The sequence below is a fragment of the Lupinus angustifolius genome, chromosome LG01, assembly GCF_001865875.1.
Source record: "Lupinus angustifolius cultivar Tanjil chromosome LG01, LupAngTanjil_v1.0, whole genome shotgun sequence".
Lineage (NCBI taxonomy): Eukaryota > Viridiplantae > Streptophyta > Magnoliopsida > Fabales > Fabaceae > Lupinus > Lupinus angustifolius.
In genome coordinates this window covers 2,838,796-2,910,884 of record NC_032009.1, presented here as the reverse complement: position 1 = coordinate 2,910,884, position 72,089 = coordinate 2,838,796, and the positions used below count along the sequence as shown (strand labels likewise).

The window sequence follows — 72,089 nt, the reverse complement described above, 5'->3', positions numbered from 1 at the left end:
TCAAATATTGGACCAGTTGCGTACCTACTATACTCAACCAGAAGGTCAAGCATTCATACATAAACATAAGGAAGATCATAAATGGCAGGAATGATTCCATTTCTCACATGGACTATTATTCTTTAAAAATCAGATTTTTATACCTGCCCAGGAGAATTTTCGCCACACCTTGATCCGGGAATTTCATGAAACACCACTTGTTGGACACTCGGGTTAGAAACCAACCCTGTGTCGTTTGACAGCTTCCTTTTATTGGCCCAATGTAGCACATGATGTCAAGGAGTACATTTGCACCTACTCCATTTGTCAATACAACAAGTATTTGCAAAGGAAATATCAAGGACTGTTACAACCATTAAAAATTCTAGATCAAGTCTGGGAGGACTTATTGATGGATTTTATAACACATTTACCTTGCTCTCATGGACACACAATAATTTGGGTTGTTGTGGATCAACTGACCAAATACGCCCATTTTATTGCATTACCCACCAAATTCACGGTTGAGTCATTGGCTCACCGATTCCTGAATGAGATTTGTCGTCTTCATGGTGTACCTATGTCTATCATGTCGGACAGAGACAAAATTTTCCTTAGTACATTTTGGAATTTCAAACTACTTAGTACTAAATTATGTTTCAGTACAGCTTACCATCCATAGTCTGATGGACAAACGAATGTTGTTAACCGCTGTTTGCAGACACACCTCCGGTGTTTCACATGCACTCATTCAAAGAGGTGGTTTGCACATGTATCCTTGTCAGAATATTGGTATAACACCAATCACCGCTCCTCAATCGACCAGTCTCCGTTCGAGGCTTTGTATGGTCGCGCACCACCTTCAATCCGCGACTTCATTCCGGGTTCAACATCCAAACAGAAAATACAAGATACAATGCAAATAAGGGGACAACTGTTAGCTACGTTAAAGAAAAATCTACTTCATGCTCAACAACGAATGAAGGCTTATGCCGATGCAAATAGAATGGATGTTACCTTTTGAGTGGGGTAGTGGGTCCTCCTACTGTTGCAACTGTATAGACAAGTGACCGTCTCGAACCGCTCTTCTCACAAGTTGGGTCGTCGTTTTTTTGGACCATTTCAGGTGCTTCGAAAGATCAATCCAGTGGCATATGAACTCTCTTTACCGGAGGACACGCGAATACATCTTGTATTTCACGTGTTCCTGTTGCGGAAATTTTTCGGAGACCCTCACGACCTTGTTGAAAAACTTCCTCCGGACCTCGTACCACGCGAGATGACAAATCTAGAAGAAGGTATCCTACCTTCTGGGACAGAGAGAGGAAGAGGCGTGGAACCCCCTTTGACACTCACCACCACGACAAGCACTCTTGAGCCACAGTCCAGATTACAAATAGAGCAATTTTTCTTACAACATGTTAGAGGGGACTCCATTTTTATAAGGAGGACGAATGAGAAGGCACAAAGAGAAGGCGAAAATATTGTGAAGGGTGATGAAGGAAGAGAAGGATTAGAAGAGAGAGGAGCTTCTATAAAGTTCATTCAGAAAACAACTAAAGAGGATCTAACACCTCTTATACTTCCTACATCTAACCTGGTTTGCCCTGCACCGTTGGATGATAAAAACCCTTACCCACTGTTAGATAAACTCAAGCCCAAAACCCAATGTGTCTTTCCCCACCCAACCGACCCACCTAAAAACCCGCCCCACACACCAAAAATCGTCCCAGCCCCACACCCCAATATTATAACATTAAATCCCCCACCAACCACATTAAATGCCCATTAGACCCCATATTCTCCTATCTCCCCTTTTCCCCTATACCGTCCATATTCACCACACACCTTCCCCAAGAAAACTTTCAAAAATCAAATTTTTCCTCAAGCCCCGTGCCCCTACCTCTCTAGTCCCCAAAAACCTCCCAGTTGTTGGATCCTCTCTCATCCCTGCCAACACACGTCCCAAAACCTGCACCCATTAATTGCTCACCCACCCTTGTGGCCCCACACGGTTCCCACACACTCTTCCCAACCGTTGAAAACCTCCCGCCCAAACCACCCAACCGCTCCACCAGCCTAATATACTCTACCAATCGATTCCTCAACCCACTTATCCAACCCAAATAATTCCAACCTTGAGGACAAAGTTGTTCTTCTAGGGAATGGCAATGATATGGGCCCAACTTCAACACACTCACACAGGCCCACCAGGAACAAGCTACCACCTACATGGTTATCTGATTTCATTAGGAAGTAATATTTTAAATATGATGTAATAGTTTGGGCCAATCTATAAGGCCCAAACTTAGGAGTAATCCTAAACCTAATAGGTGTTGGTATATATAACCTATTAGCTTTCTAGTAGCAGCTATGATGAATGTTGTTTTATTTTCTACTAAGTTTAATACAAGAAGGTGGAATTATTTAGTAGCTTTTCTGCCGAATCTTATCTCCAACGCATGGATAAAACTTTCCCAATTAGTGAATGTGGAATTATAAAAGGCCCACTTAAACCAGCTAAGTGCTTCCCCCTTCATATAAAATGAAATTATATGCAGACGTTGTTCTAGGGGAATCTGATATAATTAAATAAAATGTTCTGCTTGAAACAACCAATCCAGCAGTTCAGTACCATAAAAAACGTTTAACTGTAGTTTTGGTGGTCTAGGCTGTGGATGGATGGAATAATAAACACTTAATGGTTTCAAAGTTCCAACTAATGGTGAGGTGGAAAAAAATTCACATGTCATCTTATGATAGGCTAGTAGTATATATATAGAGGTTTATTAACATGATTCTAGCTCATTACATGGAGGAACATCTTAGTAACTAATGGGGTTTTGGGTGTTGGGGAGGGAAGGAGAGAGAACTTTTTTTTGTTCTACCATGTTTCTTCATGAAATGAGGTGGACTCATATTAGCCAACCAATATATATATATCAGTTTGAAATAGTAGTTGTATAATAAAATAAGCAATCTAGAATACTTACATTACCGTGCCATATGAATGACAATGTTGTAATAAATATATTTAATAACTGTCTAAATGAAGAATATTGAACATCTAAAAAATTACAGTGTTGCAACCCTGGATGGATTTTAAGCCTGGACCTATAATCAGTGCCAAAGCTTCATGCAGAATCCCGCTTGCACCATTGAAGTTCTCTTGCTTGATATGCATTCTGAAAAGGTGTCCACAAGCTGCTCTGCAAGAGATGCTGGATCTTCAAGAAATGTATCAATGTATATTTTCACAATCCTTACTTCTTGAGAGGTTGCTCTTAAGCTGTACCAAGTCAGAAACTTTTGCCTGAAGTTCTTTTCTATATGTCCTTCACATTCTAAATATCTAATAACCTTCACATAATACTCGAAATCACGATCAGTACACCCTTCATCTTGTCTTTCCCCACTTCCCTTCTTGGATGTGCTTCCATCTTGGGGCCCCTCCCTTTTCCCTGATCCATTTTCTAGATCATTGCCACCGGATTTTGATCTACCATTTCTTCCGGGCCCATCTTTAAGCATTTCCAACTTACAAGGAGTATTAGGCAAGCCTCCTTCTAAGGTACCTGCTAATGGCACACATTCCCTCCCAGTTTGAATGAGGGAATTCAATCCGTCATCAATGCTCATGTCCTCGGTGACTTGTTCCTCCCGTGAATGCTTGTTTTCAAGCTTTAGTACATCAGGGGCAGGAATGGATCCAGCAGTTCCAGCAGCATGCTGTTTGTCTGATAAGGAATCTGCATCAGTGGGAGGTCCCACTCCAACTATATTGGAACAGTTCATAGCATCACTAGACAAATTTCCAGAAGCAAGTTGGTCAGAATCCTTGTAAAAAGTGCGATAATGGTCTGCTTGATTACCAGTCTGATCACTATATGGATTACTGTTGTTAGTTTCATCTTCAACTGATGACGGATTGGAAAGGCTACTACAATTGGTTGCTGGGCTCTGACTTCTTTCTGTTGCTGAGCAATTAGGGACCTCATCCTCACCATGCTCTGTTGAGATATGAACTTCGCACATGCCCAACTCCCTCAAATCATTGGAAACAACTTTGAAAATATATTCTCTAGCTGGAGTTAAACCCCGGATACTGAATCTCCTATTTGGTAGAAGCAAAGTGCAAGTCGGCTCCACTGGATAGTCCACATCATCAACTTTACGATGCCACAAGATGTAACCTGCAATATTTTCTCTAGAAGGGTCTTCAGAACCCAAAATAACAGTGAGGGATGTTGCAGTGACATCTTCAAACCTCAACATATTTGGAGCAAGCATATTAGCACCTGAGAATGTCAAGTAACAACAGAAAGATCAATAACTACCTTATTCGATAATTTAGACCCATTGGTAAGTAATTAATCAGCTGACAACAATCCTAATTAAAATATCATAGTCCTATACTTCCATACAAAATCCAATGCAAACATTGATACAAAAAATAATGTTGGCAGATTTTTGGTCCCCAAAAGTAAATTAGCACTATTAAATTTCGTGGCAAATTGTGATTTTGGTACTACTACAAATTACCTGAAAATAACTTCGGGTGAATATTCCCAAAAAACACTTCCAAATTAATTCCTATACTCTAGTAATTTACACCAATTGCCCCCACACAAAAAATATATATTAAGATAAAATACATGTAAAATTAATAAAGTACTTAGTCCCAGAGAACAATTACTATCCTTGTCACACAGCATCACCTAATCAGTAGGTGAATATGCACTTTATTATAATGATACAGAGGAACAAGGGAAATTTGAGGGGCACAGTGTCACCACCTTGAATTGTTGGAGTAGGTGATGAAGGCAAGATCCTTTTAGAAAGCAGTGAATCAAGTGATTCCACAGCCAGACCACAAAGTTTCTGAACCTCTGGTCCTGATGAAAGCCTATTCACAATCCCCCTACCAAACTTCGCCGGTGATCCAGTCAGTGGACCCACTTCAGGTTCAAGTTTCTTCACCGCTTCATCAACAATTTTATGAAGTTCTTGATAAATTTCAGTCCCTTGTAAAAGTCTTTGGCTTAAGGAGACACGATAACAGAGTATGTCCACACGTCTGGTATCTTTAGCTACCATCAGTTGTTTTCTCCAGCATCTAAAACATTTTAAGAAACAAGCCTGTATGAGATTGATCTTATCCTACGCATTTACCAAAATTTCATCCTGAAAGGAATATAGCACATTCTCCATCTATTAAAAGGAACAATTTAACCATCTTTTGATTGATCAATAACAATATCTTATCCGAAGTGTTGAGTGGAGTTCACTAATCACTATATCTAAAAAATCCGGAAGAACATTAACACTTGATAAAGCTCTCTCTCTCTCTCTCACACACACACACACAATGCAGATCATACCTAAGATACATCTTCAAATGGTAGTCCTATCATGTTTAAAGCAACTTATGAACTAAAGTGTCATGATTCTATTTGCTATTAAAAACAACCTAAATGACTTTTGAATTCTGAAAAAAGGGGAGGAAAGTAAAAAAAGAGAGATATTTCCATTAACATCATTGACTCACTGTCATACAGTTAAACCAAAGAATTGTGCTATGTGGAATTCAATTTATCACGAGAATTCTAAGAAGACTCTAGCATGAAGAGAATTCTAACAAGACTTTGGCATTAATATTTAATAGGATTATAAGAAGCGTCAGTTTATTTATTTCTTTCCTTATTGTCAATGGCAGAAGTCTTTTGATGTAACTTGAAAACAACAAAAGAGTAAATACAATCTACCTAATACATATTAATAATAATTTGCATGAACAGGAAGCTTCTGGTGTAGAAGACAAAGAAAAAAAGCAGAAATTTTAAATGGATGTGTAATTACCCGAGTAAATCATTTACTTTCCCACAAGAAACACAGTAGAAGCCTCCATCAAGCTTGAGACGTTCACCATTTTTGCCAATGGCAGAACCATCATGTTTTAAAGCACACTCAAGGTGGCATGACAAGCCACAAGAAACACCAGGAAATGGAGACTCGGAGCTACATATTAACCACAGGCTTGGGTCTTTGTTGTCATCATATTGATGGCAAATGCAGCATGAACATCTTTTGCAAAACGCATCTGCTTGATTTAAGGTAGCTTTGCAAGCTGAGTTTTTGCAATATGTGGCAATACCCATATCACCATCATTATTGGCTGAAACATTGTTTGCAGGCACAGGTAATCGAGATGGATTCTCAATTTTTCTCTGCCTTTTTGCAGATTGCTGACCATGTGCAGCAGAAGAGTGTAGTTCAGAATCTGTTTCATGGCCCTCTGATTTATTTTCAGAAACAATTTTTAGAAGGTGTTCTATAATTTTCAACTTTGTCAGCCCAGTATACTTCCTTTCTTTTCCCATCTCCGCACACAAGATTTGTAAAATCTCTTGACGACTCCAAGACTGGAGCATCTCGGATGCACCACGAGACTTAGATATTTCATATACAAGTTCTCTTTTTTCCTCCATACTCAACTTACTGCATTTAGAAGGATCAAGCGCAACACCTAGGATGAAGGAAAAAGAAAAAAATATATATGTCAGTTCTAGACTAGTCTAACTTTCAACACATCAAAGCGGTGAAGAATAACATGACTGTTCTACAAACAGTCAAAGACTAACACTGCCATTCATAATCATGCTGTCATAATCAGGAAATTGGAAAGTTTATTAGACAATAGGGAGAAATAATTGATCTTTTACAAGAAGCTAGAATGCAATCATCTTTCTACATACATAATGAATCATTCAAGTAAGTAATCAGAGAAGGTAAGTACCCAATTTTGTTATAGTCTAAAATATTGATTATTAAAAATATCACCAATAATGGGCAACATGATAAAACGTGTACACTAGTTGACTTTGCATAACAAGGACATGCCAACAACCGCTTGAAATTGAGTAGAAATATAGTAGAACTCTTGCAATGTTATAGAATGATTAAGTCATCCAATTAGGCAATTGGACCTAACTCCCTTTGACTTTTTATACGTGACTCTACCCTCGCAACATATACCCTCATAGACCATTTAATTTAGTTAGTAGCTCGCAGATCGCACTTGATGAAGTAAATCAAGTCTTAGTTAAAAAAATTAAATCAAATCATACTAGTTAAATCAATAAAATAAAATAGTTAAGCCTTAGTTAAATGAAGCCTTCCTCATAATGCATGAATAAAATACTTAACACCGTTCTGGTAATGAACTGTATGGCCCCAAATGTAGGTAACAACTAAGCAATCAAAGCCATAGTATAGCTTTTAAGCCAAAAAAGCTAAAACTTCAATTTTCAACAATAAAATAAAATAAAAAAGCTAAATTACCACCAAAGATTCATAGATCGCAAATTAACTAAATGATGAATCGTTAAATTAGCAAGTGAATGTACTTTTGAGTCAGAGCATCAGCAGAAAACGAATCCTTGGTAGAATTCAATAATACGAGTTTCAACAGAACAAAATAACGACATAAACATGAAAATTAGAGAGGTGTTTCCCTCAAAAGACGAATCAGCAGCCATAACAAGGAATCACTCACTCCACCACATTACAACCGAAAACACGAAACTATTTCGAACCTGTGCAACATAGAAAACAACCTGCATCATAAGTCACCGGATATGAACAAAAAATGATAAAATTAAATAATGAATGAAAAAAAAGAGATGAGAGAGATTGAAAGGGAATGGAATAACACAAACCGAGAAAGATGCTTAGAATTGTTGAAGAGGGAAGAATCCGTTAACCGAAAGCTGGTTCTCACTCGCTCTCTATCTCTCTCTATGTGGAATAGAGAGATTCGAGGACCTTGTTTTTAGAGAGAGAGAGAAAAAGCTTCTCAGTTGTTGAAAGAGATAAAGAAAAGTGAGAAAAAAATCGATTTTGTTTGGAAACATAAAAATCAATAAATAAAAAAAGCGGCTGCATGCTATTGCTATGCTCACTCAACAATCAACATTTTCACCTTGGAAAAGTTCCTTTTTACCCGCACAGTTATCTCATGTGTTTTCTACGTTAAACCTAAAAATATAGGTATAATATGTTTTTTTCTCTCTCCCAAATATATAAGTTAGATTTTAGTCTTCAATTATAATTATTTTTAAGAATTCAATTCCTTGTACCGATATTTGTTGAAAGTCATAGTCATGTATTTTGAAAAGATTAATTTTTTGTCTAAAAAATAAGAGAATATCTTTAATATTACTAAAAAAATTATAATTATTTTTTGGTTAGTTGAAGTTTTTTTTGGATGGGAGAAAAAATGGATTATGTTGGACTTTGTTGATTTAAAGTACAAATCTAAGCCGACACTTAATTACAAATTAAGTACATTAAAATGCTTCACAAATTATGAAGTTAGAATAATGTTAACAATTGATTTAAATTCATGATTATAATTACTATTTTATCCTCTAAAATACATCTCATTTTAAAAATCATAAATATCTTTACTAAGATAATCTTATCCTAATCGAGAGATACACGCCATTTAAAATAGTTTAATCCTATGTTTTAAATATAAATTTTAATAACAAAACTCTTCCATTTCAGTTTTCTTTTGATTGGAAATTGGAATTAGAATTGTCCAACCTCTTAATTTACTGAAAATCAAAGTACATATAACTTGCTTGATTTGGTATTTAATATAGACATTGCATTTATGTTTTGGAGTGGCGTGTACTATGCTATCCACATACACCATATCCTATCTATACCCTGCACCACATATTCATACACCAGAATGCATGATGGTTATAGATATAGTTTAATAAATCTATATAATTTTTAACATATTTGTTTGGTTAGATATGCATGAATGCATGATGGTTATAAAGCTTTAGAATTTAGTTTTGGATTTTGTTAAAGTTCCATTATTTGTACAATTTTCTTATAATAAATTAGTTTTTCTCACTTACTTTGAATATTTTATTTACATATCTCAAAAATTCAACACATAAATTTTGGAGCAATAAAAAAATTAGAATCTTTTTGTCTCGACAAGAAATAATTGGAATCTAAAAAAATTGAAATATCAAACTAAAAATAATAATTGTAAGGAGGGGCGGCAAAACTTTCCACATACAGATAGCTCAGTATTGGATAACATGGTGTTAAATTTTGTTGGTATTCCAGTGAGTCAGTTGTCCACATGTTAGATGAGAGCAAAAGAAAATTTAGTGGTGTAAGATCTACTAGATTTTTGGAAAGACAAAAAAATTAATAATTTGATTATTGACAACTATGAATTCCAAAAAAAATTAGATCTTTCCCTACAGTGAAAGAATATTTTTTATAGTACAAAAAAGAATCAGACTAGTTATTCAAGTAACCTTAATTGCCCCACAAATTATTACAAGATGAGGCAAGAAATTAAGAAGGTGTGGGTTTATGCATAATATTTTTGTTTCTGATATTTTAGAAAGCATGTTCGCAATTCAACTATTTTGTTTTTTCAATGATAATGCTAAGTAATTCTTTTCAATCACATGCCTCTCATTTCCATATTTGCATAATGTTTAGCTTATATTGCACATCCAACATTAATAATACCTGCTTTCTTATACACTAAAAAGGGCAAAGAGTTTGTGAGCAACACCTTTTATGGTTATTGATTTTCTTCCATATCTGGCACTGTACTTAAAAGTTATTTCTATTTTAGGCAATTTTATGATCACAAAAAGGCAAAATGAAGCATTTTTTACCAATGCGAAAGTTCATTCCCATTTTTTCTTTCTGAAGACAAATATTGTTTTTTACCATACGTCAAATTGTTTGTGGTAGCTAATCAAAGAAGAAAAAGAGCATTTTCTTCAATTTTTGAAGGTATGAAAATGTTTTACTATATTTATATAAGCTTAAGTAATTTTTAAGCGTTTATGGTACTATTCTTTAATAAAAGTATGACACGCATTTTACTTGTTTTATCACTTTATCATACATTTTTAATGCCCGGCCATTAAAAAGGGTAATATGTGTATCATCACTATCATGACAATCATTTTAAGAACTTTACATACATTTTTTTATAAGTATTATACTTCTAGTTATATTGCAAAGTGTGTATAGACCTCAACATAAAACCTCCACCGGAAAAGACAACAATATAATAAGGGAATGTAATCTAGTAATTCGCATATAATCAATAAGAAATAATTTAATAGAAACATAAGGACTGGTTAAGGCTACGTGCTAGATTCCAATCGAATAACAGATTATATAACTTTCATATTTTATTGGCGTGAAGCTTTATGATTGTCCGAAGAAAATGAAAGAAAGGGAAAAGATAAAGTGCATATGGTTGAAATGAAAATGACATTATCCTAATCATTCCTAGAGATATAACGTGGTGCATGCACTAGTGTGTGAAAGCTTTACAAATGGTGGGATAGAATGGGTTGAATGAGGCTTATTAAACCTGCAAAAACATCACATAGTAGAAAAATAATAGTTTTTAATAATAATATATCTGCATGATTAAGATTTTTTTATTTTATCTGCCCACTACTCTAACCATCCAATTTAAATTGCCACAAGAGAGAATTCACAAGTGGCATCGAGTTATTTAAATTAAATTTTAAATGTCATTTTAATTACACTTTGTTTAATTTATTTTCTTGGTCTTACTTATGCGTTAACGTATTAATTATTGCTCTCTTGTACAAAATTACAAAAGTATTCAAATAAAGAAATGCAGAAATTAGTTTATTAGTATTAGATATGGAACAACCGAACAACAATGATATAGCAAATTAAAATATACAAGTCTAATACACATCCACATATGTGGTTTCCATCGTCATCAAATTCTCAAAATATACGATGCATGTGTTGAGATAATAAACAGTTCATTCAGGGTATTTATCTCTAGATCCGGTTTTTAATTTCTTTGTTGGGTGGTTATATACCTATCAGTGCCTCTACATTGTGTGCAAAGAATATAATTGGTTCAAACTAACAAGCAAAATGTATCATGAATGTGCCGCATGTGCCTCCAACGATAATTACGATAAATACTTTATTAGTGTGATATTCATTTGTTCATTTGTTGCATATTTGGAGCAACAGATACCGAGGTCCATAACCCCATAGCGATCAATGAGCACTCGGAATATATAAGGCAGGTAAAAGAACGGGTCAATATTCCGTGGAGAGAGAAATACATACAAATATTTGATATGATGTTTTACCTCTTAAATACAATATGATAATGTTTTTGTCCTTAAATATAAAAGCAAGATTAATAATTAGATATAAGGCCCGCTAATGCCTACTCGACCCTAAGGGATATGTTGTGTTAGGCTATCTAGAAATGGTCAAAATATTACGAACCATAACATTAATTGTGAGATATGGGATAAAGCTAACATAAATCATGATTAAATGTTAATAATCTATGTTAATATGCACTCACATTAGGGGATTGGTGTACCGTATTCTACAAAGTGTTAAGGATATATGATCAACCAAATGAGAGACATAAGCAACAAGAAGTCATAGTAAGTGAGGATCTGAGATCAAGTTGCAAAGTTTGGATCAATCTTATTGGAAACTTGAGAGAAAATGGTATTCTAGAAGGAACTATTCTAAATTATCACTTTTTTCATTCAAGTATTTTTCTCAGGAAACCTGGACATTAGACGGGTCATTATATTCCATAACTCTTCATATTTAAACATAGTGCTTAGCAAGAGAAAATGATATCTAAGAGAATAAATGTTATTCTAGAAGGAACTTTTACCCCTTTGTCACTTTCATCACCCTAATATATATCTTAGGGTTGTGGACCATACAAGAATTTCGTTTCCTCTAATATAACCATTTATTCCCCATTTTTTTGCCTGTTCTTCACAATCTTATAATCAATACCCTTTTGTGAATCACACCCCACAATGACACACAATGATCACCATATGTAGAATTTTGACAACTTTCTTCAACCATCATAAATTTTCTCATGGATAATGGGTCAATGACCAAGGCCCATGAGCTAAATGATATGGGCCTGAAGATTTAGGATTGGACAAAAGAATTCGTAGCTTGTGTCATACATTTCATGGACCTAGATGGACTCTTATTCCCGGGGATAATATGCCAAGGACCCAGATCCACAGAAAAGTTGCAACCCTTAAAAGGTTAAGGCTAAGCAGTGTATCGTGACCCAAAGTAAAGTGAAATATTGGATTGCAACCCATGGAAGATCCTAGCAACCAACTATGTCCATTTAAGCATCACGTTATGGGAGAGACCTAAAATTTGAAAGTGTACTTTCATCTTTCTAGTGCCATTCACATCCTAGAGAATTTCTCCGGATTTTTTAGGGTACACATATGCCGTCCTACAGTTTGTATCACTCCATGTGTCATGGACTTGTGATTAATTAGAACAAAATTTCTGACCGATCACAAACTTCTGACACATGGAGTAACATAAACTGTGAAACAACAGATGTGCTCCTGATTTTTGACCGAACATCTTTCCTAGCTTTCATAGTTACATGGTAACATGATCAACACAAAGGTTATCCTAAAGGACAAATATGACTTATAAATACATCACAAAAAGTTCTTTAAATTTTGAAATATGGAGATGTGAGGATATGATAATTAGTATATACAACTAGAAGCACTCAAATGTGTTCTTCAAGTTTTGATCCTATATCATCCTTCTAACTTTGAGATTATAAGAGGAGACAAATCTTGATAGAATTTCAAAATGTGTTTGGTTTTGCTATTTGTAGGAGATAATTTGGAGATAAAGAGTTTAAGATATAACGAATTATATAAATTTTGGCAAATTCTTTCTATTTGATAAAAGGATAAAATGGAGACCAACATGTAGGTCCCCGTGCATGAAAAACTCTCCGAAATTGGAAGAAAACAAGAAAGGAACCAATTTTAATTGTGGTGATTATATTTTCCTTTACATTTTAAACTTTTCATATGTAGATTCAATTTTAATCTAAGAAGTTTTCTCTTCTTAAAAAAAAACAGTTCTCTCTATTGTCTATTATATCCAACTAAACAAAGCATAACACCTTATATACTTTATTTGGACAAGGAAAAGTAGAGAGTAATAGACACTCCACAACTAATTGGTTATAAATTAGTTTAAATTTGAAAATTGAGAGTCTGATAACCTAATTAAATAAAATATTTGTTATAAATTGAGAGTCTCACCCACTTCCTTGAATAATGAATTTAAAGAAATACTTGCAAGTAAACCCTTATATTCTACCTTAATATTCGTTATAAAGATAAAAAAACTTAATATTGGTATACATCGAAATAACAAAACTATTTAAATACTGAAATTTATATAAATAATTATACCGCAATTTCTTCGGATCGCCTACCCAATCATGCTTAATGGGAAGTATAGCCTAAACTAAGCAAAGAACAAGATCTACGCAATCTAACTCACATTCAACCGCATGCTTCCCGGTAGCTCTGTAATAATATTAACAAATGATTAAAATATCTTAATTCATACTATATATTAATTTACCAAAATGTCTGTTTAATGATCTAAAACTTTACTTCTTTCTCAAATTTTATAAGAGATTAAATGTTCTATTCTTGAGTCACAATTGTTTTTTTTATAAAGGAAACATCTCTCTAGTACTAGAAGGGGGAAGAGTAATTTCTAAAAGAAAATCAATATGAGGTAACATTTTTATTTTTTATTTATAACAATGACATTTTTACGTTTAAAAATAAAGCAAATAAACACTTCTATTTGTAGATGATTTGTTCCTTTTCTTCACATTGCCAAAGGTGAAACTTCTTTCTAATTTGTTACAAAAATATATTCATTAAATAGAGAAAATTATTAATTAATTAAGTGAAAAAATAAAATGATTTTATCCCATAAACTAAAAAACAAATTTAGAGAACTACTCCATTTTGTTAAATATGTTTGTCTTTGAATTTAAAAAATAAGTTAAAAAACAAGTTGTGCCGCATGCACCACTAATATGTCATTGGTTAAAAATATATATTTAAGTTAAAAAATTAATAATTAATTATTTTCCTGACTAATCACAGTTGATGGTACATACAGTGATACAACTTATGGGACAACAAATATGTAACCTAGTAAAAAGTATTTTAGAAATCAATCAATTAAAAGTGGGTTTGGTTGCTGGCTACCTATGAAGCACGTATACTATTATGTGTGTCAGGTACGATACGTATCCAATACGTGGACACACATTTTTTCCAAAATACAGGATACGATACATTCAGGGATACGCATATAAAATAATAAAAACACATAAAATATGATAAAATTATAAGTGTAAATCAAAATATCCAAAGTAAAAAATATAATGGAAATTTAAAATCGTTGCCCTCCATAACAAATTTATCTTATCTATACGTGTCGGACACCATCATATGAGGGTATTTGACAAATCTGTGCTTAAGAAATAACTATGATACTATCCTTAAATTGAAGGACTCAGTCAAAGGTACTCACCCAATGGAAGACATGTAATTAATAAAAGAATAAAGCTAAGGTGGGTGTTAGTATCATCCTATGGCCGACATAAACTGTCTGTAGGGAAAACATAAGGGGAACATAGATTGTAACTCACCACCCAAAGGTATAAAATATATGCAATAACAAAGGAATAAGAAAACAGGAAAATGGGTAGGATGGGATAACCTATTTCAAATTGGTATCCTCAACTTTGTCTCAACGAATAATATAGTGTCACTATGCCATTAAAAATGGAATTAATATGTATACACTGATAGTGTAAGTGTATTTTACACTGTGAGTAAATTATTCACTATTGATTTGTTAGTCACCATTCACTCTCAAACAAAAGTAATACAAATCAATGGTGGATGATGTGCTGACAGTGTAAAAACTTGACACTGTCAGTGCATAGATTTTAAACTCTTAAAAATATTTACTTTTATGTATCTTTTAATTATCTCTATTGAAATAAAATAAAACATTATATAATAGGTGAGACAGATTGAATACATATGATAGTAATCTTTGTCAAATGGGTCCACTATACACAAATTTAACAAAAGCGGGAAAAATGAGAAAGGGTGAGCTTTTTGGAGTTTTACATTTGATTATCATTTTGTTCGATTTCAATGTGTAGCCTTTTGAAGATATGGCATGTGCATGTCGTCAACTTGGTTTGAACACAAAAATTTAATCATCTAGGTAGTTGACATAAAGTACTAACACAAGCTAATTACCAAACACTAGTTTCGTGCAATTTAAATTAATGGTTACATTACCCACCCACGTTTTCCTCATTGTAGCACCATATTTAATAAATAGCTAATATTATGCTCTATAAATAATATATACTCTCACATGTGAGTTAAGTCTCATATGTATATATAAAAAGTAAAGGACATTCCAGTCTATGATAGGTCTTTTATAGAAGTTGTTGCATAGATTGTATTTGGGAAAGAAAATTAAATTTGGAGCCTCTCTCTCCTTAAAGGATGTTTAGGACCAAGATCAATCACATTATCTACAATATGGTAATCAACAATGGTAAGAGAATGTTTCTATGTAAGAGAATGTTTTTAACTTGACAGGAACTTCTGAAACATTTGTAGATAAAGGATGCGTTAGGTGAACATGCAAGACCTTAATCATTCAGGGCCACACATGCATTGATCTTTCATACACATATATAGCTCTTAGCTACAAGTTCCTATGTTCCAATAATGCAATGTGCGAGTATTTTTTAGAAGGAATGTAAATTATATATGTTAATGATCAAGATATGTAATTGAGACACCATGTGACATTCGTATAAGCCGACAATGACCAAGATTGCTAAATAATGGCGCAAACTGATAGAGAAAATATTCCCTCTCATAACTAATAAGGCGGGCTATCTAGAAGTCACTACCCTAGGGTTCTTATTTGTAGAGTAAATAAACAAGCCAATTGATGACAATTTGTTCCATGAAAATCAGTATGTCTGATCAATCTAACAGAGTATTTCAATAAAACTATACTAAAGTGAATTTAAGTGAAAAATGAACAACTTTAGTTTTGTTTCTCAAACTTTAAATATCTATCAGTATTTCTCTTAAAAGGATTTTCTCACGACTTGAATCCATAACCTTAAAGACTTATAATAATGAACTGAGTGTTACATGTTAAGGGGGTGTGTTACAATTGGTACCCTATCCGTGCAACTACCGCACGATCACAGTTATTTTTGCACCATTTGAAGGAAAACTAAATTTTTTTAACTATTTAATCACTTGTGTTTAACCTAGCCAGAGCAGCATGCAGTTTCCGTAAGAGAATTAAGCTATTGAAACATTCTCGGTTCTCCTCTATTTTCAAAATGGGTTGGGTGCAAAAGATAGAAGGCATACTCAGTTCAAGGGAGCGGAGCATTACTCTGAAACATGTTATTTGTGTTCGTACTATAGTTTTCAATTTCAGTACTTTGGTACTTCAAAATATCACAGTGCTTTAAAAAGAGATGCAATATTCAAAATAGTGGTCAAAGATGAGAGCATGGTGGGGATGGATCTAATAAGCACCGAAAGGTACAAAGGACACTCATCATACAAAGAGGTTTTTAAAGTTTAAACAAGAGACAAGAAAAGACACATTCTTTTTTTCATTCCCTCCTTTTCTATTTCCATTTTTATCAGAATATTTGAACCAAATCTTTAAACTAAAGTAGTTGCTATTAGTCTAAAAGAAGCGGAGCAATACCAAAAAGGTCACAACAACACTAACAATATATGGTTATTAATCCTGTCCTATGTGCATCATGATCTAGATAACTAGTTACACTATTTTTGCTTTCACTTTTGAATTTCGATCATCCAACTTCTGGTCAAAGTTGTTCCTCCTTCATAATTAGCTTTTTGGTGTAAAATGGTACCGAAGTGTACAAAGCACCAATAATTGCATCCTCCTGAGTTTGATTTAGTATAGTGCGGAATTATGAGTTTGACCATAGTTACATTTTCCTTTATTTTTTCCAAGTAAAAAAGTATGAACCACAAATGAGTGTGACTCCTTAAAGTGAGAGAGGTGTGGTTGCATGTGAAAGTCCAGCAGAAAGACTAATGTAGATATGCTCTTGGTGTTTGTGTCCCTGTTACCGGCCAATGACAATATATTATTTATTAAAATAAAAAAATCATAAAAGTAGAATTATATTAGTTGATATAATTTAATTGGATAGAGACAATTTTTTGGGACATATAATCTCTCTTTCCAAAAAAAAGAGCATCCTTACTCACAATTCAAATTCTACTCATTATTATTGATATATATTAATAATTTAAAATGAAATAAGTATAATTTAAGTTGATGAAGATTTGATTAAACCATTAATCTTAGACCATACAATATAGTTCTAAGAGATGTCTAGATTATAACACATGGTATCAAAATAAAAGTCAAAATGTAAAGATTTTTATTATTTTGAATGTAAATTAAAATGTTTTTCTCCTATTACATTCCAGCTCGGTAGTTTCTACCGGAGGATCTAGTACTGGAATAAATCAATGTTACTATCGGAGGATTTAGTACTGCAATAAATCCAAGAGAGTCCAATATGGGAATATATTGAAATATATTAAGAAGAGTAGATTACACTGACACCCCTGAGTTTTAGTGAAATTACATAAATCATCCTTCACTTTTTTACACATACATAAATTCCCTACTTTTTATAGTTTCATTACACAAACCACATCTGCACGAGAAATAAGTGTAATCTTTTAAATAAAAAATGTGATAAACGCAATTAAGTTAACCAAAACATGACATATTGTGGAGACAATTCCAAATAATATACAAGCCAATGTATTTTCGTTATTTTTTGTTACAAAATGCATCAACATATATTATTTGGACTTGTCTCCCTAAATGTTTTGTTTAACTTAATTGCATTTATCATATTTTTTCTTTAAAAGATTACACATATTTCTCATGCAGGGTGGTCAGTGTAATTAAAGTATAAAAACTATGGGGTTTATGTAGGTGTAAAAAAGTAAGGTGTGATTTGTGTAATTTCACTAAAATACTCAAGAAGTGTAAACTCTATTAAGAAAGATATGAGATATCAATCAAGTTTAATTAATTCGGTGAAAAAATACCTAAATTTGTTAAGCCATAGGGAAGTTGCAACAAATTCCTTTTCACGTAGATACTTGATACTAACAAAATGAAATGAATAGATTACAAAAGGGTCTCTTCCATTTTACTCATAAATTTCTTGTCAGTATATTAACAAGGGCAACAGACTAAAGCGACAATGAAAAACTAAGAAAACAAAAAAGGAAATACAAGACTTGAAAACAAAGGATATTTGAGTTAATACAGTGTCAACTTTAGCTATAGCTACGGTCTCGTGAATTATGATTTGTCAGTTCAACAATTCATCTTCTATACTCTCATAAAGAGACCAATCCTTTCAATTTCATTGCATTGATTTGCATGGCATCACCATTATTGTCCTTCCCCTTTCATCATTAGATGCAAAGCACAGATTCTCATCCCCTTTTTAACTTTCACCAGCTTCTGCATGAGCTCATTCCATTCCAAATATTGGGGTTTGAAAAAGACTTGGTTTTGCATGGGTTTGGAATGTGTGCAGGGTTGGTCCAATCCAGTTTCCATAACCAGCAGAAGAATTCTCATAACCACTATTACTATTTAAAGAAAACATGGGCATGGCCAATGGGATTGAACTTGAATTACTTGAACCACCACTATGCTTCTGATTCTGAACAAAGATGCTTCCACTTGAACCATTTAAAAATGCTGCTGCATTGTTAGTATCATTTGAAGGGGCTGCAGAGAAGTCCATGTTGAATGGTGTGCCATTGTTTGAAGATGCAAAAGAAGTTGGTGTAGTAGTAACACTAGTAGTGTTATTATGGTACCCTAAGACGGACCAATAATCGGAATGGTCTTGCTTGATTGGAATGGCAAAGGTGAGAGTGGAATTTGATTGTAGTTGATGCTGTTGTGATGCAAAGGATACTGATGAAGCTGAATTTGATGGATCTCTCTCATCTGAATGGCTTTTACTCTGATCAGATACAGAGTTTGAGGAGTTTTTGTTCTTGCTTGATAAACCACCAATTGGAAGGGTGCTATTTGCAATGTTCTTCACATCATAGCGACTCATGTCAAAGTTGGTCACTGCATTTAGTCCTCTGAATTTGATAGCTGCAATATCATAGGCCTCTGCAGCTTCTTCTTGGGTACCTAATTTTTTGGATTAAAAATGCTCTAAGTTCTTATCAAATCATTAAAATAATAGTACAATAATATTGAATAAATGAGATTTAGCTATAGAAAGGGCTGCATGTAGGATAAAATGAGAAACTATAAGTGCTGGTCCAAAAATCAATAGAGATTTTAACACACATGTGCATATAACTTATCATCACAACCATTAATTTTCCAATCAATAATATCAGAGCACCCACAACGGTAACAAAAAAAATTGTTCTTAGCGAAATAAACACGTTCTTCGTCCAAGTTCACCACTGAAGAGGAGTCGTTCTTGTTCTTATTTCATAACGGTAAACTAAATAAACATCATTCTTAAAGTTGCGAGTCAACATTAGAAAATGGAAAAAATTGTTACAAGAGAGAGAAATATAAATGTCGGGTAGGTTTGTCCATTTAAGAACGGAAATAAAGTGGCACCATTGGAAGTGATTTTGGCTTGAGTTGCTTAAGTTGTTGGAAAGTGTAAACAAATATAAAACAATTAAGGACACCCATTTAAGAACGAAAAGGGTGTTGCACCATTGTGAATGCTCTCAGTACTTCATCTTATAGTGGAGCCAAATGCAAATATGTATCAACATCTGTAGATTATAGTTTGTATGAATAAAAAAAACAAAAAAAGAAGCAACTTACTGTTTTTTTCTTTCAAAAAAGAATATTGAATAATAAAAAAGAATGACACAATAATTGATATGTATAAAGTATGGAAGCACTCACTGAAAGTGCCAAGGTAGAGGTCTTTGTTTCCTGCAACTCTGCCTATTCTTGCCTGCCATCGGCCATGTTGGTGGTGCCTGAAAAACAGGTTTTCAACACCAAATATAGATTATTTTATTAAGTCAAATTCAACAAACTTATGGTAGATGCAAAAAGGAATGAAAATGTGGTCACATGAACTTAAAAAACACATAAAAGTACAAGATATATAGATAGATAGATATCTACCTCGTTACACCTCTGTATATAGAGGCTCCTCTGGAGAAACCACTGCTCTTCCTATAATATGGAGGAAAACAAGCATGTCAATAAAACTATAAACATAGTCTAATGTCCATAAAAAGTAAAATGTAAAAATATTTTACCTTCTTAGAGAAGCAACAAACTCTTGTCTGGTCATGTTCTTCATGTCCTCAAGTTCCTTCTCATAGTTTGAGATCTGAGTACATAGCATAGATCAAGTCAAAATGTTGAATAAGACCAAATGAGTTTCCATTTGTGAAATGAAATGGATCATTCTTTTGTTACTTACAGGGAAGTTGGTTGTTGTGGTTGGACCCCAGTACTTGAGAGCTGCGAGATCATATGCTCTTGCTGCTTTTTCTTCCTTATCGTAGCCACCTACAAAGGAAGAAACAAAAAAGACATTTTTGAGCAAAATGATTAACTATAAGAAGAATCTGAATCTATGAAAACGTGTGCTTTCGAAGTAATGATCATGATGAATGAACAGAAAGAGGGAATATGCTTTGTTACACAGTAAAAACAAAATGATGTAGTCAAAGGCTAAACCATATTATTATTATTATTGCAAAGTAAACAATACTCACCTAGATATACTGGAAAACCATAATGTGCAAAGAATCCCACGGGTCAACAATCATTCGCCAGGTACAAAAGCCACACAAAAGAAAACAGGGTCAGAAATCAGAATCTTCAACATCCCACTCACTCACTCACTCATGCTAATAACAATGGATTAATAAATAAACACACGCACTGTGCCACTGTTGCATTATCTTCCTAGAATATATATAAAAGAGTTCTAGGTACACAATTGTTCAGATTTATTTATCATTTATCTGAAACATAAAGTAGAGCATGTCAAATTTCATCCATAATTTGGTGGATATTTTTCTTTTCTTATCATAACAAAAGAATAAGGAATAAACGTAGTATATTGTTATTATTATTATTATTATTACCTTGTCTTCCTTTCCTACTTTGTCCTTCTCTTCTGCAACTATTATCCCATAGATGCGCTTCATATCTTCCAGTCCATCTATGTCTGAAAATAGTAAACAAGATAAAATGAATATTTTTTTAGTTTCCCAAATGCAGCAACGAGCCGGTAAGGATGTGAGACTAACTCTGTTATTTTTTTCATCCAATAGATAGAATGAATATAAAAACATTATACTAATTAGTATATACATTTTTGTTCATAAATAATAAGTTAAAATGAATATATATATATATACCGGGTAACGCCACGGTATATGGAGGTGCGTTGGCCAAAGGTTTCAGCGGTTTTCTTTGGGGAGTGTTTCTGAGGCTCGGTGGTTGGTTCGGCGCCGAAGCCGCGAGGGAAGCAAGCGGCTATGGTTGTCTTCAGTTCCGAATCGTATAAGTCGGTTTCGGTTGAGAACTGGTGAAGCTGTGAGGGTGCACTTGCACCTGTGGTGGTGGTGGAGCATCCCATAAAGTCCTCAAACTTAGGCCCACCACTGAATATAGAGAGGTTAGTTCCTCCTCCAACGCTTCCATCACTTCTTACCTCTGGTAGTGCTTCCACGTTATTGTTCACTGAAAAATATATTTTAAGATATATTAAGGAGTGAAATATAGAATATATAAACATATGTACATATATATTTTTGTAGTTACAAGGTGGTTTGATGATCAATAAATGAAGAAAAAGAAGTTGAGTATTTGAGTCTCATACAAATACTAATATTCTAACATTTGCAAAAAAAATAATATTTGTGTGAAAATGGAGAAGAAGATAGAAACCTGTGATGGTAAGAGGTGTGGGAGTTGGATAAGAGAAGGAGTGGAAAAGGGAAAGGTGAGAGGAATGGTTAGGAAAGTGGCTGGAAAGAGAAAAAGCGAGGGAGTTGTTGTTGTTGTTGAAGTTGGTATTAAGTGGTGAAGAAGAGTTTTTTGAAGAGTCCATAGTTGGGTGGTTAAGTTTGGTTGTTTTTATGTGTGGTCGATGATCGAGAAAGAAGTATTTTTTTTGGGTTGGAGTTCAGTTGGTTTTCTTTGGAAACTGCGTTTGGAAAGAATCTAGTAGGTGTTGTTTAGAGAGAGAGGGGTCAGAGTTTCAGAGAGGTTGAAGAAGAGAGGGAGATAATGACACAGATATAGAGGTGGTGTGGTGTGGTGTGGTGTGGTCTAAGAGAGGGAAAGGGACTCATGCTTAGTTGCTGCTGTGTTTAGGGATGCACGAAAAGCGAGGTTCTTTATCCGAGGATGGATGTAGTATACTATAGATGATTTAAGATGTATATAAGAATAGTGTGAGTATTTTTTACAGTGTTGACAAATCTGTACCATTAATTATTATTGACTTTTAAATAAAAGTATTATAAATCAATAGTGAAAATATATTGATATTGTAAAAAACTTTATAATGTCATTACATAAATTTTAAACTCTACTATATAAATCAATGTGATGGGTTGAATATATATATAAAATAAAAATTTAATAATTAAATATTTTCATTACCAATTATATATGACAGATGAAGTAATATATTTATCAAACAAAAGATATTATCTAATAAAATAAGTATATATTAGCAATAAGGTCTTGGTTTAGTCGTATATGATCACATTAAATCTCTAAGTTAAATGTTCAATTTTTTGGAATGACACTTATTAGGAGGGTCAACCACACATATTACAAGAGATTAGTTTATTATTTATAAAATGATTGATATATTAATAGTACAAAAATATGATTATATCCTAATATAAATTCTCCTCACGAAAACGCCTAACAAAATATTACTTTATTTATTAATCTAACAAAATATTTCTTTATTTATTAATTGTAAATCTACAAATTACATATATCATTTTTTTATAATATAGAAAAATTATATAAGATAATATCTCATTGCCATAAAAGTATAAATATAAATATCCACCATATATATTATATCATATGGGTATATCCACAATACCTTAATGTATACGTAATATGAATAACCAAATTTATACGGTTAATATATTATTGCTCGTTAAACATGTTTTACACAAATTCCAAATTTTAGGGAATATAAATAATATATGTTTTATAAGCAATGTACAAAACATAAATGCTCTATAAACATGTTTTACAGAAATTCACAATTTTTAAAGCACTTGATGTATTTAAATATATTGCTTCCGCTACTCTAAGAAATATATTATTTTTCACTTATTTGTCAGTGATGATTGTTAAAAAACATCAAGGTAAAGGCGTTGTGGTGGCTTTTTATAGGAAGAATGGGCGGTCGCATTCTGTCCTTACCCAAGATTAGAAATTATTGCTTTTATAGGATGGGGAACGATTTGGACGGGAACCTTTCACGCGAGCACTGTTCCATAGTTTTGTCACACATTTAGAAAATATGATTACTAGAAAAATATTTAATAATTATAATTTTTAATTTAAGTAATTTTTTCGACCAATCAAAGTTAACAATACATAAAGTGGACAATAGATGTAGTCCCACCTTACACATGATACTTTGTTACCATGCATCTTAAAGAGTATAAATAAACTCAAATATTTAATATATACTTATATTTTTAATATCTTAACCTAAAGGAATTAGAGAGAAAAATGTGTATATTTTAGTTTATGAGTTTTATATAGTGTTATAGTATCCTCCATTATTCGTGTTTAATTATTATTAACCCTTTAAAAAGTAATACAACTAAAAAATGGATGATATATTAAATGTGTATAGATCTTTATACTAAATTACATAGATATTATACTAAAAGAATTATGTAGGTGAAATGATCTATGTTTGGTTTTTCTAACTAGTATCAATATGTTTTATCACCCTTGAAAATAACATATTTATCATTAAAATTATAAGAAAATTAAAGTATTTAACTCTATATTATTGGAGAGGATTCATATTCGCCTAATAAGGAGTCTTCAATACATCAAACCAATTTATGAGGATCGGATTGGACTTTACTGTTCAACTGGTCCATTACGGAGCGAATGAAAACAATGTTAGTTTGCAGTTATAACTTTATTAGGGGTTAGACTGCTTTGAACAGAAGAAATTTTAGTACGAGTATTTTAAACCCAATTAAACTAGAGTAACACAATAAGTGGATCAGATGGTTCACTTAAAATTAAAAAACAGAACACTATTATAATTATAAAAATTATAAAAATTATTACTTCAATATAATTATAAAAATTACTAATTATATAAATTTTGTATTTATATACAATTATATATATATAGTTAAATATTAATTATATATGATATAATCTGGTGCAACATAAAAATTTAACCAGTTATACCTAATCCGTTTTTCTTGCTCTTTTCATAACATTACAACAAACATCATTTCAATCTAAAAATGAAAAATAAAAATGGTCCTTCCATTCATTTATTAGCTAGAATGAAGATTTCTTAGCGAAGTCTTAACCTTGTGTATAAGCTTTTTATTATAGGAACTCAAAATTTATGTTAAATTTAAAGTGTTGTATTATGGATCCAAATGAATATCAACAAAGGTTTGGAAAAAATGTAACATGTCTTAAATATTTAATATCCTTTAATATACCCCGCAACAAATTACCTTTCAAAAACCGAAAAGCATTGGGTAGCTGTGGAGATATGGTTCTGCAAGACTATGGTAGTGGATGGGCAGATATGTTAAGAAGGATAACTATTTGAAACATTGCATCTATGTTCTCATTATTTTCTAACTATCCATTTGACTAATTGCTGTGAGTTTATATCTTTATTTTGCTTTCTGCCTTTTGAACCGCACTACTAGAACCACTTTATCTTTTCTTTGTTGGTTCCTAAAGATGACGCGCGCCATTTCTCTACCATACTCCCTCCAAACCATACCAATATTGCATTATACGGCTGTTCTTTTATGTTAATCAGATATGATCAGAATTGAGTACCCGATTGAGTAACATAAGTCAAGAGTCTTTGTTAGAATATTGTCTATACCCGCTGGAAGAGGTATCTGAAAAGATTATTCGATGATCAAGTCAATATGTGGTTTTAGAGAGAGTAAGTGAGAGTGAGAGTAGATAAGAGAGAAGTGAGAGCAAAGAGTAACGAATGCAAGTAATAAATGAGATAATGAGATATTAATTTGTATTTCCTGTATGTGAGTCTCCTATTTATAGAGTTTGGGGTGACTGACGTGGTGCTTCACCATTGGCTAGTATTTGGTGGGTACGGTAGGGGTATATCGGTCTGCCCTTAACCACCATGTAGGTTTGCTACTGTCAATCTGTCGGGAGGCAAGTAGAACTTGCAGGTGACATGACATGTGAAATGTCAGCAATGAATTAATAGCGAGCCAGAGACACATTAATGGTGAGTCATAAGTGCATTAATAGTGAGTCAGATGCATTAATGACACTTGGAGTAAGCTTGATCTGTCCTTGGCGGGTGAATGAGGGATGTTTAATATGGACGTGTGCCCGGGACAAAACGGAATAGCCCTGATTTATCCGGGTAGAATACCTAAACAATTGTTGTTTAGTCTTTTTCTCCATCTGAATCATATTCATATGGTAGAAGAAAATGCTTTTGACGTCATTAGGAATAATCGAATAAAGACCAAACTAAGAGTAAAGATTTTGCCAAACACCATAAGAAGTATCATATGAAAAGAACAAATGGTTTATAGTTTCTTCAATCACTCCACAAAAGGCACACCCTGTTGGGGCTTGAGCTGTTATGACTCCACAACCAGTAAGATTCAAATATGTTGGCATACCTTTTAATGATAATCTCCACAGTAAGCATTGTTAGAAGATTATAATTTCTAATTAAGGTGCGCATCATATATTTAATACAATTATATCGGTTATTTATTTCGGGGTTACAAAACAAGTTATCTAATTAATAACAACCTAAAAGACTTCTGAAACTGATAACATATATGAGCTTAATGAGTCGATACCTAAACAGTTGACCTATAGCGGATAACGAGAACCCTATAAGTTCACACATAAGGAACGATTATGGTCCCCAAGACACCAAATCACAAATAGTTTTCACATCTCCCGCATCAGAGAGAAAACGAAGGTCCTAAAAGGAATTAAGGATTTGGTTGAGGAAGCCCATCATACCAAAACTCTCTCAAAAGGTATATCAAAGGAGTAGATCGGAGAACATGGATTCATGAATTCAGGTATGACTTTGTATTCTTGTTTTATATTATGTGTGACAATCACGAGATTCAAGATCATAGGATTGATATTTCACCAATCATAAGGAAATATCTAACAAGTGGTATCAAAGCTTTTTGTTCTGAATTTTATGGTTCTTCATTAAAGATATATGTTTCTTCCCAACTTTTATGAATCCTGATTTTTTAGTTTGAAGATTTTTATGCTTCCGCTATTGGTTGTGAAAATTGGGCATTTATGAATAATGAGGATAACTTTCATGTGTTTCCGCTTATTTGAATATTGTTAATTTGCATTATGAATTCTTACAACATGTGTTGAAGTATATATTCAGATCTGTACATAAACAATGCATTAACTTTTATGACTTTGTTATACAATATATATATTATATGTGCACTAATGTCTTACTGTTGGAATTTGTTTTTGTCACTTTATAGTTTTGCAATTTTTTAAAGTATATGTATAAGGTATATGTGTTAAGATGTGTTTTTATTTTTATTTTACCCATATACAATATGTACTTCATGATCTTGTATATATTTTGAGTTAAAACATACATATTTATATATATAATTGTTTCCAGCTTGAAGTTGTTGTGATGTCTAGAATTACTTATTAAAGTTTATGTATGTATAATTATTACGGTTAATGTTTAAAATTATAAATATTTTACCATGTTAGTGTAAGAAAGTGTATATATATAATGTTATATACATTTTTAAGATATGCATGAACATATTCGATTTGGAATTTCGATAATGATTTGCATCTATTTTTTATGCATATCAATCTCGATCTATTTTGCATTTGATTAAGATTACATCTATTTTTATGGGTTGATATATATATAATATATCTTTTTTTGATTTGGAATTATATTTTTTGGGATTAGATTATTAATCATAAAATATATCAAATCTGAAAGTTTTAATTCCAAGATTATATTTTATATAATGGACTCATATTGTTTACTTTTTGTCTGGTAATTATTTTTTAATTAATTTATGCAATATGTTGCAAAACTAACCTCTATTGTGGAAGTTGATTAAAATTAGACACATGAGTATGAGATTATTTATGCAAATTGTGTTTGGCACAAAAGAAGACACAATTTGGCCAAATAATAACATACTTATGATGATAAATAAGTAACATATATAAAGTTTTTTTCATGTGAATAATAGTCGGTCCAAAGAAAGGCTATTGTTTGACATAACTAATTGTTAATATTTGATCATTACTTTGAAAGTATCACTTACAAATTAATTTTTCTGTATAAAGACTAGAAATTGTTTTTGTGCTAGGTATCTTGTGTTGAGTCTATTATGTGAACATGTATTGTTTTATGTATATTATCTGATTTGTTTGTTTAAATGATTGCAACACTTATGGTTTATTACATTGGTTGGTGATTGATTGCATTATTAGGTAGTTGTTATTGTTGAAACATTATTTCTGTTTGGAGAGTTTGCCCTCCATGTTTAATCATGTATAAAATGATAATAATTTTTTACGGAAAATTCAAAATGTTCATCACTGAAATTCAAAATGTTGTCCTTGTGATGAGAATGATACAATGCTATCAATAGGCTATAATGTATATATGTATTTTATATGTGGATATAAATAATATATGTTTTGGATTAAGATTACGTTGAATCAAACTCAACTAAATGATTTTTCTTTTAGAAAATAAAATTGATTGACATTTTAAGTGAACCTATTAAACAAGATGTAGCCAAAGTGACATATTTTTCTCTGAATTGTTCATAATAAATGTCAAATGATAGTGCGTATATGTATTCATTCGAGTATTAATCGACCCAAAGGAAGATTGTTATTTGACCAGATTATATACACACATATGATGGTAAACATGTGATTATTATAAAGTTGCATATGTGAATGACAAATCAGTCCCAAGAAAATTTTATTATTTGACATGCATTATGATCAATGTTTGACCACAAACAAGAGTATCATTAGTGATTGATATGAAATATCAAGCCAATTGTATGTTTGAATTTTATGTGAATAATGATCGGCCCAAACGAAGATTACTATTTGGCCCAAATTACAAATATACTTGTAGTAATAAATATGTGATAATCATATGGTTTTTCATGTGAATAGTAAGTCGGTCCAAATAAAGACTTATTGTTTGACATGATTCATTATGAATATTTAATTACTACATTGAGTGTACCACTTTTAAGTTAATATTTTTGTCCAAAGACTGAATATTAATGTTGTGCTAGGTAACTCGTGATGTGCATCATTATCATTTGAATTTAAGTATTAAATTGAATGTGAGTTTAATTGCAAGAACGATTACAATTTGTTTTGTTCTTTTACTAGTGTTGCAAATATTCTCCTCAAATTAAAAACATCATATTGTTCAATTGGACAAACTTTAAGGTCTAGAAGGAAGCCATAGAAATTATTTTCGGCTATATGGATTTAGATCTGACACTTCAGGTGAAGAAATTCATTTCTACTATGGAAATCCCCGATGAGGTTAAAATTGAGAAATTAGAACGCTATAACCAAATGTGCCTGATAATCATGAAATGCTATATTCCAGATGCATTTCGGGGCTCTATATTTGAGAGTGAAAGTGCAAGGAACTTCCTCGAATAAATAGAACAATTCTTTGTCAAGAATGAAAAGGCGGAGACGAGTAGCCTTTTGGTTAAACTCATCTCCATGAAGTATAAAGGCAAAGAGAATATAAGGGAGTATATTATGGAGATATATAATCTCGCATCAAAACTCAAGTCACTTAAGTTGGAGCTTGGTGATGACCTGCTCGTGCACTTGGTTTTGATCTCTCTTCCTGCACACTTTGGGTAATTCAAAGTGAGTTATAACACTCAGATTGACTATGTGCAAGAGGAAGAGAGACTACGGAGAGATAAGTCTGAAAGTTATCACTTAGCTATCACCTCTCAGAATAAGAAAAGAAAGAACAATAATGATGTTGTAAAAGGGCTATTTATTTTTTCCTCTGAGAATGTGGAATTGTTCTACAATACACTATGCCAGGAAAACCTAGTATGAAGGGTGTTGTTGAGCGATTAAACCGAACTCTTAAAGATATGGTGAGAAGTATGGTTAGTCAATCTTCCTTACCAGAGTCTCTTTGGCGGAGCTTTGAAGACCACATTTTACATCCTTAATAAGGTGCCGAGTAAAACAGTTAACAAAACTTCATATGAGCTTTGGAGTAATGAAAGACCAAGCTTAAAACACTTGCACATTTGGGGTTGTCCAGTTGAGGCACGGACTTATAGGCCGCATGAAAGAAAACTAGACTCAATAACAGTTAACTGTTATTTTGTTGGCTATGCTGAAAGCTATCGGGGCTATAAATTTTATGATCTCACTTCAAGACTCTTTCTTTGACACAAGAAATGCAAGATTTCTTGAGGAAATTGATTTTGGGAAAGAAAAGAACATAATGAATGTTGTCTTTGAGGAAAAACGTGTTACTAATAATGAACAAGTTATTGTGCCTATTACCATTCAAGAAATAAATTCAGGAATAGAAGACGATGTTCAGAATATTGTCCTTGACAATATTTCAAAACGGACAACAATGAGGTTCTCCCTCAAGTACCTATAGAACAAATTCAACAACCTCAAGAAGTAGAAATGTCATTAAGGAAATCCATTAGAGAGAGGAGAAGTACAATTCTTAATGATTATATTGTATTTCTTCAAGAACATGAGGATGACATTGGATTAATGGAAGATGATCCATTGAACTTATGTCAAGCCATGAAAAGTTCTAACTCTCAAAAGTGGATCGATGCTATGACGGATGAGATGAAGTTTATGATTGATAATGACGTTTGGGATCTTATCGAATTACCTGAAGGTGCGAAACATATTGGTTGCAAATGAATATTTAAAACCGAGAGGGATTCGAAGGATAATATTGACATATATAAAGCTCGTCTAGTAGGTAAAGACTTCACTCAGAAAGAAGACATTGATTATAAAGAAGTATTCTCTCCAATATCTTCTAAGGAGTCTTTTAGAATAATATTGGCATTAGTAGCTCATTTTGATTTAGAGCTACATCCGATGAATGTTAAGACTGCGTTTTTAAATGGTGACATTAAAGAAACGATCTATATAGCGCAACCAGAAAACTTTGTATCAATTGGCTCAAAGTCTATGGTATGCCAATTAAAGAAATCCATTTATGGCCTTAAACAAGCTTCTCGTAAATGGAATCACAAGTTTCATCAAGCTATTACCTCGTATGGTTTTGAGGCAAATAAAATTGATGATTGTGTGTACCACATGTTTAATTAGAGTAAATTTATAATCCTGGTATTATATGTCAATGATATACTACTTGCTAACAGTGATATGAGACTATTGCATGAGACTAAGAGATTTCTAATGATGAATTTCGAAATGAAAGATCTTGGGGAAGCTTTTTTTGTATCAGGTATTCAGATACTGAAAGATCGCTCTCAAAGTATCCTAAAGTTGTCACAAGAAAGCTATATAGATAAAGTCCTAGATAGATTTGACATGAAAGAAAGTAAACCAAGGGATGCCCTTATAGCTAAGGGAGACAAGTTTAGTCTCGAACAATGCCAAAAAATGACCTTGAAAGATATGAGATGCAAAAGATTTCTTATACATATGCAGTAGGAAGTCTAATGTATGCTCAAGTTTTCACACGTCCTGACATAGCGTTTGTCGTGAGAGTTTTTTGGGGAAGATATTTGAGCAATCTTGTATTGCATCACTGGAAGGCATTCAAACGTTTTATGTGTTACTTAAAGAGAACAAATGAGTACATGCTCACTTATCGGATATATGAAAATTTAGAGATCACTAGGTACTCTGACTCTGATTTTTGGGTGTATAGACAATAGATACTCCACCTCTGGATATGTGTTTATCTTGGCTGAATGTGCTATCTCTTGGAAGTCTGCTAAACAGACGCTCATAGCTCCTCCATCCATGGTTGCGGAGTTCATGGTTTGTTTTAAAACATCAGACCATGACATATGATTGCGGAAATTTTGTTAGTGGCTTACGTGTGGTTGATGGTACTAAAAGACCACCGAAAATTTATTGTGATAAGTAAGTCTTCAATTCTTTACTCCAACAATAATAAGAGTTCTACAAAGTCAAATTTTATTGACATCAAGTTTTTGGTTATTAAGGAAGTGTTCAAAATAGACAAATTTTTATAGAATATATAGGACAAATTTTATGCTAGCTGATCCACTAACTAAGGGTTTGATACCTAAAGTCTTTCATGAGAATATTTCTCATATGAGTATTGCTCTTTAGGATACCTTAGTTCAGTGAGAGTCTATATGTTTTATGATATACTTTGGACGTTATATATAATTTTATGCATAATAAAGTTGATGGTTTATTGTTCTATTTTGAACGTGTGTATTGTAACTATTGTGTTGTAATAAAGACTTTGGATTGATCTCACTAAAGAATAAAGAAGGACAAGTTGAAAATAGACATGTTTGAGATCACACTGCATGAAATTTTCATGTCACTCATCCATATTTGATTTATGTCATTAAGTATATTAATATGATGATCATCGTAGTCGAGTCACGTTTGAATATGATGAAGGTCGATGTGGTTCCATAGTTGATATAAGAGATGGATCAGATTGTATTAAAGAGAAGTTTGAATATAAATAGCATATAGATGTACGCCTATAGAATACGTGATATAATTGTTTCAGGAAAAATATGAATCCCAAGTGGGAGATTGTTAGAAATTCATAATTTCTAATTAAGGTGGGCATCATTTATTTAATACAATTATATTGGCTATTTATTTTGAGGTTATAAAACAAATGATCTGATTAATGACAACATATAAGACTTCTGAAACTGATAACGGTTATAGGCTTAATGGGTGGATACCCAAACAGTTGACCTATAAGGGATAATGAGAACCCTATAAGTTAACACATAATGAATGATTATGGTCCCCAAGACACCAAATCACAAATAGTTTTCACCTCTCCCTTATAAGAGAAAACACGAAGGTCCCAAAAGGAATTAAAGATTTGGTCGAGGAAGACCATACCAAAACTCTCTCAAAATATATATCAAATGATTAGATAAGAGAACATTGATTCATGAATTCATGTATGACTTTGTATCCTTGTTTTATATTATGTGTGAGAATCATGAGATTCAAGATCTTAGGATTGGTAGCTCACCAATCATAAAAAATTTCTAACATGGTGTAGCATTTTCTCTCCCGAGCTAATCAAAATGTTACTTTTATTACTTTTAATTTGTAAAAAAAATATTTTATTTATATAACAATACATCATTAGTCTGAGAAAGGGAATAAGATACCATTGAAAACATTTGATATTCATTCTTGCTTAAGATGGTGTATAACTAAAGTAGTTTCTCCTTTGAGACACCCAACAACTTCAAAATCCACACTGAACTCCACTGGAGTAAAACACTTGGAAAGAGCTAAATTCAATCTACCAAACTCTCCCCAAAGCTCAGCAATGAAACCAAGGGCCTGGCCTAGTGTTTCAAATTATGGACAACATCATGTGATGTGGTAGAAATATTGTTGTGGTGGTAAATATCGTACCTATATTACACTATAATTGTGGTGTAATACTAAATCATAGTGATACGACCATAACATGCCGCAAGACAACCACATTGGGTTGCAATGTAACTGCAACAATTGTATGAGACTGCATCAATGTCAAAAATGTGTTTTTTTGTACAAAATAATTTATATCGCAATGACTGCAATCCATGTCGTAACAGCTGCAATAACCACAATTGTAATAACACAAACCGCAATTTAAAATACTATTTTTATTTTTTGTAAGTCTGCCGAGCTCTTCACCATCGTTACCTTTAAGGCTCTAATCAATCCCCCGCAACTAGTACCTTTATATCGTTAAATATTTCTTCCTTTTCTTTCTAGAACTGTTTCTCTAAAGTTTAATATCGAGCTATAAACCATTTATGATTTTCACATTATAACCGTTGACACTTGACACTTGACACAATAATATACTATGTAAATGATGATAAAGGTACTATATGAAACTGAGAGGAATTTTATCACATTAATATATCGTATAATTACTACTTTAATTTAGAAATACTTTAAGAAATTATTAAATGATTTATAGATTTGATATAATTTGACTATAATAACTAATTTAAATAACATTATAAACTATATTATTACATATAAATGGAGAATAAATGTCAAAATGATGAGTAATAAATAATGGTATCTTTGAAATAAATGTATATATGATTTATAAAATATGGTTAGGTATTGAGTAAAATTCTAGATCTGAGTTAAGGAAAAACTTCTACAAAATAGAATAATGAAGAAAATTCTGAACTTTTATTCCCCTTTTTCAGCTTCAGTAAAACTTTAAATTGAAATAAATGACGTATGATAAATTATGTAGATGGTATAAATGGTTAGATCTTAATTGAGATAAGATAAACTACAGTAAAAGAAAATAATACAGTAATTTGTTGAATTAATTCATTATATATCTTTCATCCAAACACGCCTAGCTAAATCAAATTTAGACCTAACAAACATCAAACTATATATGACAAATTAATTAAAACATAAGAGATATAATATGGAATGAATGGAGTACTCAATAATTACTTTTTAACTGTTTTTTGGAAAATTAATTTGTTTCTTTTTTCTGTATCTTTTGAAAATCAAGACAACAATAATGAATATTTTTATAACTCTGCATTAACTAATTAATAAGAGAAATTATGAATAGAAAAGAATGTTATAACTATTAAGAGATAAATGGTAAATTAGGTAAATGATACATTAATTGAATACAAATGGACACCTTAACTAATTTTTAATCTCTGTGCTACAACCTTAAAAGCACTGTAAAAGGAAGGAATGTTCTATGCCAAAAACATTGTTTAAAATTGTAATTATGGTTTCGTTATAGTTATGTTGTGTATAAATTAATGGTTTGAAATGTAATTTTAGTTGTGCAAAAAAAATGTAATTTTAGTTGTGCAAAAAAAATGCAATTTTAGTTATGGTTGTGATGCACTTACACAGTACACTCCCAAATCACAATATTTCATTCACATTTGGAGTTGTGGATTACAAATTAAAACCCTAACAGCAGAATTTTTCATTTGAATCATTGACCCATGAAATAAAAAGCTTCCATTTTTATTTGAACATAATTAATTTAACTATTGTGTCTTATGGTCTAATATTAGAAGATATAGATGTTGCATCAGAAGAGAAGAAAAATAACATTAAACATGCGTAACAATTACGATAATATTCATTTGAAGAATTATTTCCATTTGAGTAGTAATTTCAACAGATAAGATAACTTAGACAGAAGAGTTCTTGAAGCAAACAAGTAAAAAACGTGCATGACCAACTTAAAGTTACATGTTATTAATACGAAGTGGAAATTCAGTTTCTTCTTTATATGGAATGTTGAGTTTAAATTCTCTAGTTTTCAAGGCAATCCACCACCGGTTCCAGCTCCACCACCAAATCCACCACCAGCTCCAGCTCCGGCTCCACCGCCAAGTCCACCCCCGCCTCCACCTCCAAATCCTCCTCCACCGCCCCCACCAAGTCCACCACCTGCACCAGAACCACCTCCAAACCCAGCTCCTCCTCCAAACCCTGACCCTCCACCAACACCACCTCCAGCACCGCCACCGCCACCAAATCCTCCACCACCACCAAGCCCACCTCCTGCTCCACCACCCGCACCAGCACCCCCGCCAAACCCTCCTCCTGAACCACCACCTAACCCTCCTCCTGAACCACCCCCAAAGCCACCTCCTCCCCCTGCACCACCACCAAACCCTGGACGGTGGAAGAAAGTTTTCTCATCCCCGAAAGAATTACCCTTCTCAGTACCAAGCTTCCTTGCACCAATAGTGCAGAAAAGGGTACCTAGAAACACAAGAAAAAGAACCTTAGAAGACATCATGTGCTAGGAAACTAAATAAGTACCTTTGCAATGATGTGTGTATTTTGTGATGAGTGGGAGAAATGAGTATAGGGTTTATATAGCAATGGCAACAATGACAAGCTTAGTTGGAACAATAGAGAGCTAGATTATGGATGAGATTGCTTTAAATTGGGTCATATTCTTAACCATGAAACGCGTTGAGATTCTTAAATGTTTCCAACTGCCTCTATTTGAAAAAAGTGTCTTCCCAACAGTTCATGTCTCTAAGGACCCACTCCAGTCTAATTATATCAGAGAAGGATATTCACGTTCTGCTTTTGCATGGGCCTGCCTCAGCTTTAGAGTTTCAATTATTTATATTCAATACAACTCTTACACCTTCTCATTCCTTACTGTTTGTATAAAAACTAGAACCCTCAACATTCTTTCCTTCATCCTTTAAACCTTTTACATTAACCTATGGTGACTCCTAATTATTTATATTAATTGTTGTCATTTCTCACCATAACAATTGTTCTCACGTGAGTTACGAATCCACTGGAATTAAGTTAAAAAATCTACTTTATATCTTAATTATTCATTCTAGGAAAATTTAATGGTTTAGATCTATTCATTAATTCAAATCATTAGATTTTCATAAAATAGATGATGAAGATGTAAACTAATTTTTTTTAACTTATTCCTTAATTAAAAAATCTGTTACACATCTCAATTTTTTTTAGCTTTCTAATCATGCGTTTGTAGTGATAACCCATGTGAATGGGTTTTTAGGGAGCTAGTTTTTGTGAACCACATAATTGCAGTCCAACTTGACTTACATGTCTTAACTAAAAAAATGTAGTTGGGTCATATGGAAAATCATTATCTCATCACACAGCTTGTTTTTCCTCACACCATGTTTTGCACCTTTTTATCGTCTATCCTTATTTAATAATAATAATATCATTTTGACAACCTATGTAACAAATTTAAGTTACCTTTTGATTTTTGAATTAGTTTCTTCATATGTTTATAAAGATAAAAGATGAAATATAAGTAATAGATAAAGATAGTTTATTTTGTTATAGAAAAAAATTAAATTCTAATTCCACGTATTATATTACTCATTATTCAATTCTCATAAGTTGTTGCAAAGAGAGGTATAAGAAAAAGGCACCTAAAAACATTGTCATTCACATGTAGAGAGAGAATATAATAAAGAGATTACACTATTGAATGTGATGGAAAACAAAGGGAAGAGGTGGGACCTTTTTTGCATGCTACAAAATATATTTTCATTTCCAATTATTATATTCTAAAAGGAACTACATCTTGAAAAGGAAAAAAAATACTTCAACATTACAATTTTAGGTATATCAATTTTTTTCCACATTAAAATTAAAATTAGGAATTACAACTGGGCGAATTGGGTTAGGTTTTATGTTTATCATCCCCAAACTCGTCCGGCTTATGTAACCCGAACCCAGTGTAAACCCGCCCGAAACATATATATATATGTATAAGGAGGGATCCGTTTACACCCAAATTAAGTTACACTAATTACACTCAATCTCAATCATTCATTTTCTTAAATCTAACGGACCAAAAAGTTGAATGACTGAGATCGAGTGTAACTTAATTTAGGTGTAAACGGATCCCTCATATATATAGGAGGGATCTGTTTACACCCATTTTAACTTACACTAATAATACTTAATCTTAATCATTCATTTTCATAGATCCAACGAACCAAATGAGTGAAACTTAAAAGTTATTTAAGATTTCTTTTTTCTCTCTCATCACTTATTGCGCACACTCATTTGGTCAATTGGATCTATGAAAATTAATATTTCACCAATCATAAGAAAATATCTAACAGACATCTCATCTGATGGGACACTAAGAAACCACAACCTTTTAAAGAAGAAAACTTGAGTAATTATAACCTCATTACAAAGAGTAATTCATCCTTTGTTGATATGAGAGTTGGCACCGGATTTGGTACAGTGGCACCAGCGTGCGTGCATGTGTAACTCAGGACACGTAGGCAACTTATGATGTTTGGAAGAAACACACTAAGAAGCGTGTCAAAAGGGAAGTCAAGGCCATATTGCATGTAATATGAAACTTATTGATATGTGGAGAAGCTTAAAATATAAGTGAGGTGATATGGTTGATATTATTATTTCGTGTGTATTATTGTTATATGGAAGCTGAAATGGTAGGTTATGCCAGAGCCAGCCTTCCCTGTTATTGCTAAGGTATGGCCACCAGTGGAATATGTTTATTGAACCTTTCTAGAAACATCTCTAAGTGAGAAACGATACTAATAAAATAATGTGCAACTTAGTGACTATATTTGGCAAAAATGAACGAAGGCTGGTTAAAAGATAAAAATAGCTGAAGCCTAGAAAGTCAACGGAATCCATAAAAGTCAAGTGACGAAGAGATAGAAGATGTATTTTGGTAAAGTTATACTTTGATAGAATAACTAAAAATGAGAATGTTTCCGATAATTGAGTGCATGAATTCCGTTGTTAATGCCATTTTTGACAAATCAAAATTACGTAGACAGATTTTCTACGTAAAGATATTCCACAATTGTGTAAACAACAGTTCTCTCCAACAAGAAACAAGCAAACGAATGACGTGAAAGACATTAAACAAGAGAAGAGAACAGGAAACTCAGATACGTATCGACAGGATCATGCTGAAAGTGGAAGTAGTTGGGATACTTGTCAAGGTGCAATAGCAAGCTTGACATAAGAACGGATTAGTATCCCTATAACTATGTAACAAAGTCTACTATTACTTAATCAACAAGACATTTTTTAGTGGTTTAAGGTCTTATTGGATCTTTAAGGTTAGAGTTTGATTCCTGTAAGCGATATGAGCAGCTACAAACTCAAAAATGATTAATTTCTTACCTAAAAAAGTTGAGAGAATACATTCAATAGTAAAAATAAAAAAAGTTTATTATTACTTAATTACTACCGTGATAAGAAGACCCACTTTTCAAACAAAGCTCGACGTCCTGATTTTGAGAAAAATACACTAACTAACTACCACACTATTCCACAATCATAATGGTAGAGTGTAATTTAAAAATAAAATAAAAAATGTATCACTTCTCTGAAATGTACCTCACGCTTTAGAGTTTAAAGCGAATAAATTTGAACTCAAGGTAATGTAGTTCTATTAGTTAAGGTATAATACTTTGATTTTATAATACGGTCTAAAAGCGAATAAATTTGAAGAAGTTATTGTATTGCGTGGACAAATAGGCAAGAAAAGATTCAAAAAAATATTTTTTGATATGTAGAGTTTTTGATGAGGAGGAAGAAAATTTATTTAATTATCAGGATTTAAATTAGATAAGCACAACTCTACAGAGTCCCTCTCGGCATTTCCATTAGTTAACTATTGACATGGTTGATGAAACGCCATATCACACATGCTCGCCTATATATGTGATACCATATTACCATATATTGTGGAATATATAAATTTAAGTTCAGAAAAACGTAATTAACTATTTCCATTTTTCATTACAAAATAAATAAATTCTGAAAAATTAATTATTTTTATTAAAATGATTTCCCAACCGCTTTTTTATTTCCCAATGACATTTTCATCTTCTACCATCTTTACGTTCATCCATATGTCTTAACAAACCACGCTGGTAGTTGTAGATGTCAACAATGAAGATAAATAATTTATATCTAATAAAGTTCATTACAAACTCAGATTTACACCGTCTTATTCTTAGCACATGATATCAACTACCTTAAAAAGATCAACAAAAAAATCTTAGATCTAAAATCAAATCACATTAAACCCACATTCACATAGCACGTGTGAAAGATAATAGACAAAAGAGATGGATTGAAAGGAATTGTAAGAGATTAGGTAGCAGAAACTAAAACTATTGAATTATTTCACTAATAATGTGGGTAGGAGACAGGCAGTGCCTCAAAACCCGGATAAGAGTTAAAGATGCTTTTACACAAAGCAATCACAATAGATAGATTTGATATTCTCACAGTAAATAGATTTGATACTCTCACTATTTGTGATTGGTTGAAAAATATATTTAAATTAAAAAAAATTAAATATTTTTTGATCAAGCATAAACATGGAATGACATTTTTTTGAGATATAAGATATCCACCTATCATAATGCCCAGAGAGGGAAAAAAGCTATAAAAAACAAATGCAAAAGGTTTCATACTGCTGAAGTTATTGTAATTGTAATCATAATAAGGAATAAAGAAAAAGGCATGGCTAATAGATTGGCAGAGAGTTCGATTGATTCCCTACAAATCTTGCAGTAATAAAAAGGACAAGTTTTTACACCTAAACTAGTAATTAAGTGCTTAAAAAATAAATGGGCCACTAACATACAAATTTTGTAAAATAAAGTAAGCAGTGGATGCAGCTGGCTACTATAAAATCAATATGGTCAAACTTTGTTTCAAAAAGCCACACATATTATCAATAATATATTAACCTAGTAATGTAAGATTATATTATATCCTCAAAATAATCAAAAGATGTTTGATTTCTGGGAGCGATACTTATTGGGAGGACAACCACAAACCCCAAAAGTGATTAATTTCTTATCCAAAAGAATTAAGGATATCTTTAGAAGTAAAAAAACACTTGCAATGTAGTTTGTGGTCAGAGAAAGGAATCATTCCATGATCATCTCTTAGGTACTCATCATTCAATTCTATTATTTTTTAAGTGTTACTTAAATTATTGTTCTTTAACATTCTTAGTTTGGGGAAGGTCTTATGTCTAATGCTGCATGATCTAAGACATATAAATGTGGGTCCAACTAAGGATTCACATTACATGAGCAAAGTTACATAATTTTAAATTTTAAGTTTAAGAATCCTTATAATATATTAAATACTGGATGAAAAATGAAATAAATTCATTATTTTGGAAATATAAAATATGCAATCTGTTCTTTACTTGATATTAAGAAGATCCTTAAGCATTAATTTCAAAGTGATCTATCTTTTCTTATTAGTCTATTAAAAAAGAACCCTCGCACGTGAATCAGAGGGTTGTTGGTTCCCAAATTTTGTAGGCCAAAAAATGTTTTCTTTTGGCGTTTTCTAACGTTACTATATATAGAATTTTATTTATACATTTACTCTCCCACTGCAATACGTGTACTTAGGTATGAAATGAGATTCTAGACACGATTTTCTCATACTTAACAAAATAGAAAAGGTGAAAGTTACAATTAAGGAAGTAGAGTGAAAACGGTGGATCCAGAGATGAGGGTCAAACCTTTGAAAATGGGACCCCACGTGGCATCTTGATAGAAACACTTCAAAACAAAAGATGTATGTTTATCAAACATGAGTTGATGCAGTGTAGTCTCGCGTATTAAACATATGCTACTCTTTTTCACACACAAAAAATCCTGGAATACCAACGTAACAATAGGTAAGCAAATGAATATATAGTGAGCTTGTGGTGAAAAATGAAAATACTTAATAAATATCATTGGATCTTGATTGAACTGTTAAGATTAAAAAATATATATGACTATCATGTAACCAATAACTAACTTTTAATCACAACTATCCATGATTGGTTATAAGGTCCAAATTTAGCATTCATGATTGATTGTAAAACCAGATTTATTATTCTCATAATTTTTATATGATTATAGTTCTCACTTGCTATATATATATATATATATATATATATATATAGCCCTTAAGCTTCAGAGATACTATACTGATGTGCCCTGCTAAGTACAGTAGCGATAAGCCCTTAAAATTGGTTGATATTCATCATTCTGACAAGTCCCTTTTCAGCGGTTATGCATTTCATAACAATACCATAGAAATATACATTTCTACTCTGCTTTACATTTTGTTTCCTTGTCAATATCCTAATACCCAATATCCCCACACCCCTTAATGTATCAAAATTATAACCATGGACAATTCTTTACGAAGCAAAAGTTTTTTTATTTTATTTCATCACCAATGATTATAAAATAAGTTTAACAAGCGAGGGAGAAGTCATGATAACATGTTTCATAAATAAAAGAATAATGATATATTCTGCTATAACATTCTCTTACAAATCATCACACATCATAAAAAAAGTGATATATCACTTATAAACCAATCATTAATAAACAATACATCACTTTGCGACACATGTTATTTTTATGGTGTAGAAGGATATATCATGTTTGTCAATAAAATATTAGTTTGAAAAGTTCTTGGTGGCATAAAATCATTTGTTCTTCTAGGAGCATTTCCAAGGGTGCAATGGCACTAATTACAACATCATACTAATACTAATTACAATGACATTCTACCATACACGGCCTGTTAACATAAACTAGAGCAATATAGGATGGATACGCATGACTACTTACACAGGTTGGTAGCTCCCTGTCCCTGCATGTTTAAGTACAAATCCAACCTAATCGCGCCGAGCATCAAAAATTGGCGCTTCAGCTTTGTCAGTTACACATTGCCTATAAATCAAGAAATAAGAATATCACAATGCAGCACCATCAATATGGCTATGATTGAGAACAAGTTATAAGCAGATATGTAGGAAAGTTAAAAGCAATATGATAACAACAAAGGCTATCTAATTTGGCAATTTAACAGACTCAAATATAACATATCAGTGTAGGAAAGTTCTACAAGTCTGTTTGAGCCCATTCCCTTTACAAAATAAAGTATACCAATCACAGATCCACACTACAAATCCACCACATATTGACACTATGAAAGCCTTCAGAGTCTCAATTATATATGATATAAAGTTGATAAGGAATAACAACATTCTCACTCGAAAAAGGAGAAACAGGTGTCTATAAATACATACCTCAGCAGATGTCAGAATGAGAGATTCCCTGTAAAATAAAATGCAAAAAAAAAAATTAATTTGCTGCATCTATATGTAATTACACAGTGATTAACAAAACAAAAGTACACTGCTATTACCTTGGTGTATCAGTTTTTGTAATGTTTAGACATCATGGATGCCTACAATAAAACACATTATCATATTATTCTCAATCCTAAACATGCATTGCATTGTCAATTTAAACACAACAGTGCTAAGCACACTACTGTCACACAGTTCAATTGAAAAGCACGATTAAGAAAAAGCTCTTGGATTTGTTCAAAGAGGAAACTGTTTGTTACTTGTTGGATGCGTGAACAGAATTTTTTATATAAAAAGCTATTTCGACCCCAATCAAGAAACGCAGATCCACATGTATATTGATCCAAAGTTCTTTCCAATTTTTGAAGAAGAGAAGCCACATAGAATTAAAAAATGATACACATCTAAACTAGTAGTCTTACAGAGATTGTTATGGCAAACAAATTGTTTGACCGACAGACTGAAGCAATACTGCAATATTTAGCCCTAATACAAATTTAATTTAATTGAGAGTATCTGAACATGAAAGTTCATTCAAACTAGTATAAATATTCGAGAGTAACACTGCCACTCTTCTATACTTTTTCTGCCGTTTCAGGTTAATAGCCCGTTTTACCTTGCCCAGAAATTTGTGGTCCGCTACCTAAAAGAAGCACCACATTTCGTGGTCCCTTCAAGAGCAGATTTATTTTACTTATGTTACCCTTTTAAAGCACTTTTCTACTTCGCTCAAACACCTGGCTAAAGCAGTTTTTGTATATTTTACATCATATTCTATGCCTTTCACCTAACTTGCAATTGCAAGAGCACAAAACATTACCTGCTCTTGTATGATGCTCCTAGCTTCAACAAGTTGAGCTTCAAGCTCAAGCTCCCTCTCAGTAGCTTCGGAAGTAACTTCTGCTCCTTTCTGATCATCTTGCAATTGAACCATGCGCTCCTTCATATTTCAAATTTTGGGACATTAACAACCAAAAAAACACACACTTCATATCTATAACTGCAAATATTTCCAAATGGAAATGGGGAAATGTACTGATAAGTAACTACCTTTATGAAAGCCATCTTGTTTCGTAGACTTTCTTCTATTTGGTCTCTGGCCATGTGAAAAGGAAGGTCAAACACATCCTGCAAGTAACAAACTCAATCAATTTATATAGAAATTTCACAAAGGGAAAAAAGTATGAAACATTAATAAGCTTCCATACCGTTCTCTCAACCAATTGAGACCGTGAAGGATCACTTTCAACTCTTTCATTGGCAGTGGGAGATTCCTTTGGCAGCCCATTAGGAGCATTTAGAAAATCACGCATATCAACCTGTAAGCATTACATCAAGTTAATAAGATCTTTCATCAATTTGCACTTTGCATCATTGGAATAATTAATTCCCAGGGCATGTAAAATTTTGTGTACCTCTGACTTCATGTCTGAAATCAGTCTCAAGGCATAAAGTTTAAAAGAATGAAAGTGCCATTAGTATGCAAGTGGCAAACCAATTAATGCACAGGAGTACATTGGTTGAATGATAACTAAGCAAAAGTTAATAGAATGTAAAAAATCACATCATGGAGAACAAAAGAAACACAGGCAGAAGAAACATATTCTGCACTCATAACTTTGTCAGCAAATAGAAATTTCAGAAACTAACATCAATTAATGAAGCCTACCTGCATCGATCTCAACAATGCTCTTAAATCAGCATTCTCTGCCACCAGCTCTTGATTTTTTGCTTCATAAGTGTCCACCTTTCAACGTTATAAACAAATTATAAAAAGGAAGGTGTCTCCACAATATAAATAGCTAGTAATTACAGGGGGTTAAAGTCTTATCAATATTCATACGATTTTTTTATAAAAATCATTGTCAGCCTTTTTCCCATTCCATGTTCCACGTTGCCGCCCTTCCTTCTGTTTACACATCATAAATACTAAATTATCATGAAATTGGCAATCTTCTGATTGAAGTAAAAACTATATGGACAGTTGATACCTGTAGCAAATTCCTTATCTCCATGCCTGACTTAGATTCCTTCTTCTTCTCTGTCAATACTTGATTTAACCTCTCCTGCATGTAGAATGTATGAGTTCATTTGAAAATCTATTAACTTGTGGACTCGTTCAATAATTCATCAGTAAAGGCAAGTCCCTATTAATAAAGCACCAAGCCACCAATCACCTAAATACCCTTCTCCTTAGAATAAGAACAATAAAAAAAAGTACCCTACCTGCAACTTTATGTATTCCTTTTCCTTCTTTTTCAACTCATGCATCTGTTGAGTCCTTACTTGCTTTGGCAGAATTCATGGTAACATTGGCAAGAGTCAGTTTATCCAATTTGATTTTGGTGTAGCCCCCAATAAGACCCAGACAAAAATAAGCAGAGTAGGTCCAGTTTCTAACCTGATGACCAATAACCATTCTCTGAAATTCATCCCTCTCATGTTGCAGCTTCTCGATCTGGGTCTTGAGAGCAGCAGTGGTTTTAGCTTCCTAGACAAGAATAATTATCACAAGAATTAAATCACCATAAAAAAAATTAAAATAAAGTAAATCTGACTGCATAACTTTGTAACAAAGAAGTTGTTTGTGTGCTTGCAGCAAAAATAGCTACAGTTTTCCTTTTCCTTTAAGATTAAAAAATGCCTTATGTTCCCAAAACCAAATTTTTAAGCATGTCCTCACTCTTCTAGTAATGGTTGCTATCTCCCGGTCTTTGGCTTGCAGTTGTTCTTCAAGCCTCTCAACCTTAGCCTCCAATATAGATAAATCGGATAATTGTCTATGACGTCAAAAGAAAAAAACTTGCTTCAGTCAGATACTAATAATATGTTTGAACTTTGAAATTATGTCAAATTAAGAGGCCTTAAACCTCAAAAATTAACATTTATTTGAACATTTATGAATGGAATGAAACAAAATAAAGTTGACAACCTATCATTTAGATAAAGAAAAAAAATGAGTGTTTCATTACATTTCATCTCATTGATATTAAAGTAATCCAAACAATTAAATTACTTTCCACTTCATTTCCATTAATCCAAACATAGTTATGATGAATTACCGTTGTCTTTGTTCATGAGAAGACTCTCTAAATTCAGAGTCACGCTTTCTCTGTTGAAGCAAAAAGTATAAGCAATTGCAAGTCCGTGCAATTGAAACCTAACCAATACACAAACAATTTTTCAATAAAAAAGCAACAACATCCTTTCTTCTTCACTATTACACGAAAAAACCAAGGTACACAAATCAAATATCAATTCTCACAGGATCGTTAGCGAAGAGATCCAACGACGCTGGAAACCCAAACATTACGAGTGATTGGTTCAAATACTTGGCGCAATACTCCAAATTCTCTACATTGGCAAACTTGTACTCTCTGAAAGAAGACAAAAGAGCAATCAAAAGTTCAACACTACAATGTGACTCGTGAATTTGAATAAATATTAAAAAGAAGATGTGAATAGGGTTAACTGACACAATTGTGGGTGCAGAATGAGAAGATAACTGCAGAGAGAAAAAAAGTTAGAGAAATGAGGAGGAAGAAGAATGTGAATAAGGATTGTTTGAAATTACCCTAAGAACCATGTCTCCCTCTGTGGGTTGTGCCATTGTTGATACACAGTTTTTTCTGTCTCAGTGCGAGTGAGCGCAAAAATTTGAAAACCAGAAAATAAACGAAATTTTGAAACAGGGGATTAATGATGTTGGAATTGCAATTTAATCATACTATGAGGCCCTGAGTAGAATATTTGTTTTGTCATCCAATTATAGAGGTGCAACTGGCTTCACATGAGTGGTCTGCCGCATGGCGGTTATAGATTCTTATACAAATGTAAGATTGTGTTTGTTGTATCATTTTGGTCGGGATTATGCGATTAGATTAGATCCAAAGTAAGATAAAAAGAGGTATACACTAATAATGTATGAGTTTTATATATTGTTATTGTACTGTATATTTAATTATTTTTAATTTTAAAAAAAGTAATCTTAATGAATAGGACATGATGAGGTGTATGTGTATAAATTTTTACACTTTTAGCCTTCATTTGGAAGGGTAGAAATAAAAGAGAAAGAGAGTGAAAGGAGAAAAGTTGATGAGAAATGTCATTTTTCTCTCATTTGGTTTAGGAGAGAGTTTGAGGGGATAGAGGAAAAAAAGAGAGGGCCCCACAAAATCTCTTCCCCCAAGTGATGAGAAAATTGGAAGGGAAGAGAGACTCAGATCTATTGTCCAAAATTGTATATCAAACCATGTCATGTACCAATAATATTGAAACCAAAATCAAAAAATGAAAAATTATATTTTTTTAATTGACATGAAATATTTTCATTGATCATCAGCATGATTTGAAACATAATTTGCGACAAAAAATTCTTATCTAATGAAGAGTATGGGAGAAAATCACTTCTTTCTCTTCTTTTTCTATACAACCAAACAACACTAAAATCTACTTTATTTGTCATATTTTTCTCTATTTTCACTCTTTTTCTCGCATATTTCTCTCTTTTTATTTTCTTCTCTCAACCAAACAAAATATTAGTGTATACATTTTACACTCTTAGATTAATGTTGTTAATTAAAGTCTCACTTTTAATTGTATAGACTCAATATAATTTTTCAATATAAGTCCCAAAGATCAATGGTTTGTTCAATCATGACGACTCACTAAATTTATCAAGCAAAAGAGGTCACTTGTTAAATACTATTGGCAATTTGGGCAAAACCTATAGGTCTCTTACACGGTCATTGGACGAGTAGCATGAAGAATTTACCCATTGGCCCAAAATGTTTCTTTTGCTTGCAGATTTTTCTAACGAATAAGGTTGGTTGTATATGAACATTATGATTTTAATTAAGTGTTAGGTTTTGATTTTTTATTGAGCATTTGGGCTGAAAGGATATATAACGTGATATCTTAAATTTCTTATCTAGATTCCTAATAACAATAGGCAACAAGACCTTCAACTAGGAATAGTTACGGGGCGGATCAGGGTTAAGTTTGTACTTTTCAAATCCTCAACCCGAATTCAAACCCAAACCCAAACTAATTGGGGTAAAAAATAATAGTATCATCCTCAAACCAATCAAGTTTCAGATAACCCTAATCCAACGCAAAATCCGACCAAATATGGGAACAAAATCTTTGTGAAAATCTAAAACATTGTTGGCAGGAACCCATATTCCCAAAGGTTTTAGAGCAAAAGGTTTGAAGAAGGGTTCACCAGATAGAAAGGTTATTGTGAATATATGATCCACCAAGAGAAGAGTTGAGAAAAGGATTGTGAAGAAGGGTGCACGCAATAACAATTCCCTATTTTTAATAATGCATTTCCATGTCAGTAATTTTACATTAGTTTGGGGTGGGTTTAAGGTAGGGACTCAGCTCTATCAAACTCAAACCTAAAAATTGAACTCATATAAACTCAAACCCAATCATATTGAATTTCCTCTGGTTAAATTTGGATTAGATTCGGACAGATACAAACAAATTCGATTTCATTAACATATGTCATGCATTTTTATATGTTTGGTTAGTACAGAATTAGAGAATTAGAGAACAATAATGTATCATGTTTCTTTTATTTGTGGTTAAGCATGGCATCATGTTTGCATTTGGGGTTAAATTGAACAAAACATTGTCATGAGTTATAAGTAAGAGAGGGGATCAACTTAACTTACTTCACGAGTAGGTGAAAAAAAATTTATACCACATCTTTGTTACTCATTCTATGGAAATACAATGGTTCAGATTTACTAACTAATTCAAATCACGTAAATCATTAGATTGTCAGAATAAATGAGTAAAATGTAAAAAAAAAAAATCATTTATCCATAGAGGAAGTGAATCCCCTCCGTATAAGTTAAATAGGAACATCCAGGTACTATAAGTTCTAATAGAATAGGACAATTATATAAAAGTTAATTCTTTCCTCAAGACTTCACTTAATATTGAAGGGAAAATGGTATTCAAACTAAAACGGTTAAGAATGTGTGAAGACAAATAGGAGCATTCACCTTCGAGCCGTAAAAGCAAAGGTTGAATCCTACGATAACGAGAGATTCCTAGTAAATAACAAGCTTACCTCTGTTTTTAAAAGCATGTCTTGAAGCATTTATTCAAAATCTGTTTTGCCTCACAACGACTCATTTAAATTGGGAATTATTAATGTGAACACATTTCTTTGAAGAGCATCAATTTTTAGGTGCCTTACAGGATTATCCTATAAAATTGTCGGCTCATGCGAAAAATGGCCCAAATATTAAAGCCTTCGGAGTTGTTAATGTGAGAAGTTCACAAGTTGCTCCGCCAATTGCTACTCTATTTCAGTCATTAAAACTACCAAAAGGAAGGTGAACAAGTTAAACATAGGCACCCTATTCCAAAATGTGTGCAACATTGATCCACATCTCTACAGAAAAATACAGAAAAAACATTAAACAATGGGGTTATGTTTTATGTAATAGCAATTAGCAGCTTTATCATTCTAATCTTCTGGAGCATCTTCAATTTCTTCATCCTCTGGTACTCCCCGAAGGTAGAGAACATTGTTACATCTACAAATAAAGACAATGAAACAAGACTTAACAATTCTGTTCAAAAAAATGGCACACCTAAATGCATGCAGACATGTTTGTTTTCTAGTGTAACATTTTGATTGTGTTCTGAAACACACATAAATCATAATTACAATGGTTTATTTATAATAAATTTATTTACAATATGGCGTGCTTTTTAACTTTTATTCAGTTATCTCTTGCAACCAATAAACACAGTCTCGACAATAACTGTATATCAAGTTATCACGCCTTCCTAACTTACATATATAAAACAATGATAATAGTAAAGTCATGAATGAGCATTGCCAATAATATTTAGTTTAATAATCTTCATGTCCAATCAAAGTTAGAGCACATCTCAAAAAAGTTCTAGTTGCATTTTTGGAAGACTTAGTACTTATATAGACGGTTGCTAGTACTTAGTAAGGCACAAATCATGAGATTCAAACCATGATACGATGTGGAACCGGTCAGCATCGCACATGGCAAGGTGACTTGTTTTTGTTCCAGAATTGCATACTGTGTGAGTCTTTACAATGCAGGTTGCACACCAATTCAGATGGGCCGAGTTATGTGTGATCAAGTTTCTAATAACCCGAAAAGATGGGTTTTTTCTTTAAAAAGTACACTTCATGTGGGACAAGTTTACCCACTCCTTGTGGCCCAGACATACTTTTAACCCTTATCAGATAAGACATAGTTCCTTCCCTGCCTCCAGTGAAAACACAATTGCTGCTGCTGCCTTCAGTCATGTTGTCATTTGGTGTTATTTTGCTATTTTTATTAGTCTTATGATTTGGAAATTGTGAAGTTGTGACATTTATATTTTGCTATTGTAACTAATGGATTGTGATTCGTATGACCCTTATGACTTGAATTTGTATTATTTCATATGGTATGTGGCTGTTATGAGTGGTTTTTAAAATGGTAGCAAAATATTTATTGATGATTGTAATTTGCTACACCAGATTCAATGAGCTCCATCATATTACATTGAAAGCATAAGCAACTAACTGGTTAGCCACCTTTCTACATGAGGCGTTGGCATAGCTATTGTGACTTGTGACTGTTATGCCCTACGAATTATTTTATTAACTTTAATTACTGATCATGAATCTCATGATTTATGATAAAGAAACTACGCCTGATTCAAAATCTGAATCCTGATTTCATAATCATGCTAATATACACTAATACTAAGAATTATATAACTATAATATTGAACTAAGTGTAGAAGTAGATTCCCGCAATATAAACACTAGGCTAAGATCAATTTGTTCAATTTAACTATAAGCAGGATTCAAAAAAATATATATCTTCAGCTATGGGCTCAGAAAAACATGATACAGAGCATACTTTTAGAGAGGTTTTACACGCTAGGAAAAAAGTAGATATCAACATTGACATGGATTTCAAACAATAGCGAAAACCATATTGAAACTTTTTATAACCTACTACTACCAAAGACAAAATAAGCAACTTTTAGACAGAAGTTACCTGATTAAAATTTCTCCTAAATTTCCAGTGAACTGTCCCTCAATGTACTCTTCAGTGTTGGCCAGCTACAAATAAATTCACAAAAATATTACAAATCATTGTTAGCAACTATTTCAAGAGCCCTAAACAAAGATAACTACACTGGAGTAATCCAAAGTTAGTTTAGAAATTCACCTGCAAGTTCATGTATGAATCAACTGAAACAAGATAACCTACAAAACAAAAGAGATCAGATAATTAAAATTCATGCAGTGTTTAATGAGCAAATAAAATAGTAATAGCAGAAAAGTTAGAGCATACCCTTGTATTCCATTCCCCACTTTAGTTTAACAATAACATGCTTCCCAGTCAAATTGTTCAAGAAAGGTTTGGGATTTACTGGTATAGTCTGAAAAATATGAGTAACAAAACATAAACATTAACATAAATTAACATGAGCATGAATGATTAAGGGATGGAATAAAAGAGGGAGATACTCACAGCCATTGTAAAAGGGAAAATCGATGAAACGAAGAACAAGGAGGAATGAGCTTGAAGCGGAGAATAGGGTTTCGTGTCTACTGCCAATAATAGTGGGCCTATAGGCCCTCTGGTCCACTCAGCTGCGACTCAAACCCGGCCCACGGCGGAAGGGTCTTACCCATTTAAACATCTTTAAAGAAAAGTGTGTTTAAAATTTTAGTTATTTGTTTGTTCGAAAAATTTATATATTGTTACTATATTATATATTATTTATTTTGATTATCCTTTTGATGAATTAATGATGATTAAATATAAATGATAACTAATATAATAACAGTTATGAAACTTATATATTGTTGGTATATACATTTTTTCTCATGAATTATCATTAATCATCTATTATTATTATTGATGCTAATTAATTAAAAAAATGTGATATGACTCTTATTATTTATTAAATCTTCTACCATGATAATTATCAAAAAAAATTATATAGATTTGTATCTCTTGTTTTTTTTAATAACAACCTTAATAATACTCTCTAATAAATTTAAATTTAATAAATTCAATTGGGTAATTTTTAAGGATCACGATGAAAGTAGAATCTATCAACATGCTGGTTATTTGTTAAGGGAAAATGATACTTTTATTTTATTTTATTTTAACAAACCACGTATTGGCACATTGCAATTTCGCCCATTTAATTTATTGGTTTATAATTAGTGCTTGCTGTTAAAATATACTTTGATCTAACATGACTCTCTTATTAATAGTGCTTGCTTTCATTTTAATTTTTTAGGAATATAAAATTTTCGATATTTATTTATCAAGAGCCAATTCAGATCTTAAGTATTGTTTTTTTGGGCTTTGTTATTCCCTGTCTTTAAGGTTGAGTTTAAGGAACCTAAAAGTGATTATACTACCTTGAATAGTGACATCTTGAAATTAATAAAATACCAAGTAGGTTCGAATATGAACGATTTATAAAGTTTTAAGACCACGCCCAAATACCATAGTATTGGCCTGGTTCTCTTTTTTGTTCTTAAGAAAGTACATGCATGGGTGTTGGACTATAATATTATACCGCTACTAGTGTTTAAATAAGTAAAAAGTTTTCAAGAAAGTTTACCTTTCTATGGTAATCATAATTTTTTTTTATCTTACTCATGTCTTAGGGCTAATGATAAAAAATGCTTGTTTTTTGGGCAAAGACTATAATCGATTTTAATTTGATTATGAAGACTGAAATTCATTTCTTTTAACAGTGTCTAGCAAGAGGAATTTTTTCTGGCACATATTTGATTACTATATGTGTTTGGTTGATAGAAATCAATTCTTAAAAATATGATTACTTTTCAAAAATACAATTGACTAAAAAAATAAAATGTTGAAAGGAAAGTCATTTCTAAATTTTCTAGCAAAAGGTGGATATATAGCTAGGCTAAACATCACACTATTTGGTTTTATAAAATAAAACAAATAATAAATTAAAATCTTATATAAAATATAGTTAGATCAAATTATATTTTAAAAGCTTCTATTAATGTTAGTAATATTTTTCCTCTATTTGTTCATCAAGTAGGCATCATCCATATGAGCAACTTTTACTGGTGCGGCTATTGTTCTTCTCTTACCTAACAAGAATGGAAAAATAAAATGGAAGCACATATATACGACTATATTATCTTATACAGTATGTCATTGTTTATAATCAATTAAAATAAATATATTTAAGTTAAAAATTCAATAATTAATTTTTTTTTAACTATTCACAAATAATGACATGAAACAATATATTTTTGGCTCCATTAAAAAAATATAGCGTATGAACGCCTGGGTCTCACACAAGCGTCTGAGAGACAAATGACACAAACTCCACACACAACGTTGAATCCCAAAGTGGGAAATTTATAATCCCAAGTTGCAGCACTATAGGTTGCTTGCATTGTCACTTGCGAATTGAAATTTGGGTTGCTTGTGTTTTTTGGTAGTGGAGTTCAAGTGCTTCAATTTGAAGACTCTTTTTTAGTGCGTACATATTTAACAACAAAATCGATGGGGCCTTGTACCGTGTAACCCGGTGACAAATTTTGAATAACAAATTACTCGATTTTGAAAAATGTTAATCTAAGCCCTGCTTAATGTACTTCTCCTTCATTTTTGTAGTTTTAGTTGGCCTCTTCATTGGATCATATGACATGTAATGTAGATATTAGTTTAATAATTTGGTTGTGAATTGAATTTTGTAGCATAATAAATAAAAAATGAAGACTTTAGAATTATGAAATATATTATAAAGTGTTCCATTTTGTTTTCAAAATTGAATTTGTAAATGAATGATAAATCTACAACTTACAAATATTAGAAAAATCTACTTTTAAGTTGAATTAACGTTATTTTACCAAACCCTTTTTTCTCCTTAAAACGGTGCCTAACTTTGCTAGCTAACTGTGTGGCAGTGAATTTTAAAGGCAAAGTCCAGCTTGTTTTGCTAAATGCTTAATAAAAGTGAGTTAAGATATCCATGAAATAAGAATTAGAACTCATTGTCTAATATTAATTAAGGTCAACAAAATCCAACTTATCCTTGAAACTTGGCCCTGCCTACTATGGGTTTGAAACCGTGAATGTCTTCTCCGGAAGCCATGCACGTACAAAATAAATTATGTGATTTCATCTCATTTTAGAGAAGAAATGTACTACCTGAATTAACAACTCATAATATAATATTACTCACTGCTTAGAATTACATAAACACTTTAGTTAAAAAAAGATGTCAAGAACACTAGCTAGAGAAATTAATACATGAAAAATTAAACAGGAAAGTAAAACTTATTTAATTTTTGGTGTGTACCAATGATTTCTTTAACATGGAAGTTGAAACATAATATGTTTTGAGGCGAAAAGATCACCAAGTTAGGTACATTCTTACCCAACAAAGCTTTATACTTTATTTTTAAAGCTTCAAAATAACTCTTTTAATAGGTGAAGTGACTTTCCATTCCTAATTTTCTCCTCTTCTTTAATAAATGATGATAGACAAATTTTACTATCAGATCTCATTTACGCTTTACTAATTATTATATGAAATTTCTTAACCTCAATCCTAAGAATAAGAGGCTAAAAGTATTCATATATTGAAGAACTAAATATTTAATATAGACTTAGTTATCCCCTGCCCCAGTTTTTTACTCTTATCTTCTGTCCTGTTAAGAAACTTAACACCCTTATTATATATAGAGCATTGCTATATCCTCCTACTAAATCCTCCTATTAATTCACCTACCTACAAAAAATGACACATGTCACTTGTAAACCAATCATTAATAATTAAAATATCTTATTGTGATACACGTTGGGTAGGAGGATTAATAGGAGGATATATCATTTTCCTTATATATATTAGTTTATGCTTTCTCTAATCTAATCCTTTTACGATAAAAGAGTTTAAGTGATGGAGCACATTAAAGTGATTACTTGGGATTCCAGTGTAGCAAACCGGTCTCCATTATTCATACACATTTCAATCTTCAAGTTTGTTTTAACCTTTCTTTACTTCTTTACTGTAATCTCGTATTACATTGCTTACCGAATGGGGATCTGATGTCCCCAATTATGTCCCAACCACTTCCTTGACAAATCATAATGAAGTAAAATTGATAAAGTTATGAATAATTAATTTTTTTTAACTGACGTGACATAATATGATTGGTTTGGGTCAACAAATCCTTGTCCTTACTTACCTTGCTATTTCTTGCGGCAATATTTTATAATATAATATCTATCGAATATAATATAAATATTTATACACAATCTATGCGTTATTTATCATTTATTTATTTGAATTACTTATTTTAAAGAATTAACAATAATCAAATATAAATAATTAAATACATTTTTCTGAATATTTTAAGCAATCTTGACAACAAGACCTACCGGAAACTTAAATGCTGCTCGAATAATTTAATTGCCTGAAATTATTTTATCATAAAATACAGTTGGGATAAACATATATAGCATTTATTTATGGAAGCACTCTTTTTGTTTTGCAATTAGAAGTCACAACTCACAAGCAAACATCCCCATCCTCTTGAATCTTGTCCTCTCCCAACGGTCACTCTCAATCAATATCATCACTAAATGTTCAATTTATTCTCCAAGAAGCATTAAGCCTTTAATTATCAGAAAAATAAAAGCTGTCAATTTAATTTATAAAAATTAATTTTCACTGACTATTTATGGACAAAACATCATAAAATAAGATCCTCAAATCAATTACAACCATATGAGAAATTGCGATCATTGAACATTGTCCATCATTGGCCTTTTCGAGATTATCTCGTAGGGGAGAGTTTAAGGAATTGAGGAACAACGAAATAGAGGATTCAAACTTCACATATTATAAATATTAACTTTTACCTAGAACAAATAATAATGTATTAACCATAGCATACTTCAAAATAGAAGGATGAGCTTTTAGAATTAGGAGAGCTAGAAGTATGAAGATCCAAAACAATATTGAATCATAAGTGAACTTCAAAACACATCTTAGCCTAAAGTTTGTAGAATATTAATTCTACAGGATCATCTATTTATGAGGAGTTTAAATTATTCATATTTAACTAAAATAAAGTTTTCAACCATATATAACTAACACTTAGAATTTCCAATATGATCTTCCACATTATCAAATATATACCGCTGACATAGTAAAAAGTGATTCAACTACTCCCTTCCTTCTTCATCTTTTTTATGTTTTAGTTTTTTTGATGATATCCTAAATATTTTAATACTTTAGAAATTTAATACATATTTCTTTTTAATTTAGTTTCATATCAAATTTTAAATCATTCAATGATTTCTTCAATTACAGCGGAGTAATAACCTTAAACATACGGGAGCAATAAAAATTACTGTGACGACTGATGAGCATAGGATTATATTGAGTGAATTTAAGGAAGAAATAGATGAAAAGTGACAGAGATATTTTGACAGGGAGAAATTAAGAGTTTGGGGACACCTATTAAATGGTCTTGAAAAAGGAAAACTAAGCCATGAGTTATCCAATGGGAAAATATCATTGAATTAAAATAAAATAAAAATTATAAAAATATAAATTAATACTTTTATATTGAGTTCATTGATACGTGATATTATTAAGATATACTTAGGAACAAATGATCTAGTAGCTTATTAATGGAGAAGCAAGTAGTGAGAAAATACACTAAAAACTCAGAAGACAAATATTTATAACCTTTACTTTTTATTAAAATTACAATTTTAGCTTTAAAATACAATACAAAATATAACTTGCCAGAAGTCTAACTCGTGAATTAGATGTCCTCATTTATGACTCATTTGGTATACCAAACCAATGAGAAAATTTCATTCATTTAAAAATAAAAATTATAAAAACTGAAATTAATATTTTAATATTATTTCATGAATTTTTGATTAATCCAAAACATAAAAACAAAAAAATTATGGAAGAAGTAATTTTTTTTACTGGATATAGACAACTATCTAAACTCTCATGAAATTTGTGCTCTCTCTCTTTGTCTCCCTCAAACACTCTTCTATATCTATTTCATTTTCTCATCAAACACATTCACCATCATCAGAGACAACCCCACCAGGTTTCAGATTTTGATCACCGCCTCTTTAAGATATGAGCTTTTACCAAACTCCATACAAGTAAAACCCTTTTCAGTTTTGATCTCTCTCTATCTCAATCTACCTTCCATAGTACTGCATTACCAGCCATTTGCTTCATCTGTGTTCTGTGTTCATAGTATATATTTCTCTTCCACAACTCATCATTACCAACTAAACTTACCTTTGATCAAAATGAACAGTTTTGACCCACAAAGACAAGACTCGTTGAAAAGGAGAGGGCAACAACAAACTATGGGGGTAGCTTCAAATTCTTCTTCTTTAGCTTTCTACGGTAATAATAATAACAATTACAATTCCACAAACAAATTCCGAGGCTTTCTTGGGGATGACGATGATCTAGTGTCAACAGTAGTTCCTGCAGTGACAGTGGTGCTTGAAGGCCGTTCGATCTGTCAACGCATCAGCCTCCATAATCACTCTAGCTATCAAAGTCTAGCAAAGGAACTTCGACAAATGTTTGTGGAAGGTAACGATGGAAACATGGAGAATGATGATAATCTTGATCTGTCAAATGCTATTCCTGGTCACCTCATTGCCTATGAAGACATGGAAAGTGATCTTCTTCTTGCTGGTGATCTTAGTTGGAAGTAAGGTTCTTTTTTATATTTTATGGAATTTAATATACATTTATATTTTATTTAAATCTAGTATTTCTCCATTTCTTTTTAAAGTTATTTTAATATTAAATTTTTATATAATTTTCTTGTACTAGTAAGAGTATTCTCTCAGTATGACTATCTCTCCGAACAAGCGTCACTCATAGAAATCAAATTTTTAAACATTAGCTCATTTTGGAGATCTAACAGAATTTTACACTATTTGACTAACTTTTTGTTAGTAATGTTTTATATAATTTAATGAGTTATAAACTACATAAATAACCTGAAACATAAAAGATATGAAAAATATGTTTTGTATTAATTGTGTATTCCTTTATTATAACTTTTATATGCTTGTTCAAAAATGATGATCTTTGATAGTATTAAAGTTTTTAATTATTGTATATTTGGATTCATTTATTTAAAACAACTTATAGTTACAAATATTTGAAGAGGGGGTTTTCTTTTAAGAAAGGCCACTATTTGCTCCAAAATAATAAAAAACAAACATGTTTGATGGACTACAGCATTAGCTGCACAAGATCGAAAAGTCACACTTCTTTCTTGCCGACTAGTTTTCATATACTGTAAAGTGATTATTTCATATGGGTACGAAGCAACTAATTTTGATGGTTTTACAATAATTAGGGATTTTGTACGTGTTGCAAAGAGAATTCGAATAGTTCCAGCGAAGGGGAACCCAAGGAAAGCTACAACAAGTACATCAGAAGAAGCATACGTGAGATCACCTGCACAATTATTGTTTGGTTAATCGCAAAAGGGAGATTTGTGCATCTAGAAAATGTTGAAAATGTGTCTAATTAAGATGAGAGTGGCTGAGTGGGTTCAACTACAACAAAAATGTGTTTAATTATCTCTAGCAAGAAATTTGATTGAGTCAAATCCAATTGCAAATGCATGTAAAGCCTCTGTGTGCTTATATGAATAAAGGGCATTTAACTTTTTCCAACGTGACGCTCATATGACATATATATTTTCTTTATAAACTCTTTCCTTTGGTTATTTTGTTCTTAAATAGAAGAAAAAAGAGATTTATTTTCTCAGATTTGTGTGCAACCGCGTCTCTATTAATTTTCTTAATACTAGCGTTTTGACATTCAATATGTTTTTGCTTAATAAATTAATTAATATTGACATAAATAAAAACTATATAGATATATACTGAAAATTTTAAAAATAGAGTATATAAAAGACAAGATTACGCTGTTTAAATACTAATATTGTTTATAATAATATATATATGTACAGATTATTAAGCCTCCATTTAGGACATATTATTACATAGGGCCTCCAATATTTAGGACACATTAAGCCCCCATGTTTAAGGGTATCCTATATATTTATGGGACTTATAATAGCATTTTAAATATAAAAAATATGGAGGTAATTGTAAAATAATTTTGAATAAATAAAGGAGATATTTGACAATGTTAATATGATATTTCCCAAATGTGTGAAATTCGGAAAACATTTTCATAAGAGCTCAATTAATATACATTCACAATATGCAGAAGACAAATTTAGGACAACTTAATTCTTATATTTTCTTCATCAATCAAGCACTTAGGAGATTTGAAGAAAATGAAGAATACAAAATATTCTAGGATTCTGCTTTACTTCTCAAAAGTTGCTTTGTTGGATATATGAGTCTATTGTCTTGTTGTTAAAACATGGATTTCCATATTTGAAAAGAAAGAACTCAAGATACAAACAAGAAGAGCAAAAATTCAAGCTTCATAGAAAAATAGAATTGACACTAGAGTATTGAAGAATACCTCATAATATTTTCATTATTGAATTGTTATTACAAAGGTGTAAGACTCACATTTTATAGTAAAACAAACAAAACTCAGCTTAACTAACTGAAGTAACTAACTACATAATCGGTTAACCATATTGTTAATCGATTATACAAAACAAAAAACACATCTATTTTAACATGCCCCCGCAAGCTGGAATGTATCAAACATTCCAAGCTTGAAATGATTTTACTGAATCATGATGATTATACTCTAAAACCTCTTCATGCTGGTGAGCGAATCTTGATCTCCCAGTCTTGAATTCTGAATGTAAAGCAACACTGACGCTTAACCACCATAGGCAGAAGCAACTTCATCCAAAGCTTAACCATCTATTTTGACAGAAGCTTAACCAACCATAATGGATGAAAGAGAGAAATGAAATGGACCTTAATCTTGATCCTTATATGTTGCTTCAATGAGAGAAAAATTACACACTATAATGTTGTGTGTTTAATGAAAGAGAGGGATAAAGAAACTAGAGTAATAAAGAAATGAGAAATAATTGGGGGGTAATAGATGAAAGAATAAGAAAAGAAAATGTATATAGTAATCTTGCCAACTTAATGTAGATCTCATCATTGCAAGAAGCTGATACTTGATTATATGAATCTTAGTTTTCAATCACAAGGTTGTGGTAATCTCCTACCACCAAAGCCGAATTTGGACGAAAAATAATCTTGATTCTTGAGGATAGTAAGAATGAATGGGTTAAACAAAATCTTAGCATCATCTGTTCTTGATGTGAACGCATTGAAGAAAGATAACCCATTTGGTCACTTTATATCATTTTGATCACGTTCTCTTTCTCCCTTAATCTCTTCCATTCTTGACATCTCAGATGACCCATGAGGCATAAGGAACATATGTGTCTCATCATCTCTTGCATGTTGCTATGGGAACCTGTGTTGAAAATTTGGTGAGGGTTGCATATAATCTTGCAAGAACCAAGTTGCATAAGGCCATGCCAGCCCAACTTTACTTTCACCGATTATCTTAAGAGCCTCAAAAGATGATTCTTTGTTGAATCTTGCAAAGAAAGAATGATATGTGGAAGCGATAAAAATAATTATGCTATGATACCATGTTAAAACATGGATTTCCATATTTGAAAAGAAAGAACTCAAGATAGGAACAAGAAGAGCAAAAATTCAAGCTTCATAGAAAAATGGAATTGGCACTAGAGTATTGAAGAATACCTCATAATATTTTCATTATTGAATTGTTATTACAAAGGTGTAAGACTCACATTTTATAGTAAAACAAACAAAACTCAGCTTAACTAACTGAAGTAACTAACTACATAATCGATTAACCATATTGTTAATCGATTATACAAAACAAAAAACACATCTATTTTAACACTTGTTGTAGTAATTTTCAAACTGCAATTAGGAGTAATAATCAATTTGATATTTATGAAAATGAACTATATGGGGAGCTAAAGTTACTTAGAGAGTTCTTGTCCAACGAATAGATATGTGTTTGATGTTTTAAAGTTTTTAAAACATATAGATTGTTTGTCTAATACAATACTAGATGGAATCCGATTGACTATTCCTATCACTATTATATTTGTAGAATGAAATTTCACTAAACTAAAGTTATTGAAATAATGTCATAAGAAAGACAAAATGATAGTGGTGATAGCAAGAGAATGATGAAGTTAGAAAAATGTCACGTTTCAATTGAAATTTTAATATCAATTTTGAGATTGGGTTGAGATGTTATAAAAAATAAAATATTTTAAAATAACATTCTTTTTACTAGTATGTAGTAAAAAAACAACTAAAACATATAAATTTAAACCTTTATTTTTTTCTCATTTGAAGGTCCAAATATTTATTTTTGTCCACTAAAAATGTTTGAGACCGCTCAGATCCTCATCTAGAGTGATGTATCATAATCATAAAATAATTATTTTCTTCGACCAATAAAAGTATGACATATATACTATTTTGTTTAATTTTAGAAATATTTTTGTTAAAAATAATCAAATAAGATACACGTCATAATTTTAGTGATTGGAAAAGATAATTTATCTCCTTATACAAGAAGATACCTTAATATATATATATATATATATATATTAGTGAAATTTAATTTTAAAATTGCACCCACATAACTCAATGAAGAAGTACATTCAATTCTAACGGGAAAGTGATGGCTGAGCTTTATATATCTTCTCAAGCATTTAGGACGCAAAGTGATGGATTACCTGCTATAAAATGGTGCAACCATTTCCTCTTTTTTTTTTACGATAACTGATAAGAATCATTATCCTTAATCAGGATTGTACCCTGCTTTGCCTAGAACTTTATTTTATATTAGAAAAAATATAATAATTTTGGTCTAACTTAACAGTTCGGATGTAAGGCAGTTAGATGGAGTTAATAGAGAGGCTGTTTCAAAAAAATAAAATAAAATTCAACTTTTAATGACAATTTTATATTTTTAATTATAATAAAATTATATTTTTGTCATTAAGAATAAAGAAAAAATTTGCATTTATGTCTGTGGTTTGGTAATGGAGATGATCCTGTTCAGAGAGGAACACGTTAGGCAGAAATCTAGCTATAACAACTATAGGAAGCTTTTAATGAATTGATTGAGACCTAAAGCAGTACAAGCAGATTGAGAATGATTCTATCTTCCTTTTGCTTCAAAAATAGACTCAATAAAAATAAAGAATTAACTGAAAAAGAGAACAACTTTATTTCCAACAAATTAATTGAAACTAGTCAAGGTCACACTCAAACATGTTGATGATGTCCTTAACATGATATAGTATAAATGCTCTTCTCTGTGGAACACACAAAGACACATTAATGCTGATTAAACCCATTTCCTACCTCTAATAAGTGATGTTTGTTAACTGATGTATATAATGGTCCAATATGATGTCATTAAAGTAATAATACAGTATATAATTATATGTGCTTCCCTGCTGGTTTCACTGTATATAAGGGATGATTTACGCTTTGACATTTATGCATTTCAAAATTGTATTGTATTGGAATAATTAATTGCACTTTTCGCCCTTAATATTGTATACTCTTTCAACCTTTTAATTTGCCTATTGTTAGTCACAGAACATGCATTGACACTTATATATCATGCTTAATGCATTACTAAATTCATGCATGACTAAAATGTCAAAGATACGATTTTTAAAAATGACACTTGTTGGGAGAATAAATCACGAACTCTGAAAGGGATTCGTTTATTATCCAAAATATAAAAAAATACCATTGGTAATACCAAAAAAACATTATATACCATCACACCTTATAAAAAAGGTATAAATTGAGATTTCATATATCCCAATTAAAAACCCTATGTTTTTTTTTCTTATAGTAAAAACTCTTAATTATTATAGCCAAACTGCAGTTATAAGTGAAATTTTGATTAAGAATTTGAAACAGTGATTTATATGTATATATTTCTACACACTCTCAGAGTAACATGTTTAGTACTGTAAGTGCTTGTATCATGATAAAAAAGACCAAGTATTTTTTGTTGTTGTTACCGCAAGATAACTTTTCTTTTGCATTATACTTCCTAATAAAGCTTACAACTTTCGCTTGATTTGAATCTTTGCTTCCTTAATCTTCTCAACTTTTTCTTCCACGATCATTATCCTGCCAACAATGATGCATCGTCTTCATGTTTTGCAAGACCATGCAATATCATTTATCACTGGTAAACCTAATATACTTCTTGTTTCAAGCTCAGCAGGAGTAAGATGATCATAAAGTTTTTACACATTAAAGTAAAACAAAATTGTAAGCAAAATTTTACTAAGAAAGGACAAATTTACCTCAAAAGAGTAACAAAAATATACAGCACAAAGGAAAAGACCCCAATCAGAAATAAGAGACAAAAGGGAACAACAAATCTTAAACACAATAACAATCCAAACACAAAATGTAATTACTTTCTTGCAAGTTGAACATGCTACTGGTTGCAACAAGTACATGAGCTGTTTCTACCATAGCCAACAATTATCATGCAAAATGTTTGTCCTCAAATCTTTACGTCCATTTCATACACTCTGAACTTCTATATTTATACTGTCCTTATTATACTTGAGGGAAACTTAACAAAATCTCCATCTTTCCACCTTTCAGAAATACAAAGAATAGGACACTCTTCAAGGAAACAAAATACATGCGAAAATGGTATATCAAATATATTATACATATTTTCTCGATATACAAATATTTTATTTATTTATTTTTAAAGAGTGCCCTATACTCATTAGCACAGACAAAAATAATAATATAATAGATTGATCTATAGAATATGTTAAGTTGTTGGTGGTTGAGTTGGGAGACAAGAATTATAAATGCCTTGATTCAAACCTCAATCAATAAGGGTGTGGCTCCTTTTTCTCATTCTCTACTTCCATCTCCTCTTATAGAGCTGAGTCTAATCGTTAGGGGGAAATTATAGTTTGGGCCCCAAGCTATGTATTTGTTGCCTTCGGCCTCCACAAGAAATTTCTCTCTAGCTTAAATATTTTTTTTATTGAAAGGAGAGAGTATACAAATTTAACTAAGCGAATTGATTGTTTCTGGTGGCAAGTAATGGAACAACCAAAATAAATTTGGAGCCTCTAAAATTTCCCCTTAAATTTAAGGACAAAAATCTATTATCCCAAATAATATCTTAAATTATGTTTTGGACCAATGAAAACATATCATGTCAATTAAAAAAAATTAAATATTCATTATTTTATATTTTTGCTTCAATATCATTGATCTAAGACATAGTTTAGAACACTATTTGTCACAACAATTCTTTGTCTTAAAGGGTTCAACTTTCCTCCAATTTATATCAACATATGGACCACATGCAGATAAATTTCGAGGACTACTGCTAACAACTCAACCATGACAAGGTGAAAAGTAAAAGTGAAAAGCAGACCGGAGGAAAAACAATCTGTGGTTAATGGGAAAGAATAAAGGCAAACTATTCACCAATTTGGTAAATATTTTGGATTGAATAAGAAGGATTTTCACCTTTTGAATTGTACAATTTAAAGACATTGATTCTAATAACTCATCACTGAGTGAATTATTTGGATATTTCAATTTATAGATGTGTGGATTTCTGCCCTACAACAATCATTTTAATTGTATTTGAAAAACTAAAATAATAATAACAACTCAACTTTAGTCTACTAGGTGAAGTCACTGATTTTTTTTAACAATAAACCCCTTTAAAATAATTTTTGATAATTCAGTAATATGTTTCTTTAATTTTATATAAATTCAAGAATAATTTGTTTATTTGAAAGCATGACATCAGAAAATATTGTTTTTCATATAAGTTACAAAATTAGTGTTTAACTTTAATGAACTGGACATAATGGAGCCTTTAAAAAATGGCATAATGAAAGGATTTTTATTATAGAAGAATAAATAGAAATTAAGATTTTTTTAATTTTATGATATCGAATAAATTCTTATTCGGTAAAGCTAAAAGCCTAAAACCTATCTTATCATAAAAAAATAATTTGAACCCAAAATAATGATTTTAAACCCAATTGTTTTTTTTTCTCCAAAAAACCTTACCAAATTTTCTATTACATACTCAATTTTCCTTCAAACCCTTATTCCCTTTCACTCTTTTTTTTCACTACACTCAAATCTAAACTCATACAACTTTATCCCACTTAAACATTGTTGAAACCTTATTTCATCACACATCAAGAAATAAAGTTGAAGAAGTATGATTGAAAATGTTAAACATCATGAATAATCTTAGAAAAGAATTTGAGTCTCAAAATATACTTTTCATATTTCCTAAGTACAATATCATGATGAATAATAAATTTTTGATGTTTCCTACCTATAATATTATTTTTAATGTGGACCAATTGTTCTTTTCTTTTGGCGGCTTATTAACAGTCTAGACCACTGATGTGAGAATCAGATTGAATTGGACGATCCGACTGATCCGATCGTTGATTGAACTTAAAAATAACTCTGATTTATAGTGTTAAACAAATAAAGAGTTGAATCGGAGAAATTCTGAGTCGACTGCGTTAATCACGATTAAATCGAAATAACCCGTGGAGTAAATCACACCGTTTACTTATAATTTTAAAAAAATAAAACACTACTCTAATATTTTGTTTTACTCTGGTACAAAAAAGATAGAAATATGTTACTTCAATATAATTTGTACATAATTATTAATTATATAAAATTTTGTATTTATATATAATTAGATATTTATAGATAAAAATGATTAATTATATACGAAATCAATCTATCAGACCAGACAATTTAACCATTTAAATTGATTAAACATAATACGAGACCTCTTCTGATTTGATGTCCGGTAAAAGATTAAATCCAATCATGTTTCAACCCACTAGAGAAACATGTAAACAATATATCGGCTAAGGTCTGAACCTGATATTTATTGTTGTAATATCATTACAAGGAACAAGAATGTAAAGTTCCAACAATGAAACTGAAATTTTATGAAATGGATTAAATTTCTCATCGATTTAGTTTTACAATAGATATGCAGCCTTCTCTGTCTGCAATAAAAATTGTATGACAGTAATGGAGGCCAAAGTTCAGCTTCTATTATCTTCAAAAGGAGGCAAACCCCACTCACTAGGGTTGAAATCCAACAGTGAGTTCAAAACTTGGTCCGCTGCATCATGAAAAGATTTGTCCAACCTTGGATCAGGAACCATAACAACAGACCTGTATGACATGTAACAGAAAAAGATTAGCAACATAAACATGAAAGTACTAGAAATAAGAAATAGGAACAAGCAGACAGTCATAACTAGTGCTCTGTACAACCACACTAAAAGCCATGTTATCCTAATGTCTGACAAGAACATCTGAGCCTTAATCTCACTAGGTAGAGCTGGTCGAATAATGTTATAATGCTCTGTCATAAATCATATTCATTGTCACTTTTTAAAAAGTTCAAAAAATCATTTTTAAAAAAATACTTCATTGAAAATAGTGGTTCTTAAAAAGGTGATTTTCTTCAACAACAAAAAAAAAAGTACTTTTAGTTCCAATCCAAAAAATCAAATGAATTGAATTTTTATCTAATCCATTAAAATGGGTTCCCAGATGAATTAAAATATCTATATTAAATTTGGATATGCATGAATTGAATAATTTAAAATACGATTTAATAGATTTATATGGATTGACATATCACTTTCCATCTATTCATTAGAATTCAAATCTAAATTCATCCCAGCCATTGACACCCAAACTTCTGGCACAACTTACCTACACATTTTAATAAATATTTAACGTTTTAGAAAACAAAATCTAAAAAATTGAAAACAAAAAAATCATTCAATGCCTCAATCCACTTACATCCCAGCATTTTTAGCAGCAAGAACTCCTGAGGGTGCATCTTCAAAAACAAGAATGTTACTAGAATCTACAGGTCCACCCTGTTGACCATTAATTCACCATTCATTAAACTTGACAATGATGGAAATAAAATAATAAATATGTAATAAAATGAACTCAACACCAAATTCAAAGCAGGAAAAGAAAAGACATCTGCAATCCTTTAGTCTGAGAACTGAGGTCAATTTTGTCATAAGTGTATGACAATCATAAATTGGTATACCTCAAATCTCTTGGCTGCTGCAAGAAATATGTCCGGTGATGGTTTGCCTTGTTTAACTTCAGGGTCATCACCAAGAACAACATGATGCATTAAAGAAAAGATATCACCATGTTTGTGAGTTTTCAATTCAAAATGTCGCCTGTGAGAACTGTAGGGCAAATAATCAAAAGTCAAAACAAATTTGCATAAAAGTTCCTTCAAAATAGATGCATAACATGAGACAGATATGTTCTTTTAAACTGAAAGAGAATAGGGTAATAGACCCTACAAAAATAGTAAAAGATTTATGAAACGTACCCAGTTGCCAAGCCAAACGGAACTCCTTTTGCATGTAGATGCCTGATTAACCGGCTGGCACCTATGATAGATGAAACGGGGTCAGAGGGACATCAACATATAACAATGATAGTAACGCAGATGACACGGAATTTTGTATATGAAAGTATTTGTATAGCCACCAAGCCTTTTCAGTTTGACAAGCCAAAAGCCTAAATGTACCTGAGAAATATATAATGTATCTGTGCTAGTCCTTAATATTTTCAAATATTAAGTATCATTCCTTTGACTACTGTTAAGCTAGTTAAGCTAGTTTATTTCTTATCTATTAGTGATTTTAATTACTGCAGTTATGCTAGCAGTTATTTTCTTAGTTTAAGGGGAAGCAATTGTGACTGTAAACTTATATACATTCCTTTGACTTTTCTGGAGAAAACAGAGAATGATATTATTCAGTAATTGAGGCTGTAAGTCTTGTAACAGAGATCCTACAGTTCTCTCTACACCAAAACGAGCCCTAATTCTGTTTTAGAAAAATAGGTAAGAAAGGTAGGACAAAGAAGCACTTAGAAATTCTGGACACCTTCGTGATAAAATGACTAGTTTATGTAGCAGCAATCTTTCAAGATAATTGAGGCAATTCCTAAGTCTGAGTCTGGCATGAGTGGCATCTATGAGTAAAGTTCAATGACATACAACTTAAGCATCATGTGTAGCAAAAAACAATGTGCCATAGAACCTATGCCTTGCGAGAAGATTGAGTCTTCAATAGTTGGAAGATTTTTATAAGAACAAATAGGTGCATTTCCCAAAAAGTGAAGAGCAAGTCACGTGGAAAAACTGTATGTATGCAAAATATTTCGAGTTAATGGGAATATCATGTTGCAAAGATTCCATACACAGAAGGAACTCTGCAACCATATCTTAAAAAATAAGTACTGTTTGCAAAACATACAAACCAAATAAGCACAAGTATTTCAAAACAATTCCACTTAAAAGTAAGAAAACTTTAATTTCATGTCAAATATCTGTGTTAACATTCAGTAATATCAGTAGTATACTGAAGTATCTGGCTACAAAATCATTGTATAAATATGTTCGATAAGTTTTATAAAGTTCATAGCTATACTCTGTTAAAAAAAAATAGTTCATAACTATATTAAAGAAGATACAACTTTTGATGTTTCACGTGTAGCACTATACTGAATATTTGCCGATGCAATTTTTTATAAACCCAAGTAGATCCCTATGAGATTCATCCTTTTGAGTTTTGTGCAGGAGTGCCAATAGAAGGATTGGCGAAGTGTAATTTATTGTTGCAGACTTGATTACATCTTAACTTGAAGGAGGAAATTTTGTTTAAAAAAAGATGTCATTAAACAAAGAATAATCACAAGTTAAAAGGTATGACTCCTAACCTTTATAGAATAGCTTAAATGAGAGGGAATCAATGACTGAACAAGGTGAAATAAATTAATGGAACTAGGAGGTGGAAAAGACGATAACGAACCAACTGGGAATCTCTACAATTACTCAAAAGAAGTAACATCCGAAAAATGAGTAGTCAAATTAAGGTAGAATGAAGTATTGAGAAGAACAGAGAATCTCGTAAATCAGCAAATAAAGCAATAGCAGATCAGCAAGTGGTGACAAAGATGAGAATGTGCAGCTATTAACAGAATAGCAGATTTGGACAAGATGCTATCATCAATAAGACCAATGGGACTGAGTCTTCTACCAATACGAAACACTCAAACACATGCATGAATTATGTTCAAAATGCTTTCTGTAAGGCCCTAAGACATTCAAATTACATCCATCTACGCACAAACACATAGTAAATGTATAATGTCAATACAATTTTCCATACTTCCAAACTTTCTGTTATTAATTCATGCCAATTTATACATAAAAAAGAAAACAAAACGATAATTCGGTAACCCTGAAAAGCTAAGCAGGTTGGCACCTCTGTCTATATTCTATAAATACATGTATATGACATTGATATGCTATGCTGTATCAGATACAATTATTAACTTAAAGGTTGTCATTTCTTGTGGCAGTTTAATATCATCGCGTATTTCAAATGTCAGTTCCAGTTTCCGCAGGATTCTCTGATCTTTATTATAATTATTACATAAGCAGTGTTCAATCTTCATTATTCCATATATATACCTGGCATGAGGTCACTTGATGGAAACAAATCCCGCAACATTTCTTCTCTTTCTAATAGAAACTGCTCAGCACTAAGAGAATCACTAATTCCAGTATCTTCAACAAAAACCCTAGCAGCTTCTATTGCTTTCATTCCCATCATTTTAGCCTTCAGGTTCCAATCAAAAGTTCTATTGTATCTAGCAAGTATAATTTCCTGAACTTGTGTATAGAAATTCTCAGTGTCTGCAAAATAAGCAATAACAAATTCATAAATCAATAGAACATAAGAGGATAGTTTATAACTGAAGCAGTTCAGAAATTGAAATACCGAGCAAGAGACCGTCCATGTCGAAAACGACGTGAGTGATTGGCTTTCTGACTGAGACGGCGGCGGAGGAATTGGCCATTGCGGTGTGATTTCGAAGAGAAAGGAAGATCTGATAATGAAGGAGGAGTGAGATTTAGAGAATGAGTGAAGATGCCAAAGATTCCTAGATTTTGAACTTATTTTACTTTAACGCAACTTTTACTTAATATTATCAACATGGCCAAAGGCCCAAAACAGAATAACTATGCGGGAAGATGAATTTTACGTGCGATCAAACTTCAAAAGGTTCCGACAGGTTCCACCTCTACCTCCAAGGCTCCAAGGGAGAACATCATAAATTAATTAAGCTTATAGTAGAATCTTTGACAAAAACGGATGATGGTATAAAAGTATTTTAAAACGTTATCTAACGTTGATTTATTTATTCATTTCTAATTATTATTAACTTCTAAGTAATCCAAATAAATAAATGATAAATAATATATTGATTTTATATAATTTTTTAAGTTGATAATGTATAAATATTACACTCAACCTTTATATAAATCAGTATGATTTCAATCTGGACTCTATTTTAATTGAATAAATTTATTTTAATGTCTTATAAACATATTACATGATCAAAATATTAAATGTTTAATCTCTAATAATTAAATTTGTTACGAGGGATAACTATCTATACAAAAATAGGTTAATTTCTTACGAACGAGTAAATACTCGTACCCAAAAAAATATCACATATTTTTCAATTGGGCCTCTCATTCAACATTCTTAATTATAGGTACGAGGTTGTAGTACGTAGCATAATATAGATGCATTATTAGGCAGGTTTAATCCCAATACAGAACTACTTATATTATGATAGAAATATGTTAAAAATATTAGTTATGTAAAGTAGATCCGAAAATATTTTGAACTGAAGTATAAGTATTAGATCTACAAGATAAAAGTTTTTTCTTGACGAAAATAAAAAACATTCTAAAAAAATACTATAGTCATTGATATATTTAAGAGCAAATTATAAATTACTTGAGAATCCTTGAGTTTTACTGAAATAATACAAATCATTCTTCCATTTTTTTATACCTATAAAATACCCCTCATTTTTATACATATATTATACTCACCACATTTGCATAAGAAATAAGTGTATTTTTTAAACAAAAAATGATGATAAATATAATTAAGTTATGTTAAATTGTAATTCATTGCTAATTGGGGAGTTAGTTGTAATCCTTCTATAAATAGAATGTTGTAATTCAAAAAGTAGTTAATGCATATACCAAAATAGAATGGTTCAGATTTTTCATTCTATTGATGCAAGATTCACTCATTCACTACTCTAATTCATTCTTCCAATAACTCTCACACATACACTCAAATTCTTCACTTCTATATACACAATTCTCTTTTATTCTTCTTATACTTTCTTTTTCTGTTCTGCAACAAAACCAGAGGCAAGAAACTAAGCCTTTGATTTTCAACTCCAACAGTGGTATCAAGAGCTATACGGTCAGGGTCTGTGGTAGTGTCAAGATTGGGTGCAAAAAGCTTCAAGAAGTGAGGCTCACAGATTGAAAACAAAGCTACAAGACAGAAGGGAATTCTGAGGTTTAGTTAGAAGAATGACAACTTCAAATGGGTTTGCAATGAATCTTCCAATTCTTGATGGGAAGAACTATGACCATTGGAGCATTCAAATGCAGGCAATTTTTGGGTTTCAAGAATGCCTTGATGTGGTGAAAGCTGGTATGCCAATGGCTGATGAGAATTCAGTGGAGTATAGGGAAGCAAGCAAGAGAGATTGCAAGGCAATCTTCTTGATCCACCAATGTGTGGATAGAGCCAATTTTGAAAAGATTTCTGCAGCATCTTGTTCAAAGGAAGCTTGGGAGATATCGGAGAAGAATTACTCTGGTGGAAAGAGAGTTAAGAAGGTGAGATTGCTGACACTCAAAAGACAGTTTGAGTTGATGCAAATGGATGAGCAAGAATCCATACCTGAGTATCTCAATAGGATAAGAAGATTGATCAATCAAATGAAGGGGTGTGGAGAGACACTGAGGGAACAACATGCAGTGGAGAAAATTCTCAGAACTCTCCATCCCAAGTTTGATCATATTGTAGCAGCTATAGAGGAAGCAAAGGATCTTGACAATCTTACAATTATTGAATTGCAAGGGTCCTTGGAAGTGCATGAGCAAAGATTCATGGAGAGGCAGATTTATAGACAAACAGATCATGCTTTCAGTGCACAGTTCAAGAAGAATGGTGGTCCTGGACAGAATGATAGATTCAGAAGTGACAAGGCAAAGTGGCAAGGTGGTAGGAGATTTGAAACTGACAACTCGAAGCTTGGACTGAACTCACAACAAAGAACTAACTCTAGCAATCAGAGTAATGGTGATGAAGTCAGTAGAGCCATGAAAGGGAGTAATCAGTTGGTTGGAATGCACAAGAAGGACAAGAGCAAAATTCAGTGCTTCAACTGCAGAAATTGGGGACATTTTGCCTCAGAATGTAAGGAAATGAGAGTCATCCATACTAAAGAAGCAAAATCAAAGCTAGCTAAAGATGAGGAATCAGAGGAAGAGGTGTTATTGATGTCCAGAAGCATTGTTTCTGGTCAAGAAATCAGTGAATCAGATGGTGCTCTACTCATGGTGACAAATCAACAAGAACAGAATTCAAGTAGTTGGTATCTTGATTCAGGTTGTTCTAATCACATGACGGGAAACAAGGATTGGTTTGTAACATTGGACAATTCAGTTGAAACCAGAATCAAGTTTGTTG

The 72,089-nt window shown here is 31.9% G+C and overlaps 6 protein-coding genes and 1 pseudogene across 11 annotated transcripts; 1 reads left to right on the top strand and 6 right to left on the bottom strand.

The window, feature by feature from the left end:
• LOC109347056 (VIN3-like protein 2) lies at positions 2,933-14,635 on the bottom strand. Of its 6 annotated transcripts, none has more exons than XM_019586795.1 (5): positions 14,612-14,635; positions 7,493-7,522; positions 5,839-6,505; positions 4,776-5,095; positions 2,933-4,277 (listed from the first exon to the last, which is right to left on the bottom strand). In XM_019586795.1, the coding sequence occupies exons 2-5, from the start codon at positions 7,515-7,517 to the stop codon at positions 3,100-3,102; spliced, it is 2,190 nt and encodes a 729-aa protein (XP_019442340.1). In that variant the 5' UTR covers positions 7,518-7,522; positions 14,612-14,635; the 3' UTR covers positions 2,933-3,099. The 6 variants fall into 6 exon arrangements, with proteins under 6 accessions (XP_019442340.1, XP_019442336.1, XP_019442344.1 ...); XM_019586791.1 differs by lacking the exon at positions 14,612-14,635 and adding an exon at positions 7,698-7,899 and having other exon boundaries at positions 7,493-7,595; XM_019586799.1 differs by lacking the exons at positions 7,493-7,522; positions 14,612-14,635 and adding exons at positions 7,535-7,595; positions 7,698-7,899.
• LOC109347048 (AP2-like ethylene-responsive transcription factor AIL5) lies at positions 18,545-22,386 on the bottom strand. The gene is made up of 9 exons (XM_019586780.1): positions 21,988-22,386; positions 21,456-21,780; positions 21,180-21,262; positions 20,805-20,813; positions 20,507-20,595; positions 20,340-20,413; positions 20,203-20,253; positions 19,975-20,051; positions 18,545-19,227 (listed from the first exon to the last, which is right to left on the bottom strand). Exons 1-9 carry the CDS (start codon positions 22,148-22,150, stop codon positions 18,545-18,547), a joined length of 1,554 nt encoding a protein of 517 aa, XP_019442325.1. The 5' UTR covers positions 22,151-22,386.
• LOC109347046 (glycine-rich cell wall structural protein 1-like) lies at positions 34,689-35,488 on the bottom strand. Its single transcript, XM_019586777.1, has one exon. It carries the CDS (start codon positions 35,390-35,392, stop codon positions 34,907-34,909), a length of 486 nt encoding a protein of 161 aa, XP_019442322.1. The 5' UTR covers positions 35,393-35,488; the 3' UTR covers positions 34,689-34,906.
• On the bottom strand, positions 41,500-45,990 carry LOC109347042 (annotated as a pseudogene).
• LOC109347038 (probable small nuclear ribonucleoprotein F) lies at positions 48,532-50,918 on the bottom strand. Its single transcript, XM_019586770.1, has 5 exons — positions 50,830-50,918; positions 50,650-50,737; positions 50,524-50,561; positions 50,350-50,414; positions 48,532-48,849 (listed from the first exon to the last, which is right to left on the bottom strand). Exons 1-5 carry the CDS (start codon positions 50,833-50,835, stop codon positions 48,780-48,782), a joined length of 267 nt encoding a protein of 88 aa, XP_019442315.1. The 5' UTR covers positions 50,836-50,918; the 3' UTR covers positions 48,532-48,779.
• On the top strand, positions 56,523-58,050 carry LOC109347032 (auxin-responsive protein IAA33). Its single transcript, XM_019586765.1, has 2 exons — positions 56,523-57,074; positions 57,735-58,050. The coding sequence occupies exons 1-2, from the start codon at positions 56,659-56,661 to the stop codon at positions 57,856-57,858; spliced, it is 540 nt and encodes a 179-aa protein (XP_019442310.1). The 5' UTR covers positions 56,523-56,658; the 3' UTR covers positions 57,859-58,050.
• LOC109347028 ((DL)-glycerol-3-phosphatase 2-like) lies at positions 65,372-69,579 on the bottom strand. The gene is made up of 6 exons (XM_019586762.1): positions 69,297-69,579; positions 68,987-69,211; positions 66,833-66,893; positions 66,536-66,683; positions 66,274-66,353; positions 65,372-65,634 (listed from the first exon to the last, which is right to left on the bottom strand). The coding sequence occupies exons 1-6, from the start codon at positions 69,373-69,375 to the stop codon at positions 65,502-65,504; spliced, it is 726 nt and encodes a 241-aa protein (XP_019442307.1). The 5' UTR covers positions 69,376-69,579; the 3' UTR covers positions 65,372-65,501.

Coding starts and splice junctions, on each gene's coding strand:
- LOC109347056 (XM_019586795.1), bottom strand. CDS start 7,517: ATGGCTGCTGATTCGTCTTTTGAGG. Junction 6,506..7,492: donor TGCTGATTCGTCTTTTGAGG/GAAACACCTCTC, acceptor CCTTCATCCTAG/GTGTTGCGCTTGATCCTTCT. Junction 5,096..5,838: donor AAAGTAAATGATTTACTCGG/GTAATTACACAT, acceptor AAAATGTTTTAG/ATGCTGGAGAAAACAACTGA.
- LOC109347028 (XM_019586762.1), bottom strand. CDS start 69,375: ATGGCCAATTCCTCCGCCGCCGTCTCAGTCAGAAAGCCAATCACTCAC. Junction 69,212..69,296: donor CATGGACGGTCTCTTGCTCG/GTATTTCAATTT, acceptor CTTATTTTGCAG/ACACTGAGAATTTCTATACA. Junction 66,684..66,832: donor CCGTTTGGCTTGGCAACTGG/GTACGTTTCATA, acceptor TTTGCCCTACAG/TTCTCACAGGCGACATTTTG.
- LOC109347048 (XM_019586780.1), bottom strand. CDS start 22,150: ATGGACTCTTCAAAAAACTCTTCTTCACCACTTAATACCAACTTCAAC. Junction 20,254..20,339: donor TTTGTTGCTTCTCTAAGAAG/GTAAAATATTTT, acceptor TCCATATTATAG/GAAGAGCAGTGGTTTCTCCA. Junction 19,228..19,974: donor CCTCTACCTTGGCACTTTCA/GTGAGTGCTTCC, acceptor CCAAAAAATTAG/GTACCCAAGAAGAAGCTGCA.
- LOC109347046 (XM_019586777.1), bottom strand. CDS start 35,392: ATGATGTCTTCTAAGGTTCTTTTTCTTGTGTTTCTAGGTACCCTTTTC.
- LOC109347032 (XM_019586765.1), top strand. CDS start 56,659: ATGAACAGTTTTGACCCACAAAGACAAGACTCGTTGAAAAGGAGAGGG. Junction 57,075..57,734: donor GCTGGTGATCTTAGTTGGAA/GTAAGGTTCTTT, acceptor TACAATAATTAG/GGATTTTGTACGTGTTGCAA.
- LOC109347038 (XM_019586770.1), bottom strand. Junction 50,415..50,523: donor ATTCATACATGAACTTGCAG/GTGAATTTCTAA, acceptor ATTTATTTGTAG/CTGGCCAACACTGAAGAGTA. Junction 48,850..50,349: donor TTAGGAGAAATTTTAATCAG/GTAACTTCTGTC, acceptor CTTTATTTGTAG/ATGTAACAATGTTCTCTACC.